The sequence below is a fragment of the Schistocerca piceifrons genome, chromosome 5 (genome assembly GCF_021461385.2).
Source record: "Schistocerca piceifrons isolate TAMUIC-IGC-003096 chromosome 5, iqSchPice1.1, whole genome shotgun sequence".
Taxonomy (NCBI): Eukaryota; Metazoa; Arthropoda; class Insecta; order Orthoptera; family Acrididae; genus Schistocerca; species Schistocerca piceifrons.
Window position 1 is genome coordinate 588,446,375 of NC_060142.1, and position 72,089 is coordinate 588,518,463.

The following is a 72,089-nucleotide window of genomic DNA, read 5'->3' on the forward strand; positions in this document are numbered from 1 at the left end:
GTCCTAAATAACAATTTGATTTATTATGACGAAACTCAACATCATAAACAAAACACATGAAACATTTACAATACATCGAATTGGCTCAAATTGGATACTCAAATAAATGCTGTGAAGGTGAAGTTGTCCCTAAACTAGAGTGTGACTTTTATGACGAAGTGGTATGTGGAACCAATTCCTTGCAACTCAAATCTTAAGAGAAACACACAGCCAACCCAACATTAATTGCTGCTACAGTAGTGAGAACTCAGACAATGAACACCCAAGACAGAACAAAGTTAGAAAAAGACGAACAGGCGCGCTCTCCGAGCTCTGATTATCACCTAGGAAGATCCCTATCTGCCGGTGCTGCAGACATACATTACCAAACTGTCTTCTTAACTGCAAGAACACGAACTGGCATACCGGAGGCGATGGCTGGTTGCTTCGACGTCCCGTCGTGGTGATGATAATGTCGCGAGTATAGCCCGAAACAAATTATCCTGGTCTGGTTGTTCCAGACTAAAGACTTCCTAGCAATACAAATGCGCATCTGAGAGAGATGAAGAAGGCTCCCCACACAATCACTGATGGTACAGTGATTGATTTTAACAAGCGAAGTCACACAGTAACTCCGATATAGTCAACTTTAGCCAAAACTGCTCAAGACAGACAACATAGGCCGCTTGTATGCAGAACGCTCAATTGCCAACTGTACTCGGAAAGTTACGTTGAAGTCGAAACTTCAGCAACTTCGTCAAACAGTTACAATTAAATGAAAGTATATTAGACAGCCAACGGAAGGCAGGCTGTCCAGGGCCACGAGAGCTCAGTCTTGTAACCTACTCCGACCGAAAGGCGAGAGCCGACTACCTTCAAGAGCACCCGTACAAACCGAACACGGGACATTCCCGCCCCCACGACAGTGGCCGTGGTTAAACGTTCCAATCAGCAACTCGAAAGCCGGCGGAAAATTCCACTCTATTGCCGAAGCACTACCATTCCACCAATGGAGATTCTTGGCGCCAATTTCTGCGCCGATTTTGCTACGTCACGGAGCTATGCCCTGAGCAAACCAATCACAGTTACGATTTTGCAGAAAACGCGGGAATTTGCCCGCCAAGACTGTCTGGGAACACAAGTCATTCCCACGCTTCGCTGGTAGCCCGCCATAAACGGTTTTCACTAAGTTTCTGCGAAGTAACGGAATCTCTAGCCCAGCTGCCCCTTCCGGCGCATCTGGGCGTGTCGCTCCCGCTCCTATGACGAGAGACGCTGCGTGGGAAGTCTGCGTGTGAAGGAATAGCAACTTTTCACCGCATGCAGTTAGAGAGGAAAATCGAATTACTCAGAGTAAGATAGAAATATGAAAGGGGGCTTCTGCCACCTCTCAATGGTAGCGATAGTAAATGGGAAATGCCTTTTACGCTCGTTCCCGTCAGCCACCGCCAAGTGTCAGCTTGGTTTTCACGGCCCATGAACTTCGTTTGTTCGTCTGAGCTCCCTTTGTTCACGCGCATCCTCCACTTGACTGCCACCTGGCGGTCGTAATCATTCGGCACGACTCGGTATGATTTGGAGGTTGCCTTCGAAGCATAGCGTACTAAGAATCGATGAATCGTTGGAACTTGGAATCGTCACGACTCGGAATCACGCTATTGTTCTTAAGATTCTTTTGAACGGGGATTCGTCCGTATCACGATTCGATTCTTACGGTTCTTTCTTTAGAGTCGTTCAAATGAACGACTCATTCACGAATCGCCACAATTCTACTGTGCACACAACAGCCAAGTTGCCTGCCTGCTCCCCCTGCGCCAGAAATGAGCGCTGCAGCCCTCGGCCCGTCACTCAGGACTTCCGCGATTAAGCCAAGTTCACACGACGACACTGGATTACAAGCAACTGTGCTACCAGACACCGCGCGTGTGCGGCGCGAGTATACGCAACTCGTTGTTTCAGTAGAGTATAAACAAATTGAAGTATGAAGTGGGGAACAGAGAAAATTGTTCCTTTTTGGATAACTGTGCTAGGCATAGGTGTTTGTGTGATTTAAATGGTGTTGACTACAAAAACAAGTTGCGCACGAGACCGTCACAACAGTGCTTAATTTCTAAACTTTTAGGTGACGGAACGCGCCCCCTTCTAACAATCCCCCCACCCCCCACCCCCCGCTGGCCACAGAGAGAGACTTGTGATAAGACTTACAATGAGAAATCATTAATATCTTATAATCAAAAACATAACACCACAAGGTTCCAATATAAACAACAGCTGTCACCGCCTGCCGCCGTACCAGTGTCACTTTGCTCCATAGTTCTGCTTCATACGTATTGGCACAAGTCTGTAGTCTTCGTGACTATGACATCATGTTTTCAAATGCTGCCAGCCGCTACGTTCGAACAGTTGCTTTGTAGCTGCTCTATGAACGTGTGTTCAGTAATAATCAACAAGGCATTTAGCGGTTAATGACGATGAAGATATTCCCGCTCCATCTGGGTCTCGTACAATTCCAATTTCACACGTCTTCACGAAACGTTAATTCCGTGTGCATTTTGTACCATAGCAGCTGATCGTTGCGTCGCGCCTGAGTTGATAACAATTCACATAAAGATAAAACATTCCCCCCTCCCCCTCCTCACCCTGAGGCTGCCGTAATCTTCTTCCTCTCCTCTTCACCCACATCATGTTACACTGCCATGGGGAAAGGCTATATGTAATGTTCTTCAGTCAGATTTTGTGATTTGAAACTTTCACGATAGTGAGTGAAAAACAAATCACAACTTTTATTTATGTAGGTAATAAATAAATTCGCTTCTAAATGTAAAATGTAACTAATAGAATAAAAAATATCTATGACTTACTTTTACACTCGTAAAATAATTAAGTAGTTTCTATGTTACTAGCCAAAGAGAAAGGTCTTTACCATTTAATTAACATGATACTCTAAGTGTAAAAATTGAACTGAAAAACCACTATTGTTGTTTGTAATTTTTTGACACAACTCTACTCCGTGGGGCCGCTGACCGGGCCAAGCAGCGGGTCGCCGCATATGAACAATCGGCACGTAACTTCAGCATAGTAGTAAGAATGGCGGCAGCATCAAAGCTGGTCGCGGCGGCATTAAAACCGCTCACAGTAACAGCAGCACACGTTGCCAGTGGTGGCATGCTGGTCCGTGCTTTTTGAATGCTCGGGCGCGCCGAGAATCGCTTCTCGGTGGTGTGTGGAGAAGCCTTTTGCACTTACCTCAGGACGTCAGTTCCGTCTCTTTCTTTCTGCATCTACTGATTATTTTCCTATAATCAAACTAAAACACGAAGCGCGCTTGAAAATGCCAGTGAAACTTGTTAAGCATTGTAATTTGGAAAGTAATTCTGAATCTATACGGAATGTAGGCCTAACTGCTGTTGTGACGCTGCGCGACGCCAAAACATTGTATTCAACTATTGTCAGTACTGTCTACCAAATCGCTCAATAAACATCACCTTTCGTTCTGCTTCCGCTATTGAATATACATTATTGTAAACACACAACACAGGCTATTATGACCACACAGAAAAATAAAATTACTTTACAACAAAACTCTAATGCAGTTAAGTTACAATATGACTGACCATAAAATACGCACCAACGGTTATTGTTTCTAAACGAAAACAATGGTTGTGAAAAATGCCATTTAATTTAAATATTTCAGTATCTTGCTTCCCACAGTGAGCACAGCCAAAGAAATGCTTTCTCTGTCTATAGCACAGATACACACAAAAATAATTTACTCAAATATATACAGAAATTAATTGCTGGAAAACAATTATGAAAATTCAAGGATCTTGGGATTTTGTTGTTAGCAACAGCAATTAAAGAGAGATCTGAAAAAAATGGCCAGTTTTATTCAGAACCAACCATTAAACTGGGAAATTCTGTGACGCTATACATTACGTTATAATAATCAGAAAATGATAAACTCGTCATAGAGACTACAGATTTGTTCTTTGCTGTAAGTCCATACTGTCTTTCAACTGAGAAAAACATATTTCATGAGTAGCCGCTGCAAACTGAATATTTATTTATTAAACCACAAACAATCAAAAGGGACCTGCTATCATAAATGTTAACACATTTGCTGCAATCTGACCGGAAAACGTTTTACACGTAGAATACATCCTGTAGGAAATGCAATCAACGCATTTCGCATTGGGAGAGAATTATTACAAAAATAAACATGCACTTAAATTAAAATCAGCTTCACAGCGAAGTCGACAATTTCAATCAAGGTCGCACTTATAACAATCATCCAACTTTGGTGAATATTTTACAAAAATATCGAAGCTTCTTGAGTTCTGTTAAAATTACATTTTCATTTCCAATAACATACTGTGTATATAAAAAATTGGTTTGCACATTAAGCCATTATTTAAACAATTTTACTTCAATGGGCTGCACGAAGATGTTACACTGTTTCAAGCACCAGTTCATAACTTTAAGAATCCCGCAACTCAGTAGATTTTTGGCTCGATTTGCCGTTCAACAATTAAAACGCTAATAGCCAACAAACTGAATCGGTCGGATTGAGTATCGACCTGTTAACTCATTTATGATAAAATTACAAATTATTCCAAATCAAGAATATCACATTAATAATAGATATTATTCAGCGCCAATTTTGAGATTGCAATTTTGTAGTCTGAAATATGAATTTAATTTCCCTTCACTCATAAAATAACAAGACCTGTCAACATGCAGTATATATCTTTGACCTAAGGGTATACAACTTTGTTTAAAAAATTCCCTTTACATTTTATTACACTTTCAACATAGCATATTAACTTAAAATGACAAACATCTGTTATTCTGAGTTTCGTATGTGATGTGAGCACTTGCCCACGAAAGGTCTCAGTAAGGAAGCGAGATGTTTAGCTAAATCATATGTAGGAGCTCCAATATTGCTCACTACTGGACGCAGAGGAAGACCCTCTTTATGAACCTTCGGAAGGCCATACAGTCTTGTGTACCTCCAAGACTGTATGGCTTCCAAAGGTTCATAAAGAGGGTCTTCCTCTGCGTCCAATAGTGAGCAACATTGGAGCTCCTACATATGATTTAGCTAAACATCTCGCTTCCTTACTGAGACCTTTCGTGGGCAAGTGCTCACATCACATCTGTTATTCTGACAAAAGTCAGTGGCACATGACCAGTCAATTTATACAGAATATACGTTGTATATTTATTGTTAAAAAGTACCTTTTGAGGACGTATTTAATTTTAACTGAGCTCATAGTTTTAACTAAGTTCATACTCCGTGGCTCAAACAAAGGAAGAAAAAGTAAGCACTGCGAATTTATTTCAAACACATTCAATCACAAACAGTTTGAGATGGATTAGGAAAAACATTTCCATAATGCAATATTGTCTTCATTATACACTTTATCACTTCGTGCTTTTGATTGTGTAGCAAGTGCAGAATGATATCCTTTCGCCAGCCAAGACTTTGCATGACGCCCAGGTTCATATCTAGCTACAGGTGGTCCCAGAAGTCTGATGCGTAATAAACTACAAACAGTGCTGACGTAGAGTGAAGATCTCAATGGTGTCATAATTAAGTTCATTGCAGAAAAGCCACGTTCACACACAGCACTCGACACTGCAATGCTGTTTATTACTGATAAGAATTTTTTGAACATTGGTGGCTGTACAAGTATAGTTGGCGTTTCACAGCTTAGTACTGGTTTCAAACCCTGTTTGTGCTCCCTGAAGTCCTTTATTATTTCACGAGGGCTATTAATCTTAAATCTTTCACACATTCGAAAAATCACATTTTCTCTGTAAGCGATCGATATGTATCTAGGCCAGAATTTGAGGTGAATGACCTTCATATCATTCATAACGACATCGTAGCTTTCAGATGCATTCACTGTTGATAACAGCCTGGATGAGAAATTATTTGCCAAGCTGCGATTAAACTGTTTATCAGGAATCTTAGAAATATTTGATCTTTCAGAAGGTTCGACACATTGAAAGTTCATATTTTCCAGTGCAATGTTAGCTACATTTGCATGTTGCCCCATTGCATCAACCCGACTTTCAAACACTTTTATTAAAAGTGTAATGTCGTTGTGAGCTTGAACAAGGACACTTGAACTTTGAAGCTGTAGGGATAGATCGGCCAACTCTTCTAAGGCATCATACATTACAGCTAGCTTGGAGACAAAAGATCTAGCTGACAATGTGTTACAGAGCCCTTTGTAAATAGACCGTTGTTTTGAGACCCGTTTCATGTCCTCTGATGCTTCTAAAAAATGATTATACAGAACTGTAATCTTTCCATACAGTTTTTATTGCCAATAAACTGGAGGCCACCCAACGAGTGTCAAGCACTCGACCGATTTTTAAAATTTCTTGCTCCAAACCTTTAGCAACAACTGCCAGCTCCCTGCTATTTTTCGGAGAGCAGCTGAAGATATTTCTAACTTTATCCATGAATATTTTAAAGTGATTAATTTCCGCCACTTCTTCTATCGTGTCATGTACGGCGAGTTCTAAACGATGATTCAAACAATGCCAGATGAATAAGTTTGGAGACATTTTCATCACCTGCTTTGCGAGGCCAGACTTTCTTCCTCAGTTGACAGAAGCTCCATCGCAAGTCAAAGCCTAGACATAGTGATTCTAACTGCTTTAAAAGTTCTTTCAAGATACCAGATGCTGTTGTGTCATTTAGCTCAAAAAGCGTAAAAAAAATTGTCATGGGGTTTTCCATTCCTTTTAACAAGGTTCTAAAGTATACAATCAAAGCGTTTTTGTTTGAAGGAGAAGTGGCTTCATCCAAAAGAAGTGAAAATTTGGACTCGCTCTTTATTAAATTATTTATTAGATCTGATGTCATCTGGTCAGAAATATGAAGCACTATAGTAGAGCAAGCAACATTTGAATGTAGTATTCGGCCAATAACCAAAACATTTTTAATTTGGAGATCAATTTCTGTCTGAAACTCATAAAACGGTCTATTTAACTTTGCTTGCTTATAAGCTGTGCAAAATACACGCTCAGTAACAACTTGTTGTTCCATTACCATGGAAGCAACTGAGTTCTGAATGTGATGTTTTTCTGCGTTAGTGTGGATTTTGTTCACTAAACTGTGAGCTTGAGATGTGCGGTGATCAAATAGTTTTTTCCTAAGAGACGTTAGTTGATCTTTTTTATTTGCACTCATGAACTTACAGTTCCTAAAACCCATCGCTCACTCAGTTTTAACCCTTTCCTTTTTTCAGCACCTATTGTAGATACACTTCTACAAACTTGGCAACCTAGCTTTTTTTAAATAATTAAGCAGGGGTTTTTAGCTTTATAATCTGTACATTGTCGATAGACCAACAATGTGGCTTTTCATCATCATTACAATTATCATTACTGTCTATAGATGCTTTGTCCGTATCCATATCCACCAACTTGCAGAAATTTTCATTTAGCGACGACGACGTAGGAGAAGGATCGTCTGCTTTGTTGTTTAGATCTTCTTCTCTAGCCGCAGTTGAAGTCGTGGATTCTACATCTAAACTGCGATTTTCATTGCTCTCACTGACTTTTTGTCTTTTAGGTTTAAAGAAGTCACTAATTTTTGTAGAGGTACCGGTATACATAACTATTAAACTCTCGTGTCCACTCAGTCACAACGTGTAAATAAACACTACGAACAAACCGAAACAATGCTGTCGGTTCTGAGCAGAACAACAGCTGAACTGCAAGCGACTGACGTACATTGAGTAAGTGAGTAATATTGTTAAACGTGAATTCCGAAAGTGCCTGTTGGATTGTTTGTTGGCATCTCTGTGAGGCAGCGGTGGCTAACAAGGTAAACTGATTCAAATTGAAAAAGCCGTAGACACGACCTGTCTGAATCGTGGACTACAAAGACTGAATCCACAAACAGACATACAGATATGCAATTATAACTCGAGAACCACTTATGCGATTTACATGTTTCTTTCTTTAACTCACAGATATATTCATTTACTATCTATTAGTATATATTTAGATACTTTAGGTAGCACAAGAAATAAGCTGTGGCTATAATTGTAAGTCAAGTCGCAAGAAAGTGGGCTGCCGTCGTGCTCTCTTGCAGTACGCTGCTTAAACTATTAGAGCAAAATCATTTGATTTAGTAATGAATTGTAGACCTCAAAAAGAACCACAAAAAGTCGGCCAGAGCATATGTTTGTCCTTTACACTTGGGTTAGAATCACACTTTTTCTGCTTTATAGGTGCTAAAACAGGCGACTTCAGGAGACAAAAATCATCATTATCGTTCAACCGTAATCTTTTATTTAGCTACATCTTTTTGAGGTCTACAGTCTGGTACTACACAACGTGATGTAGTTCTTATGGACTACGTAACGTATTTCAAGAGAGCACGCTGGCGGAAAACATTTTTGCTTCATATACACTACTGGCCATTAAAATTGCTACACCAAGAAGAAATGCAGATGATAAACGGGTATTCATTGGACAAATATATTATACTAGAACTGACATGTGATTACATTTTCACGCAATTTGGGCGCCTAGATCCTGAGAAATCAGTACCCAGAACAACCACCTCTAGCTGTAAAAACGGCCTTGATAAGCCTGGGCATTGAGTCAAACAGAGCTTGGATGGCGTGTACAGGTACATCTGCTCATGCAGCTTCATCACTATACCACAGTTCATCAAGAGTAGTGACTGGCGTATTGTGACGAGCCAGTTGCTCGGCCACCATTGACCAGACGTTTTCAATTGGTGAGAGATCTGGAGTACGTGCTGGCCAGGGCAGCAGTCGAACATTTTCTGTATCCAGAAAGGCCCGTACAGGACCTACAACATGCGGTCGTGCATTATCCTGCTGAAATGTAGGGTTTCGCAGGGATCGAATGAAGGGTAGAGCCACGGGTCGTAACACATCTGAAACGTAGCGTCCACTGTTCAACGTGCCGTCAATGCGAACAAGAGGTGACCGAGACGTGTAACCAATGGCACCCCATACCATCACGCCGGGTGATACGTCAGTATGGCGATGACGAATACACGCTTCCAATGTGCGTTCACCGCGATGTCGCCAAACACGGATGCGACCATCATGATGCTGTAAACAGAACCTGGATTCAGCCGAAAAAATGACGTTTTGCCATTCATGCACCCAGGTTCGTCGTTGAGTACACCATCGCAGGCGCTCCTGTCTGTGATGCAGCGTCAAGGGTAACCGCAGCCATGGTCTCCGTGCTGATAGTCCATGCAAACGTCGTCGAACTGTTCGTGCAGATAGTTGTTGTCTCGCAAACGTCCCCATCTGTTGACTAAGGGATCGAGACGTGGCTGCACGATCCGTTACAGTCATGCGGATAAGATGCCTGTCATCTCGACTGCTAGTGATACGAGGCCGTTGGGATCCCACGATAAACCGCAATTGCGATAGGCTACAATCCGACCTTTATCAAAGTCGGAAACGTGATGTTACGCGTTTCTCCTCCTTACACGAGGCATCACAACAACGTTTCACCAGGCAACACTGGTCAAATGATGTTTGTGTATGACAAATCGGTTGAGACTTTCCTCATGTCATCACGTTCTAGGGGTCGCCACCGGCGCCAACCCTGTGTGAATGCTCTGAAAAGCTAATCATTTGCATATCACAGCATCTTCTTCCTGTCAGTTAAATTTCACTTCTGTAGCACATCATCTTCGTGGTGTAGCAATTTTAATGGCCACTAGTGTAGCTGATGAAATTTAAATGGCTGAACAGACTTTCAGAAATATAGCTAAGAACCGTCCCGATTAAACCAGCTTTCAAATAAAAAAACGGCTTTAAAATTGGAGCTTTCGCTCCCCTCTACTGTTTAGCGTCAACCATGTTCTGACAAGGGTGCGGGCAGATAAAGATTGAAAGGTCAAGAGTGCTGTGGACAAAGGGACGTATGGGCTCGAAATGCTGCCAACTTTTAGTCATGCCTGCTCCATACGGCACATTTGATTAGTAGCTACGACATAAAGTGATTTCGTGAAAGCACATTATACAGACGTTCACATTGAAACACGGCTTACATTACTTATTTCTCACTGACACACGTAACATGATATGTCGCCTTGCTACTACATGGCTCAGGTTGTTGGCAGTCGTAAACAAAAGGCGATATGTACTGATCACAAATTTTGGAATGATACTCAACTTATCTTGAGTATACTATATGTGCGTACACACACGCAAAACACACACACACGCAGTACCTCCTGCCCGTCACATCACGCTGGCGACCCATTGTCACGTTCACTTGTGCTGGCGCAGCAGCAAATTATAGTTACGTTGTGATTTAATACTCGTGTACTATTTCAAATCTCCGGTGCTGAAATGTTTAAGAAAAAAAAAAGTTCTCTGGGAGGTGCCGGAACGCGTTACAGCCGAAATGAAGCCCTGCGTCACACGCTAATTGAACATGAATGGGTTGGAAGTGTCTGAGATGTAGAGCAAAATTCATTCAATTGGGAGTACATATACAAATGAATTAGGAAAAGTACAGGCATGCAAAACATCTGGCTGTGGGACAACTCACTTCCACGAAACTAAAACCCTTTGGCACAAGTTGACCGATTCTTTTTTTAAGGAAAATTGTTAACGGAAGGGAAAGCTATACAAATCTGGAAAGTTGAATTCTTTATTCAATATTCATTTATTTAAAAATCACAGTAGCGCTTCCCATTCAGACATTGATATGATTGAACTTCGAAATGTTGCCAGTGTACAGATTCATCTTCAAGAAAGGAGTTTACGAACTATTCTCTCCTTAATGCAGCTTGCTTTGAAAAATTATTGCAGCTTTGAGTTTATGGTGTTCCTTGTTCCTGACTGGTAACCTCCATTATCGAAACGCTCCTGGTCCATTAGCTGTGGTTATACATACTGTTGGGGAATAGTTTGTCTCGGGCAAACTCGCACATGTAGCACTGACAATTTTTGTCAACTGTTTCTGGTCTTAATAGCACTGGCCTTTTCATACAAGTGAAATTTGGAAGCCTGAATTCCAACTGGATTTTTCACAATGCAGCGAGCAGCGAGCTATTGGCCTATTTTTTCTTTGAAACTCAGCCAACTATGTGTTGAAAAAGGCTTAATTAAATATGGTGTTAATGTAAACGTGTGATCACCAACTAAATCTGTATCTTCTAGCAGGACGAGAGTTCTGAATCCTACAGAGCACACAATGTGATTAGTAATTTCAGTTCTGGCGACAATGCTTCATGCATTACAATTTTTTTTCTTCCTTACTGCAGCATTAAGTATTTACAAGAAACGTGAATTGTTCTGATAGCATTCTAAGATAATTAAGATAACTTATAGGATTTTCTACTACAGTTTCTTTCAGCAAGATCGTTGAGCAACCGAGCTAACGTCTTTTCTTTTATTCAGTTGCAAATCCAAACACGTTTCCCATTTCTTTCTTTTGCAGCGATTTCACGCAAACAGGCATTTACTCCGCCACAACCTGTGCAGCTGCCAAAACTTTCATTTTAGACTCAGTTCCGACACTCACAAAACGATGAAACTGAAGTGGACAGTGGTGTCGCAGTGTCTACAGTCATATCTGAAACCGTTTGCGTGCGACTCGTTTCATGCAACGAGTGGCGCAATCCAGTATCATCGTGTAATCTAGCTTTGAACCTGTAACGGGCCTCTGTCAACATCTCTTGTCGTCGCACCAGCTGTTCGCCAGAATGAAGGGAAAGTTGTCATATCCTGCCCACTCATCTAATACAGGGTGCCTAGGAAGCTTTTTTCGCGGATAGCTTGACAACAATTCAAACAAATCTTATTAATTGAGTTTATTACAGTAAGTTAAACTGACAAAACATTGCGTTTTCACAAAGAGGTGTCGCAAGCAATTGGCGACATGCAAATAACCATTGTCCTTTGGTGTAAACAATTTCAATGCAAGCAAAGCACAACAGTTCATAAGTCACGGCTAAAGCGTTTGGATGACGGCTAGTCTTCCTACTACAGCCGCGGCTAGGCGGAGCGGTGCTTGTATTCTCTTTGTATAGGGGCCGCTCCTGTCGTGGTGTCGTCCTAGTCAGCGCACTATTGGCTGGCGTCGTCCATAGCCCTCTCTCTGCTGTAGCGTCCCAGGCCGACGTGCCGGCGCTTGCTGTTACGCAGGAACAAAAGTTATCTCACAAGGGGAGGCCGCCAATTGTGAAATTCAGATTCGATTCATGCTGCGCATAATAAAAGCTCATGGCCAGAGGTGTAATGTGGCAAAGCACCAAGATGCACTTCTCAACCGTCGTGGAGAAAATCAACAGTTAAAAGAAACCGTTGAGGTGAACTACTCTAAACGATTAACAATTTTCTACAGCGTCGTGGCGCAGCGGTAAGCGCTCGGGTTTGTAATCCGAAGGTCGCCGGATCGAATCTCGCGCCATGCAATTTTTTTTATAGTATTTGTTTTTTGTAATTCATTCCCGGCAATCTGTTGCATATATAAACTATTAATGAATTGCTTATGCATGTTGGTGAAGGCGGATCGCTCTCCAGTTGTACCGCCTCCATTTTTCAGTTTTTTTAACAGGGTGTACCAAAGCTCTCCCGTCCGCACTGATTTTCGACGATGTTATAAGCTGCGCTAGGGACCGCATCTACCTTCTCTCGTAGTTAGCAGGCAACTACGCTAGTTATGCGGCGGCTCGTTTCGGCCCACTCAACGTCTGTCCTTCGAGTATAACGACCGAGTAACGGAGTTTATATTTCATACCTGCCATAGCAAATTTGTGTTCGTGGGGTCTCTGTTCTAATTCGAACGTTTGACTTACGCTATACGTATTCGTTTCGGAATATTGTTTCTACGTCTTCCGTTAACTATACGTGGTTAAAATTATGAAGACAATTAATAACATTTGTGAAATACAACATTGTCTGCGGAAAACATAATCATGTTCGAAGTCACCAGTTTTTCCACGACAAACGACTTTCAACAACTTATTATATGCATAATTGTTGCAACTGATTGCCGGGAATTACATATACATACATATACATACATATATATATATATATATATATATATATATATATATATATATATATACAGGGTGTTTCAAAAATGACCGGTATATTTGAAACGGCAATATAAACTAAACCAGCAGCGATAGAAATACACCGTTTGTTGCAATATGCTTGGGACAAACTTTCGAAATTACAGTAGTTACAATTTTCAACAACAGATGGCGCTGCAAGTGATGTGAAAGATATAGAAGACAACGCAGTCTGTGGGTGCGCCATTCTGTACGTCGTCTTTCTGCTGTAAGCGTGTGCTGTTCACAACGTGCAAGTGTGCTGTAGACAACATGGTTTATTCCTTAGAACAGAGGATTTTTCTGGTGTTGGAATTCCACCGCCTAGAACACAGTGTTGTTGCAACAAGACGAAGTTTTCAACGGAGGTTTAATGTAACCAAAGGACCGAAAAGCGATACAATAAAGGATCTGTTTGAAAAATTTCAACGGACCGGGAACGTGACGGATGAACGTGCTGGAAAGGTAGGGCGACCGCGTACGGCAACCACAGAGGGCAACGCGCAGCTAGTGCAGCAGGTGATCCAACAGTGGCCTCGGATTTGCGTTCGCCGTGTTGCAGCTGCGGTCCAAATGACGCCAACGTCCACGTATCGTCTCATGCGCCAGAGTTTACACCTCTATTCATACAAAATTCAAACGCGGCAACCCCTCAGCGCCACTACCATTGCTGCACGAGAGACATTCGCTAATGATATAGTGCACAGGATTGATGACGGCGATATGCATGTGGGCAGCATTTGGTTTACTGACAAAGCTTATTTTTACCTGGACGGCTTCGTCAATAAACAGAACTGGCGCATATGGGGAACCGATAAGCCCCATGTTGCAGTCCCATCGTCCCTGCATCCTCAAAAACTACTGGTCTGGGCCGCCATTTCTTCCAAAGGAATCATTGGCCCATTTTTCAGATCCGAAACGATTACTGCATCACGCTATCTGGACATTCTTCGTGAATTTGTGGCGGTACAAACTGCCTTAGACGACACTGCGAACACCTCGTGGTTTATACAAGATGGTGCCCGGCCACATCGCACGGCCGACGTCTTTAATTTCCTGAATGAATATTTCGATGATCGTGTGATTGCTTTGGGCTATCCGAAACATACAGGAGGCGGCGTGGATTGGCCTCCCTATTCGCCAGACATGAACCCCTGTGACTTCTTTCTGTGGGGCCACTTGAAAGACCAGGTGTATCGACAGAATCCAGAAACAATTGAACAGCTGAAGCAGTACATCTCATCTGCATGTGAAGCCATTCCGCCAGACACGTTGTCAAAGGTTTCGGGTAATTTCATTCAGAGACTACGCCATATTATTGCTACGCATGGTGGATATGTGGAAAATATCGTACTATAGAGTTTCCCAGACCACAGCGCCATCTGTTGTTGAAAATTGTAACTACTGTAATTTCGAAAGTTTGTCTGCCTGAAAATGTACTGTTGTCCCAAGCATATTGCAACAAACGGTGTATTTCTATCGCTGCTCGTTTAGTTTTTATTGCCGTTTCAAATATACCGGTCATTTTTGAAACAATCTGTGTGTGTATATATATATATATATATATATATATATATATATATATATATATATATATATATTTGAATTACAAAAATCAAATACAAAAAAAAGGTTGCATGGCGCGAGATTCGATCCGGCGACCTTCGGATTACGAACCCGAGCGCTTATCGCTGCGCCACGACACTGTAGAAAGCTATTAATCGTAGAGAGTATTTCACCGCAACGGTTTCTTTTAACTGTCGATTTTCTCGACAACGGCTGAGAAGTGCATCTTGGTGCTTTGCCACATTACACCTCTGGCCATGAGCTTTTATTATGCGCAGATTGAATCGAATCTGAATTTCACAATTGGCGGCCTCCCCTTGTCAGAGCCCATTCACCGACTGTGCCCGGTACCTGTTGGGCACTCTGTGGTATCACAGATCGATACCACCCTCACCGGAATGTCACAACTGGCAACGGAAACGCACATTTCCGAGAACGCTGGTAGCGGTCACGTGGACACCCGGCGAACCCAAGGTGCGCGCCCGCTGAGCCACGCCAAGAGTGCTCTCTGCTGCCGTGATATAGCTACACTGTCTAGTCTCAATCGCAATCTTTGAGAGCCTTCAGTCATAGTCAGCCTTCGACAGTTCGCTCGATGCTTTTACTAATAGCTGGAATATACTGTTGGTTGCTCTTTTGTAAAATTTCCTCGCAAGGCTTGGAGAAAGCTATAAGTTAAGCAAAACTATTGTTGACTGTATTGACGTGTTCGCTAATCGTTCCTTCTCCTGTCCAGCTTCCATACAACAACAGCTGCTGCACCACTCTGCAGCCTACCTCTCCTTTGTGTACAAAGTAGTACGCACCGCACTCAAGAATCTCAATACAATACCAGAAACAAGCCCATCAGTCAACCGCTTATGCCATGTACCACAGACACTGACCATTCCAAGCAGAGCGTCCCGAGATTCAACTTTTCATGCAACTGTGCGTCTCTGCGAATTGACTGAAATAAGTAGGTCTTTATACTATGTGTGGGACTCATCGAGACAGATAACGACTTTTCGTGACTTTCGTCTTCTGGGCAATGCTAAGAGTGTCTCTTTCAACTAGTGTTAATGTACCTTGTGCGCGTGGGATTAGCTGAGTGGTCTAAGGCGCTGCAGTCATGGAGTATGCGGCTGGTCCCGGAGGAGGTTCGAGTCCTCCCTTGTGCATGGGTGTGTGTGTTTCTCTTTAGGATAATTTAGGTTAAGTAGTGTGTAAGCTTAGGGACTCATGACCTTAGCAGTTAAGTCCCATAACACCTGACACACATTTGAACATTTTTTAATGTACCTTGTCACAGCTATTAGGTGATTCTGATTCAAGCTTATGGAAGATGTTCAAGAATGAATAAGTCAGCCTCTGCTCCATTTGCTACATCCTTGTAGAGCAGCAGCCTATTTACCACAGCGATCACTTTGCAGCAGCAGTGGCATAAGTATTCTTATGCTTGCCAGTAAGGCATACTGCAGGAAACGATAGGTTATTTTGATGTTTTCGATTGATACAGATGGGTCACACTGCAGGTGGCAGTAAGAACAATGAGAATACATTTATCTATTTACACGTCAAGAACCGTAGGGCCAGTTTGAGGAGCAAATCTCCAAGGTCATGGAACGTGTCAGTACATGAAATTACAACATAAAAGTAATAACAGATAAGAATAAATGTTTATGAACCAGAAAAAGACAGTCCATAAGTTAAAATAAACGCAATCAGTAATACAACAAAAATCAGCTTAACCTCTCAAGGAACTCCTCGACAGAATAGAAGGAGTGACCCATGAGGAAACTCTTCAGTTTCGATTTGAATGCACGTGGATTACTGCTAGGATTTTTGAATTCGAGTGGTAGCTTATTGAAAATAGATGCAGCAGTATACTGCACACCTTTCTGCACAAGACTTAATGAAGTCCGATCCAAATGCAGGTTTGATTTAGGACGAGTATTAACTGAGTAAAAGTTGTTTATTCTTGGAAATAAGCTAATATTTTTAACAAGAAATGACAGTAAGGAATATGTATATTGAGAGGCCAATGTCAAAATACCCAGACTCATGAACAGGGGTCGACAAGAGGTTCATGAACTTACATCACTTATTGCCCAGACTGCCAGTTTCTGATTCAAAAATATTCTTTTAGAATAGGAAGAGTTGCCCCAGAATATAATACCATATGACATAAGCGAATGAAAATAAGCGAAGTACACTAATTTTCGTGCCAAGCGATCACTCACTTCAGATACCGTTCGAATAGAATATGAATAGTATAGTTTATGAGTAACATCATCTTGCCTGCCCGGTTAGCCGTGCAGTCTAAAACACTGCTTTCCACATGGGAAGGGGTGCTGGTCTCCGGCACGAATCCGCCCAGCGGATTAATGTCGCGGTCCGGTGTGCCGGCCAGTCTGTGGATGGTTTTTAAGGCGGTTTTCCACCTGCCTTGGCGAATGTGGGCTGGTACCCCTTATTCCGCCTCAGTTATACAATGTCGGCAATTGCTGCACAAACACTACCTCCACATGCGCATACACCATAATTTCTCTACCATGCAAACATTGTGGTTACACTCGTCTGGTGTGAGACGTTCCCGGTGGGGTCCACTGGGGGCCGAACCGCACAATAACCCTGTGTTCGGTGTGGGGCGGCGGTGGGGTGAGTGGACTGATGTAGCCTGTTGTGGGGTTGTGTACCACTGAGGGATACGGCGGGGACGGAGCCTCTCCGTCGCTTCTAGGTCCCTAGTTTAATACAGTGCAATACAATATCATCTTGAGGCAGGGGATACTGTAGATTGTGGACAAAGAACTTGTGAATGGGACTTGTGGATGTGCTGGTATAGTGTACTGAGGGCGAAGTATATGACCCAGCATCTAAGAAGGAACATTGAGGTTCATGTCCAACTTAAAACAGGGCTGTGCTCCGTGGACGCTGGTTATGTTCGGTCATGATCTTCCCCAGCTGCAAGACATGCTTCAACTGTCCGCATTTATCCTTCTATCGCACCAATAAGTGAATTTGTTGTGCTATGGAACAATTGTGATGAAGTTACATGTGTACTCGCGTATTTAATTTTTGTGTGTTTCTTCTAACGAGCAGCATACCCAGGTCCAGAATTGGTTTAGTTTCTCTGTGCTATATTTATAATGTCAATTTACTGTTATGTAAGTGGTTATCTTAGCTGCTTTGTCTATCTGTGGAGATCATCCTTTACAATTTCTATGTTCAACAGCTATCATGTCAATTTATTTTTGTGTGAACTCTTTATCTTCACACTTACGTGCTCCAGCTCTCAGATGATATACATCTACAGAGTGGCAAGTTTTTTTGTGTTTTCCTCGTTGTATATCATTAAATTTCGTGTGACTTTTTCTTTTTAAGAGGTTGACTATCGCGTTTTTGCAAGGTTGAATTCGTTAAGTCTGTGCCGCAATAGTTGCTCACTGAACAGCCAGCGACATAAGTCATTAACGTATCAACGTCTATGGTGACACATCAGAAGGGTAACAAGTTGCATATATAGGATTCTGTCTGCTTTTACAGCTTGCTTCTTCAGTTAGTCTTGCTAGGATGGTTCATATGGTGTGTACTGTGTGCAGATGCAGGAGGAACTGGTGACAATTCGCAAACAGGTGAGTGAGCTTTTGGCTATGGTCATTCGTCTTCAGGCTGCTGCCTCAGAGAGTAGCGGTGGCAGAGATTCTGGCACATAACATGGGACACCTCAGGTGTCCCTAATTTTGACCATGAGCTCTGCTTCTGAGGCATCTCTTAGTGTACCCAATGTGGTGGATCCACCGTCAAAGCAGGGTGAGTGGCGGGTTGTAACATGTTCACGTTGCTTGAGGTGGCGGGCCAATGTGGAGACTGGCCGCCTGGTCTCGCCCATTAACTCTGAGTGGGGACAGGTGGCCACTCCTTCAGTAGGGTCCAAGCAGGCACAGGGGGGAGTGGAGGAGTTTACTAGTTATCGGGATCTCCGACGTTAGGCGCGTTATGCAGCCCATTAGGCAAATAGTGTTAAGGGCTGGAAAGAAAGCCAATGTTTACCCAATATCTCTGTTGGAGCGTCTCATCTGAGATGTGGAGGCGATCTTGCCTGCGGCTATCGAGCTGCAGGATGCAGTCATCTAAGTTGTGGCTCACATCGGCGCCAATGACGTCTGTTCAAGGCTATCCTCAGTTCACGCAGGAGGCTGGCAGAAGTGGTGAAGACTGCTGCCCTCGCACATCGGGTGCAGGCGGATCTCGCAGTTTGCAGCATTGTTCCAAGAGCTGATCGGGATCATTTGGTTTGGAGCCGATTGGAGAGTCTCAACCAAAGGCTTCATCGACTCTGTGATGGTTTCGGCTGCAGATTTCTAGACCTGCATTGTCGTGTCGGGATTTGTAGGACTCCCCTGATAGGTCAGGAGTGCACTACACAAAAGAAGCAGCAACTCGAGTAGCAGAATACTTGTGGAGTGCACTTGAGGGTTTATTAGGCTAGACGGTAGTTTGTGGTTGTCTGATGAACACTTGCCCGTCGATATAAAGCCAGGGAAGTAGATGGCGTTTGCAGAAAAGACACTTCAACTGTCAAGATTTTTATCACTAAACTGTCGAAGTATTCATAATAAAGTTCCCCAATGTACTGCCCTCGCCGGCCGCAGTGGCCGTGCGGTTCTGGCGCTGCAGTCCGGAACCGCGAGGCTGCTACGGTCGCAGGTTCGAATCCTGCCTCGGGCATGGGTGTGTGTGATGTCCTTAGGTTAGTTAGGTTTAAGTAGTTCTAAGTTCTAGGGGACGTATGACCTAAGATGTTGAGTCCCATAGTGCTCAGAGCCATTTGAACCATTTTTTTTTGTACTGCCCTCCAGGAAAGCTCTCGCACTCAAATTATTCTTGGGACCGAGAGCTGGCTGACATGGAAAGATCTCAGATATTTAGCGAGTCGTGTAATGTATATCAGAAAGCCAGATTAGAGGCCATACGAGGTGCAATGTTCATTACAGTTGACAAAAATGTTTTCTCAGTTGAGGCAGAAGTTCAGTGTGACAGTGACAGTCTTGAGCAGCTAGTTCTGCAGCTCACTCGCAATAGAAATATCTTAGATCTTGTATCAACAAATAGGCCAGACCTTGTCGACAATGTCATCATAGAAACGGCGATTATCAATCACGATGTCATTATAGCAACTATGGTTAAGAAAGTTAATAAATCAGTCAAGAAGGATAGGAAAGTGTTTCTGCTAGATAGAGAAGAAAAGCAGTTGTCAGCATCTCACTTAGATGGTGAATTGACTTCATTTATTTCGAGTAAGATGGGCGTAGAGGAATTATGAGTATGGGCAAAGTTTAAGCAGATCATAAAACGTGACCTGGAGAGTTATGTGCCTAGTAAGTGGCTAAAGGATGGAAAATACCCACCATGGTTTAATAACGAAATTCTGAAAATGCTGAGGAAGGAAACGCATAAATGACGACAAGCAAAAGTTAGTAGAGATTCGTGCATCTGTGAAAAGATCTATATGCGAAGCACATAACAACTACTACCATCACATCTAAGCGAAAGATCTGGGAAAGATTCCGGGAAAATTCTGGTCATATGTAAAATCGCTAAGCAGGTCTAAGTTTTTCGTAATGTTCCTTGTTGACCTGTCAGTTGTGGCAGTTGACGATAGCAAAACGAAAGCCGAAGTGTAAATTTCACTTTCAAGAAAACAGTCACGTAGGATAATCGCACATACATATCGCCATTGAACCATTGGACAGATTCCTATATGGACAACACAGTAATAAGCATCCCTGGTGTAGAGAAACAACTGAAAGATTCGAAAGCAGATAAATCACCAGGTCCGAATGGAATACCAAATCGATTTTGCAAAGAGTAGTCTATGGCATTGGATCCTTACCAAGCTTTCATTTATCATCAATCTCCCGCGCAGCACAAAGTCCCAAGCAACTAGAAAAAAAGCGCATGTGACTCTAGCATATAAGAAAAATAAACGAACAGACCCACAAAATTACAGACCAATATCCCTCACTTCGGATTGCTGCAGGATCTCTGAACATATTCTCAGTTCGAATATAATAAACTTTCTTAAGACTGAGAAGCTTATGTCCACGAATGTAGTAGTTTGGCAACAAGGACATCGCACAACTCTACATTGTTGCCAAATTTATTCAAGATGGCAGATCCAAGGTGGCAGCGATAGATGTGGCAATGTCGCAATGACATTATGGTGGGAATTTCAAATGATGGCGAATGGGCTACCTCCACTAACCTAACCTCCTCCCCTGCCCCCTCCCAACCTCTCCCCCTCCCCAAGAAAATGGCGGGAAGTTAAAATCTTGGCAGGAAAAAGGTCACTTGTGCTGCCTCAAGTAACCTAAGAAAATGGTGGGAAAATAGGTCACTTGGGCTACCTCCAGTAACCTAAGTCATCTGACCACCACCTCTTCCTTGGAATTGGTGTCTTCCTTGGAATTGGTGGGAAAAGGACTCAGCCTGTGCTGGGCTACTAAATAGGATGGATGTAAGTCTTTATTTTCCATGCAGTGTTTATTTAAACAATATGATTTGTCATAGGCAGTAGCTCCATCCAATATCTTTACCATGAGGTCCAGAGGCCAACTGACCTAGTAGACAGTACTGCCACCACATGGCAGTCTGGGGGAAGGGGGGGGAGGTGAGGAAGGAAATGGCGCAAAAAGGACTCAGTCTGTGACCAGCTGCTGGAGAGAGGAAGGAGTATACTTTTATTTATTTTTTCAGTGGCTAAGTTGGAACAGTTTATTTAGAGATGGATTTCACATAGCATATTTATTATGCTGGTACAAAACACTCACTGTGGCGTGCTTGGGATCACAGTAAATAGCTTACAGACCTGCAAACTACTCAGAAGTTGCTGAAATAATACAGAACACTGATGCGCAGAAATGAAAACAACTCGTAAATTGTCAAAATAATGCATGTAAATGGCTCTGTAAACACGCTCACTAATTGTAAACCGTCGAAATAATGCACAGCCTATAGACCTGTTCACAAAATAATGCATCAGACACGTCCACTACTCGTGAAATTGTCAAAAAATAATGCATGTGTAACGCTATGCAAACACGCTCACAATGCTTAAACAACCGAAAATGATGTAGGGTAGAAACACTCATTGCACATAAAAAACGCTTTCGAGCTATTGGTAAGAAATTCGACCAAGACGTATCAGGGAACTGCTCCCTACAGAGTTCCAAAGCACGCACTTGCCAGTACGGTATCCCCTGCACAAAGCCGGCCGCGGTGGTCTAGCGGTTCTAGGCGCTCAGACCGGAACCGCACGACTGCTACGGTCGCAGGCTCGAATCCTGCCTCGGTCATGGATGTGTGTGATGTCTTTAGTTTAGTTAGGTTTAAGTAGTTCTAAGTTCTAGGGGACTGATGACCACAGATGTTAACTCCCATAGTGCTCAGAGCCATTTGAACCATTTGAACCCCTGCAAAATGACGACGCGGGCGTCAGATGCTGGGCTGCGGTTTACCTGGTCACTGTGGGTGATGCATAGCTGCGGTCCAGCACTGAGCGAGAGATGTTTGCATAGCGCCTCACCATCGCAAGTGCACATTTGTATGTAAATAATAGCCCAGTCTCCCTCTTGACGTGCTATAGAAATCTGTTACAATGCTTCCCAGAATAACACAGGATGCAATCTTCCTAGTGATAGTAATAGGACATCCCGTCCCACATGCGAGACACATTGGCTGCGCCCAAGTGTTTTATTGCCCAGTATGGCTGATGCATAGATGCTCGATGTTTACGTAATGTGGCTGGAATTTTTGGTGTCCTACAGCTACTGGTCTGCAGATGTTCTAATGCCACAATATTGGATGAGGGACAGCATCATGCCAGAGATGGATGGTCTGCTTCAACTTGTCTCTGAACACCTTGGCAGATTAAAACAGTTTTAATCTGCTAGGAAGTTTCAAATCAGCACACACTCCACTGCAGAGAGAAAATTTCATTCTGGAAACATCCCCCAGGCTGTGGCTAAGCCATGTCTCCGCAATAGTACTAGTCCTGCAAGTTTCGCAGGAGAACTTCTGTGAAGTTTGGAAGGTAGGAGACGGCATACTGGCGGAAGTGGAATTGTGAGGACGGGTCAAGAGTCGTGCTCGAGTAGCTCTGTTGGAAGAACACTTGCCTGCGAAAGGCAAAGTTCCTGAGTTCGGGTCTGGGTCCGGCACACAGTTTTAATCTGAAAGGAAGTTTCAGATATGAGACTGCCAGAAATATGATTCACTAGTGGTTGTAATCATTATAAGACTTCTCCATAGGATCCAACACAGATATGTCGTTGAATGGAAAGACTTGATTCCAAATCAAAGACAGCATTTCTACCAGAAAATGTAGCACTAGAGATCTGAAAAGCTAGCGTACATTTCTTACGACGTCAACAGCACACCATCTACTGTTTGCGATACTTCACAATCAACCATCACCTATATCCCAGTGGATATATCGCAGAACCTTTGACACAGCATCGAGACGGAATGCTTTGTAAATATTGGAGAAATACCTAACGGTGGCATGAGAGAGTTGCAAATACCACCTTCATACGATGTTACTTAGCCAAATCACTTTTTAAATTCGGTGATTTTATTACGAGCTTCAACCCATCGGCAGCTTGTAACCGCACTGTTGGTCTGATTTTATACACTTCGACGATCACCGTTTATATTGAGTGTCGCAGTATTTGTCTGGAAAAACCGCTTCATTCGGAGGTAATGCTGAACCTCGATTTATAAGGCTTGTACAGTTTTTAACACAGATGTCATTAGCGATACTTGTGAGCACCTGTAGAACCACGACCAATTGTGATATTAACATGGTCGTCGCGTTGCATCTGGCGGTTTTTAAGACGATTACTCCTCTCTTTCTAAGACACAGTGGTACCACTCGCAGGAAAAACTTATAAGAAATGTCCACCCATCGCTGATTTTCGCTCAGTACTGTTTCGTATCGCCACCAAACAGTTATGGCGAAGTATTATACTTAGTAGTAGGGGATGCGTGGTATGTTCGTCTTGAGCATAAGGCTTATAAAATGTGTGTGTGTGTGTGTGTGTGTGTGTGTTCCGACATGTGCAAAGAAAATGACTATGTCCATGTGGAAGGAAGGTATGGATTTGACGTGGAATACTGCTATAGCAAAGGGAATGGAAGATTTCTTTTATTTGGAAAAGTGTGTCAAGTCATATGAATGGTACAGATATTTCTATTTCCAGAGCCACAACCGTCGGCAGGGGTTATTTCTGATACTTCGTTCACTTTCAAATGTCGCCCAATTGAGACCGCAATCGTAATAATTAATTGTAGCGATCAAATATATATATGTAACCGGTTTCCTAGGACGATGTTGTCTGGGGGTGCGTGGCGCGCGGCAGCGGTGACCTGTGGCAGGAATGATTCACGTTTCCAGCCAATGGCAGGAGCTGTCCAAATGGATAGGCCTGTTAGGGGACAGGATTTTACCTGTTCTAAGCGTGTCGTCCTCTACATGGCTGAATAGTGAACTAATACTCAGTATGTGTTGGGATGCCTTTGTGATCACGTGTGTTCTGCGCAGAAATTCGTGAAGACTCAATATTGATGTGTGCTTGCGCTGGACCATTATTCCCTACCATGTAAATTGTACGGTTGATTGCTACTGCACATTTCCCATCTTTAATTGGTCGAGAGAACGTCGACTGTGGTGTGTGTTGTGTGCATCTAACATGTGAAAGACGGGTGTAAGACACGTTTGCTTGTTCTCTAGACATGAGAAACACCTTAGTAGACTTTGTAAAATATAAGGCTGATTTGGAATCTGGTATAGCACCGACATTGGTATTCCTGAGTGGAAAAATCAGTTTCCTCTGGTTTTTTTTTCGAGTTTTCACGTAAAGGTCTTTGCAGACGAGATATGTTTCTTGTTACTCAGTGGTTTACAGGGCGCTCCACCTCGCTAAAGTTTCGGGTTTCTGGAGAGATAATTTCGTCTATATCTTCGGAACTATAGTGTGCAAGCGATAGGTAGCATACTGCAAAGTGCTCGATATCGAGGAGTATCGCGAAAATGATATGATATTCTGGCAAACCATGTGAAAATACATATGTCCTTGTAATCTCAGAGTCTGGAGATGGGTGTAGAAAGCAGGCAAGCAACAGGTAGAAGCCAGAAACAGTAACGCCTTTGTGCCAAGGGAAACCGATCCAGCCTTTATACAACAGTTTGGAGAGTGACCTCGGTCCACTAAGGGCACTCTGGTCACAAGTCAGTGCAGTATGTGTGCAGGTGAGAATCGCTTGTGAACTGTCGGCTGCGGTGGATGACCACCTGACCTCACAGGAAATATCTAGTGCTGTGAGGAGTATATACGGTGATAGTGCTTATGCTGTCTGTCTTCGCGATAGATCCACAAGTGTCTGGTGGTCGATAGCTATATGCAGGATACAGAAGTGACGATTCTGTATGGCGTAGGATACGAATTATTTGTTTACTAGATCGATATGGAGCATGAAGATCGGTTTCACGCTGAAATATTCAAGCTTCCATCGTCAGTGGCAGAGCAGGGTAATTGAGAACGCGTCTTTCCGTATTTGACGATCTGTAGAGCACTTTTGCATGGTTTAAATGTCAGTGCAATAAGGCGATCTGTACAAAATAGTTTTGCTGCTGAAAGCCTCATCTGCAGAAAGAAATGGTGGACAGTGCTCTCACACCAGCAGCAGAAGCAGTTTGGTGGGTAGATTCAGTAACAGCCAATCAGAATGGTCCATTCGTTCACAAGACATCGTTTGTGCTGAGACATAGGAGCCTTGACAGACTGGTTTGAACAAGATGGGTGTAAGGTATCTACGGAAAGTTCTGAGAGTAAGGTGATGTATTCTTTGTTCAGGTGGTCAATGACAAGTTGAAGCAAACCATCCATCTCTGACGTGATGCTGTCCCTCATCCACCATTATGGCATTAGAAGATCTCCAGACCAGTAGTTGTAGGACACCGAAAATTCTAGCCATGCTACGTAAACATCGCGCATCTATGCATCAGCCATACTCAGCAGGAAAACACTTGTGCGCGGCCAACACGTCTCACATGTGGTATGGGATGTCTCGTTAGGACTGCTAGAAGGATTGCATCCTGTGTTATTCTGGAAAGCGTTGTAACAGATTTCTGTACTGTGTCCAGAGGGAGACTGGGCTGTTATTTACATAGACATGTGACATCAGTATAACAGTGACAACCTTTTAGCAGCACTTGCGATGGTGAGGCACTAGGCAAACACCTCTCGCTCGGCGCTGGACCCGCGGTTATACATTCTCCACGGTGGTCAGGTAATGTGTGTTTCGACAGGAATTTCCCAGGTGTCAAATACGAAAGGGATGCCAGTGCCTCATACTTGCCCGACCCGAACGGACACCTGAGAATGGCCTGGCATCTGACGGCCGCGTCATCGCTTTGCAGGGCAGGCCGCACCGGCGTGTGCTGGCACGTGGGAGCTGTAGGGAGCAGTTCGCTGATACATCGTGGTCGAATTCCTTACCTATAGTTCGAAAGCGTTTTTTACGTGCAATGAGTGTTTGAGCCCTGCATTATTTTCGGCTGTTAAAGCGTTGTGAGTGTGTTTGCATAGTATTACAGATGCATTATTTCTTGACAATTTCATGAGTAGTTGCATTATTTTGTGAAGAGGTCCGTAGGCTGTGCAGTGCATTATTTCGACAGTTTGCAATTAGTAAGATTGTTTGCAGAGCCTTTTACATGCCTTTTTTGACAATTTGAGAGTTGTTTTCGTGTCTGGTCGTCAGTGTACTACATTTTTAAGTGATTTACGAATAGTTTGCTGATCTGTAGGCTGTCCAAAGTATTGTTTCTACAGTAGCAAGCGTGTTTGCAAATCATTATACATGCATTATTTTGGCAATTTACGAGTTGCTTTCGTGTCTGCACATCAGTGTACTGCATTATTTTGGGTGATTTACGAGTAGTTTGCAGTTCTGTAGGCTATTTAGTGTGATCCCAAACACACCAGGCCGAGTGTTTTGTATCAGTTTAGCATATGTACTACGTGAAATCCATCCCTAAATAAACTGTTCCCATTTCCCACTGAAAAAATAAATAAAAGTACGCTCCTTCCTCTCTAGCAGTTGGTCACAGACTGAGTCCTTTTCACGCCACCCCCCCCCCCCCCCTGCAGAACTCCGTTGGATGACACTGCCCTCTGATGGCAGTACTGTGTACTATGTCAATTGGACTCTGGACCTCATGGTGAACACACTGGAAGGTGCTACTGCCTATGACAACTCAAATTGTTTAAATAAACACTGCATGCAAAATAAAGACTTACATCCATCCTATATTGTAGCCCAGCACAGGCTGAGTCCTTTTTCCACCAATTCCAAGGAAGAGGTGGTGGTCAGATGACTTAGGTTAGTGGAGGTAGCCCAAGTGACCTAGTTTCCCACCATTTTCTTAAGTTAGTGGAGGCACTACAAGTGACCTTTATCCTGCCAAAATTTTAACTTCCCGCTATTTTCCGAGGGAGGGGAGAGAGGGGTGAGGGGGTGGAAGGGTTAGGTTAGTGGAGGTAGCCCAACTGGCCTATTTTTCTGTCAAAATTTGAACTTCTCTGTGTGACGTCATTGCAACATTGCCATATCTATCGCCACCACCTTGGATCTATAATCTTGAATAAATTTGACAGCAATGCAGATTGGGATGATGTCCTTGTTGCCGCACTACTCACGAATAGGCCTAGTTTAAGAAAGCATCGATCTTGCAGAATTCAGCTTGCCCATTTCTCAGATGATATATTGCTATCTACGAATGAAGGGCAACAGGCAGATTCCATATTTCTACACTCCTGGAAATTGAAATAAGAACACCGTGATTTCATTGTCCCAGGAAGGGGAAACTTTATTGACACATTCCTGGGGTCAGATACATCACATGATCACACTGACAGAACCACAGGCACATAGACACAGGCAACAGAGCATGCACAATGTCGGCACTAGTACAGTGTATATCCACCTTTCGCAGCAATGCAGGCTGCTATTCTCCCATGGAGACGATCGTAGAGATGCTGGATGTAGTCCTGTGGAACGGCTTGCCATGCCATTTCCACCTGGCGCCTCAGTTGGACCAGCGTTCGTGCTGGACGTGCAGACCGCGTGAGACGACGCTTCATCCAGTCCCAAACATGCTCAATGGGGGACAGATCCGGAGATCTTGCTGGCCAGGGTAGTTGACTTACACCTTCTAGAGCACGTTGGGTGGCACGGGATACATGCGGACGTGCGTTGTCCTGTTGGAACAGCAAGTTCCCTTGCCGGTCTAGGAATGGTAGAACGATGGGTTCGATGACGGTTTGGATGTACCGTGCACTATTCAGTGTCCCCTCGACGATCACCAGTGGTGTACGGCCAGTGTAGGAGATCGCTCCCCACACCATGATGCCGGGTGTTGGCCCTGTGTGCCTCGGTCGTATGCAGTCCTGATTGTGGCGCTCACCTGCACGGCGCCAAACACGCATACGACCATCATTGGCACCAAGGCAGAAGCGACTCTCATCGCTGAAGACGACACGTCTCCATTCGTCCCTCCATTCACGCCTGTCGCGACACCACTGGAGGCGGGCTGCACGATGTTGGGGCGTGAGCGGAAGACGGCCTAACGGTGTGCGGGACCGTAGCCCAGCTTCATGGAGACGGTTGCGAATGGTCCTCGCCGATACCCCAGGAGCAACAGTGTCCCTAATTTGCTGGATAGTGGCGGTGCGGTCCCCTACGGCACTGCGTAGGATCCTACGGTCTTGGCGTGCATCCGTGCGTCGCTGCGGTCCGGTCCCAGGTCGACGGGCACGTGCACCTTCCGCCGACCACTGGCGACAACATCGATGTACTGTGGAGACCTCACGCCCCACGTGTTGAGCAATTCGGCGGTACGTCCACCCGGCCTCCCGCATGCCCACTATACGCCCTCGCTCAAAGTCCGTCAACTGCACATACGGTTCACGTCCACGCTGTCGCGGCATGCTACCAGTGTTAAAGACTGCGATGGAGCTCCGTATGCCACGGCAAACTGGCTGACACTGACGGCGGCGGTGCACAAATGCTGCGCAGCTAGCGCCATTCGACGGCCAACACCGCGGTTCCTGGTGTGTCCGCTGTGCCGTGCGTGTGATCATTGCTTGTACAGCCCTCTCGCAGTGTCCGGAGCAAGTATGGTGGGTCTGACACACCGGTGTCAATGTGTTCTTTTTTCCATTTCCAGGAGTGTAGATTTCGGAAAACGTTTGACAGGGTACCCATTGCACACTTGTAACGAAGGTACAAACGCGTAGGATAAGTTCACAGATATGTGAGTGGATCAAAGACTTCTTAAGTAATGGAATCCAGTGTGTTGTCATTGAAGGCGAATGTTCATCAGAGACAAGGGTATCATCAGGAGTGCCCTAGAGAACTGTGATTGAACCGCTGTTGTTCTCTATATACGTAAATGATTTGGCGGACAGTGTAGGCAGCAATCTGCTGCTGTTTGCTGATGACGCATTGGTGTACGCCAAGGTGTCGAACTTGAGTGACTGCAGGAAGATACAAGACTACATAGACAAGTTCCTAGTTGGTGTAATGATTGGCAGCTAGCTCTAAATGTAGAAAAATATAAGTTAATGCGAATGAGTGGGAAGAACAAACCTGTAATGTTCAGTACCAATATTACTAGTGTCCTACTTGACACAGTGAAGACGTTTAAATATCTGGGTGTAAAGTTGCAAATTGATATGAAATGGAACGAGCATCTGAGGACTGTGGTAGGGAACATGAATGGCCTACTTCCATTTATTGGGAGAATTTTAGGGAAGAGTGGGTCATCTGTAAATGAGATCGCATATAGAACGTTAGTGCAACCTATTCTTGAGTACTGCTCGAGTGTTTTGGATCCGTACCAGGTGAGATTGAAGGAAGACATCAAAGCAAAAGTGATGTACATGATGTACTTTACATGCAACATGCCATCATTGAATTTCTCACTGCAGAGAAAGAAACTGTGGGGAATGTTCACAAACGCTTGTGCGAAGTCTATGGAGGATCTGCTGTCGACAGAGGTACACTTAGTCGCTGGGCGCAGAGGGTGAAGTCATCAGAAGGCGGTTCGGCGGAGCTCCACGATTTGCAGCGGTCAGGGAGACCATCCACGGCTGTCACACATGACATGTTGCAACGAGCTGATGTTGTCATTTGCTGGGACAGTTTAAAGTATGCCATTCATGTAAAATATTTTGAAGACGATAATGAGGTGAATCGCAGAGTGAAGCACTGGCTCTGCCACCAGGACAAGGATTGGTACCGTCAGGGCATACACGCCCTTGTTTTGTGCTGGAGGAAGGCGTTAGAACAGGGTGGAGTTTACGTGGAAAAATAGTGTTTGTAGATAAAACCCCATTCTTTCGTGTATGGAATTCTTCTAGCCACCAGCAATGTTGAACCACCTGAAGATGTCGGACAGTTGGTCCGAAGAAATATTGTGAAATTTGCACAACGTGATCCGGCGGCAAACCCGTGAAGACTATTTACAACATATCTGCCGGGAAGGCTTGAAGAGTCACAATTCTCATCATGTTTAATAAAGAACTTTTGAAGAAAAAAATGTGGTGCGTTACTTTCGAGGCAACCGTCGTAAACCCCCCAATGGAAAACAGAGACCTGCCCAACAGCTTTTTTTTTTCTCTCTTTACCACACAAATTTTGCATAGTGGACATTTAAAGGCTTCTGTCCTTGCCTCTATAGTAGAGACAAGCACATACTACAATCTTCTGTTTGAGTCCCAGAGTGATGTAAGAAAGATATAGTAATTCCTTCTCATATACAATTTTTATTGACTTGTATAATATTATAACGTTAACCTTATTTTCTACATTCTGAGGGCTCTGTTACTCTTTGCTCACTCTAGGGCTGATTTTGGGCTTGTTTTTATTTTATTCATCTGATGGTGGACATGCAGTGGAGTTCCATCATAGATGCCTCTTCCCCATTCTTGTCTCAACAGTGGGAACTTCAAACTTCTTCTTTCAACCAGAGAGAATCTTTTTCTTGCTCTTCTACGGAGCAGTGTATAGCTTGTTTTCTTTCCTTTTGCTGAGTCTTTACTATCATAAGGTTTCGTGCTCAAACGGAATTAGCCAATCACATGCTGTGATGGGCTAGCAGTTCTGGTAAATATTCAGTTTCTGGTCCACTAGTTCGTGTACTGTCATTGATCAGTTCTCAGCGACCCCTCTGAGCAGTGCGATGGGAAGAACAGTCTCACGCTTTAGGGAGACAGAGAAGTAGCCATTTCAATACATTGTTGTCCCAGGCGGTGGTGAGTATCATGTGCTGAGAGCACCACTAATTTAGGCCATTAACGATGTGGTTTTAGTTAGGAATCAATCTGTGTTGATGGCATCAGCACCATTAGCAGCCCCTCCTTGGAATGAATCGTGGAATGTTCATTTTGCATATGAAATTTTGATGAGAATTCGAATAATGCAGTTTATAAGTTGAGGGCTTGCTTACTGGGCCATGTCCCCCCCCCCCCTCCCACTGTCAATGGAAATTTCAGACCTCATCTGTAGCTCCTTCATTGCTTTCTATTTATCAGTTGGTTTATTTCATTTCCGTTCCTTTTTTTAATGTAAACCGATTACCCCATATGTGCAATTTGAGTGTCCATCAGGCACTTGACCTTTTTCCCTCTTGCAGCTTATTCATAATTCATTCCATTTACAGTAAGGACAATGTTTATGATGATATTTCGTAACATGAGTACTTTGCTTGAGTCAAAAGGCGCAGTTATTACTTTTTGGCTGTTATGCCCTCCTTCTTTGCTCTTCCACTCACTGATGGTGTGTATCCGTTCTTACAGTTATTTTCTTATCAGTATTACATGTTCAGAGCACAAGGCTCCATGATGTTACCGTTTCCCTGGATTTTATTTCTCCCATTATGTCCATCCTTTAACCGAATTCGGTACAGTATGTTGGTTGGTTCTCCGGGGAAGGGGACCAAACAGTGAGGTCATCGGTCCCATCGAATGAGGGAAGGATGAGGAACGAAATCGGCCATGCCCTTTAAAGGAACCATCCCAGCATTTGTGATACAGTATGCACACATGTATTTCGTGTAGTCATGTGTAAAGAAGGATTCCACTTTCCAAGCATTAATTTGGCAGCCTCTCTTTGTACATTTTTTTCTTGTTCCAATATATTGACAATAAATTTATAGTGATGCTCATTTATCTCCCTTTTCAGTCCCAGCGAGTGGATCAATCCCCACAAGTAAGAACCTCTAACGCTGGTGAAACGCTAGATGATTTTTCCATACTTGAATGGAGACACATTTCCTTTGCACAAATTTTGTGAATAAGCTGATTCTCCATTGTCCACTGCCTGTGCAAGAAAGTGAATAAAATTTCTCTTTTCTCCCCCATACGTGGAGTGTGGGAATCTCTACCACACTTCCGCATATCTAATTCAGATGGTATACGTTAGGTGCACTCCAACATGATTCTGTTGTAGCTCTGTCCAGGATCAATTAGGTTGAGGATAATGGTTATGACAGATGTTATGCACCTCCAATTAAATTTCACAGAGAAGTGCATCTCTCATAAGCTATCCATTTAATCAGTAGCCAGAAGAAATTTAGTTCCTGAAGTTCAATGTATACGACTGCAATGCTGGTTCATGCATCAAGGCTAAAACTACTAAATATATGTGTGACTCCTGACTTTCCTGAAGTATGTGCTACAGGTAATATGGCTATGCCGATTCTGAGCCACTTTGTTTACATTTGTGATGTCATGTGATTGAGGTTACTGATGTAGTGACATCATCAGTCTTATTGGTGATCTCATTGCTCTTATAACTGAAGTCATCATGCTTATCAGTGGAAAGCATGCCTCTGTAACCTCTCCCCTCCCAAGCCCTCATCTCCAGCCAATTGTAGTGCAATGTTATACATGAAACTGACAATTAAAAATTCAAGATGGTGGAATTAACCGTATTGTGTTAATCGAAAACTGAAAAGTCTCTCCTCCTCATCCTTCCTGTCATCACCAAATCACAACACAGTGTTAAAATATAACAAGTAAGCAAAAAATCTAAGATGGTGAAAATAGCCCTACTCTGTTAGTGGGAAATTTGAAACCACTTCCTTGTCCTCTCTCCCATCAATCAGGCTGTAGCATTAAAATGAGGTGTAAAACATTATTAACCTTCACTTGAAAGTAAAAGTATGTGTTATTTCCATGAATGTCACACACTCTGGTATAATAATAAAATGATGTGTGAAATGGTGTCAAATTACACTATTTCTGAAAGGCGTTTTATGTACACATCAAGCCATGCCCGTCTCACCTTACACAACAGGTCATGCCCTTCTCACCTCCCTCTCCTCTCCATCTAGTTACACTTAACCTCGGACCTAAGATTGCACTACAATTGGCTGGAGATGAGGGCTTGGGAGGGGAGAGGTTACAGAGGCATGCTTTCCACTGATAAGCATGATGACTTCAGTTATAAGAGCAATGAGATCACCAATAAGACTGATGATGTCACTACATCAGTAACCTCAATCACATGACATCACAAATGTAAACAAAGTGGCTCAGAACCAGGGCAGAAATTTGATAGTGGCGCCCACACCCCTTTTCGAGCGTTTGAGAAGGGACGTCAATATTTTAAAAAAATCTATGTTATAAAAATATGTCCATTTTGTAGTGCATATCTTTACGAAGAGCTCGATATATAAAACATATATGTTCGAGGAAATGTAAGACATGTTATTTGGTCTTAAGAGTGCCATAGTGCACTGCCACACCTCATCACACAACACTCTTCTATCGTACATCACTCTATTTCGCTCTGTGCAATTAAAACGTACATATTTTGTAATGGAAGCCATCAAGCCTATATTCAGGACAGCGAAAATTAAAATATCCTGTGTTACCTCTCCCGCTACCAGTCGACCGGTTTAACATCCTACCCCCCTCCTCTCCCGTCCCCTCTTAATAGTGGGTTGGATTATTTGTGATCAGGGGAATAAGAACTCTTCAGAAAATTGCACTCTTTATTACCTATTAGGTAATGACTTTTTGTTTTGTGTGACATAAAATTAAATATAGGAAACATAAAACCAGTAAAGACAAAAGACAAGCAAGACAGTACACATTACTTCAATCCTTAGGTCGCACGTCGAGCATTCTTTGCTGCAGAAGAGTCTATAACATCATCAAAGTTCTTCAAACGTTTTGCAACATGAAATATGTCGTTGTCTAATAGTGATAAACCTGTTAGTACGAATAGTACCCAAGACTGGTGTGGTTTCTCGGTTTGATTACGTCTATTTTGTCACTGTCTGCTAGATAAAATGAAATAAGTCTTTCTAATGTTGCAGCAGTTGTAGCATGTGCTAAATAAGCGAGACAGTTTTGGCACAAATGGTCATTTTTATCTACCTAATTTACATAAATAACACAACAGAATATAATTCATCAAGTATCAATATCAAACGCCTATTAGGCCTCCTATTAGCATAAAGTCTTATGTTAGGAAATAGTTTTACATTTCATCCATAAGCTACAGTTTCCCAGGCGTGAGATCAAAAGGTAGTATTAGTAATACGAAATTTTAACATAAATTTGGAATCGACATATTCTTTCACATAATTTGTACGACGTCCCCATGTCTTCTCTTTCCTTGTTCTAAAAAACAATCTTGTCATCACTAATTTTGTAACTGTTCCTGCTATTATCCAAACTTATTCTCTGTTTAATTTCACAAACCCTGCCAGAATCACCGGTTCAGTTACCCCACGTTTACTGTCTGGTTAGGCCTTATGAAGTTCTTGTACAAAGGGTCTTCCACACTCCTCTGAAAATAAAACTCAACTGGATGCTAACCGGGGAGTGTACAATTCTGTCAAAATTTCGCTTTCTTGGTTGGTTGGTTGATTTGGTGAGGGGTGGGGAAACCAAACAACGAGATCATTGGTCCCATCGTATTATGAAAGGATGGGGAAGGAATTCGGCTGTGCCGTTTCAAAGGAACCATCCTGGCATTTACCTGAAACAATTTAGGGAAATCACAGAAAACCTAAATCAGGATGGCTAAACACGGGTTTGAACCATCATCCTCCCAAATGGGAGTCCAGTCTGTTAACCACTGCGCCACCTCGCTCGGTTTCATCTTCTTGGATACACCAAGAATATAATGTGTAACCTTTCTTACCACTTATTCCCGTTAGTCGTTTATTTCCACTCTGGTAATCTGAATCTACGGATTTCGTTAATAATTGTAATAACTCTTATCATTCGTGAGTCCAATCAACCACACAAAAAAAAAGCGATTGGCATTCACCCTTTAGGGTTTAGTCAGCTCAGCTCGTATAGCCCCATCCCGTATTGTCGCGAGAAAGATTTTTATTTCTAGATGCGATGGGGATTCCACTGCGGGAGACATCATGTGCACTACGAACGCATTCAAAAGTCAACTTATGACTCGTTCAGAAATGAGCTTAGACGCGTTCAAAAATGTCCAAAAACCAGCAGGAATGCGTTTCACAATCATACGAATAACCGACAGACCAATGCGCGCTGGATGTTAGGGGCTTTGTGAAACAAGATTTTTTTCGTCAAGAATATGAATTTGGCGCCCCCTGAAACTGACGCTGGGGCATATATTCCTGTTTGCTCTCCCACAGATATAGCTCTTGTTATACTGAACCATGCCTTTTTCCCTCCCCTTCGGAGCTGAACAGAGTGTAGCATTGAAATGTTACATAAAAATTGCGTAAGAGATACAGTAAAAATTATGTAACCTCCACTTTAAAGTGAAAGAGTGCCCTCAACAATCAATAAAATCAGCCAGTGAGCATTGAACATCACTGTCCACTGACCATCACTGTCCATTGACCATTATTTCCACTGACCATCATTGTCCACTGACCATCACTGTACACAGAATATGTCAAAAACTATACCTGTACACACATAAACTCTCTCTCTTTGTCTCTCACTCCCTTTCTTACTCTATTTTGTATGTAAAATACTATAGTTCTTAAGCACATGTGATCTCTCTAGTGCAAAGTAATCATTTCTTGATTATCTCCCCCCCCCTCCCTCTCTCTCTCTCTCTCTCTTTCTCTCCACACACACACACACACACACACACACACACACACACACACCAATTTAAATTATTAAAATATTTTCTAATTAAATCTCATCTCGTATGTGTGTGTGTGTGTGTGTGTGTGTGTGTGTGTGTGTGTGTGTGTGTGTGTGTGTGTGTGCACATCTTTTCACCTTCATTGGTGGGAAATTTAGAAAGCCATCTTCTCATTCTCTTATAAACTGATCAGGCTGAAGTATTAAAATTAGACATAAAATATTATGGAACCTCCAATTGAAAGTCACAGACATACATTATTTCCATGAAAATCACAAATTTCTGGCTTAATATCAAAATGATGTGTAAAAATGCTGCCAACATACTCATCCAGGTCACATCCATCCTCCCTCACCCTCCATTCCAGCTAATAACATCAAAGTGCTCAAAAACCCATCCCTCCCATTTCCCCTCTTCTTCTAAAAAAAGTAGTATTAAATTAATTGTTAAAATGGTGTAAGACATGTAGTATAAATTGCGTAACATCCACTTGAAAGTCAAGGAGTTATGCCATCAATCAACAAAATTAATTACTAATTAATCCAATAAAATAAAATAAATTTCAAAAATCCAGCTATCTCAGCTGAGCTTTATAACCCACCCATCCTCTTTCCAACCAATCAGAATGTAGTATTAACACAAGGCTTAAAAATAACAACAGAAATGCCATAATACATTGTGTAACCTCCATTTAAAAGTCAAAGAGTGATGTCATGAATCAGTAAAACCAATCAATCAATCCATCAATTCAATAAAGTAAGTTTTTCGAGTTCTCACATAAATGTCTTCGCAGATGGGACAAGTTTCTAGTTGCTCAGTGGTTTACAGCTCACTAAAGTTTTGTGCTTCTAGAGAAATAATTTCGAGTCTATATCTTCAGAATTATACTGTGTGAGCAATAGTACTGCTATGCAAGTGATATTGCTGTGCGCTTGATATCAAGAAGTATTGCGTAAATGGTATGATATTCTGGCAAACCATGTGAAATTACATATGTTCTTGTAATCCCAGAGTCTGGAGATGGGTGTAGAAAGCAAGCAAGCATGCAGGTTGGGCCAGAAACAGTAACGCCCCTGTGCCAAGTGGAAATGAGCCCATCTTTGTACAACAGTTTGGAGAGTGACTTCAGGCAACTGAAGACGCTCTGGTCACATGCCAGGAGCAAATGACTTGCGATCGTCAGCTGCATTGGATGACCACCCGACCTTGCAGGAAAATATCTAGTGCTGCGAGGAGTACACCTAAGCTGCATGTGTTTCTGCTGTCTGTCTTCACAGTATATGTACGATTGTCTGGCGGTCGGTAGCTATATGAATGACGCAAAAGGGGCGATTTTGTATGGCGCAGGATACGAACAGTACGTTTACTACATCGACACGGTATATATTGTCGGATTGGAGATTGGTTTCACGCTCTAATATTCAAACTTACGTCCTCAGTGGCAGAGCAGTGTAGCTGAGTAAGCGTCTTACATATGTAATAGACATAACTCCTTCTGCAATAAACAAAGTTATTTTACTGCCATTGTTTTTAACATGTCATACTAAAAAATCACATTCATTGCAACAGTAACTCCAACACAAGAGATTCAAGTGTTATCCACTTCAATAAACATTTTATGACAGTGTGTTTTCACAATGGAATGAAAAATCATTTCATTTTCTCAAAGTGTATCTATGCTACTACTATAGACAGTGACATAACATTAATATATTGCCAGACATATTAATTTGGCACAGATGGAAAATATAAAATAATGATCTTGTGTATTCGCGATGGCCTGTCCTTAGTAACCATTCCAGAAAATATGGGGTGGTGGTAGAGAACATTTGGTTGTGCAATCCTGTAGTCATTCTGGTGTGGTACTGGATTTGTGATGTGTTTCTGAAAATAAATCAAAGGTATATTGAATGAATTATTGAATACTTTTTGACAGAACCTGGCACTAATGAAAAGAACAAACATAAATAAAATATCATCACTACATGTCAAATTAGAAAAGAATTAAGTATGTACTGATGTATCGATTAGTAATATCAATTTTGGGGTCAACAGAAACATCCGATCTCACGCGTCAGCTTTGACCCGTGACGTAAGGGTGTTGTGGTGTGTGACGTCATTACGGCGCGGAGTTTGGTTTGTAAGTGTGGCGTGTTTGTAGATGTTGCCTCGTTGACGTTACCTTAGTAGGAGTTTTAGGGCCTGTAAGATATAGTTTACCTTTTTACTGTACTTTTTGTTTTAACGTCGTCTGTGAGGCTTTTATCAGTTTGCCATTAGATTGTTCAATCTTTATGGCCTATATGTTTTGTCGCTACTCGTTATGTCTAATGAATCAATATTGTTTTTTTCTTTTTTTTTTGTTTCTTTTTTTTATCTTTTGATTGACCTACACATTGATCTGTAGCGTAGCCCTGAATACGAGGTTAGGCTGGGAGTTTTTTTTTGGCGGGGGGGGGGGGGGGGTCAGGAGGGGGCGCAGCCCCCCCCTGCCTGGCCTTGAGTACCACTTGTTTATTATTATCTTTGTTTGCTATCAATGTTAGCAGATTGTTCTTGTGAAACCTTTGTGTGTGTTGTTTTTCTATGTGTTTTCGTCTTTGTGATACGTATGCAACGTTTCTATATCCGCCATATTGGAATTGTCGTTTCCGCTATATTTGTGACGTCATGGGTCAAAGCCGATGGGTTAGATTGGATGCTTCCGTATTTCCCAATTTTGTATGTAGAGTACACCACTCCGTCACCAATGAGATAGTAATCAACCTCAAATGAAGTACCTATGAGTAAAAACTCCTGCATTTGAACAATTATTAAGTTGTCAAATGCTGGAGCACATATCCAGTTAATCTGATCACATATTTCATCACATTGTAAGTGGAAAGCTGGAGATGGTGACACTAGTGTTTAACAACTGTCATTATGTAGGTGCATCTTCAAGGCATTAAGCATTCTCACAGCACCTTCACAATGTATACATTTACTAATATGGTGTGATATAAATAAAAAATTTCAAAAGAATAGTGATTCCTTCCACTCACTGGCAATAATGACATCACTGCAACAAAATATTCATCCAAAAATCAAGCATACAAAAACCTCAAAATTTAACAAAAAAATTACAAAAATGAAAACTACTGGTGTTGTAAATTTTGCATGACCTATATATCTCAAATGAAGACCTCAATACCAGTAACCCATACAGAACTCAAAAACTAAACAAAATTTTCACATGACCTACATAGTTCCAACAAAGCCCTCAATACATGGAACCAACCACTCTAAAACATGGTGTTGCAAATTGCACTTCACCCACATAGTTCAAGCAAAGCCATAGACAGGACAATTACTCTACCTAAACCAAAGTTCTCAGGACAACAAACCAACTCATGCTCAGATGACTAATGTCAGAAATGTATCCTAATCAATGACGGTACAACAGTGCCCATGATACCTACCAATAACAATCCAATGATTACCAAACACTAACAAGAAAATCTCGAAAATTTATGAAAACTTCCATCACTACCAATTTCAATATACACAAACAACTTTGCCTATTGCAACTATCAATGAGCTACTCATAAATATCTGTATCTTCTTCATAACTGAAGGAAAGATAAAAACATTAAATCTCCAACCACAAGAAACACACAGCACTAATATTTCCAAACATAAAAATGAATCCATCTGCCAAAATATGCAAATTCAAAGTAACTCACCAGAAAGCCAGCACAACTTCTATTCATGTCAAACAACTCACTAACAAACATCCAGCACAAGAGAGCACCACCAAATACAACAGCACACAATCTACAAACACAAAGACTCAAAAACACCAAGGCTCACCATGACATTATGGGTAAAAGCAGATGGGTGTAGCATCAGCACCTGACCTTGTACGAATAACCTCACGTTAGCCCCTGGTAGGAAATAGTGATGAGGCAATGACTGCCAATTGACAAGAAAACAGGACTAAATTACCAAGAATGAAACTTAATTACTGTTGGAACATTTGTTCAGAATTTGCATCTTTTTGATACAACCCAAAAAGGCCAGTACTGCCTGCTTTGCACTTAGGATATCTTTCTCACTGTACTGGCCCACAAACAGGACTGACAGCATACTTTTATTCAAACTGTCCTACAACATTTTCTGTCCAAGCAGCATAGCCAAGATCTTTAAAATTGTCCACTCTAACATTGAAATTCTAATACTTACACCCTAAACCATTTACTCCCTAATGGTACTTATGATTAATAATAAAGAGTGAATTTACTAGACACTGTTCTGATTTCCGAATTTTCTGAATGTCATTCATATGAATCGTTACCTGCGATTTCGGCATCTTGCTTTTCAAGTGCAAATTTCCCACAGTATCTCCAGTTTTGCTGCATTTCTATTCCTGTTTTTAGCGAGTTTCATCGCTATATACTTCAGGGACTAAAAACAAAGTTCAACAACTCCATTACTTTACATCTCAACATGTTTAAACGAGAGTTACCTTTGAAGAAGCCGTCCAACAGCCACTACAGCAGTACTAACTTGCATACAACACAGCTATGAAACTAAATCTGCCGTTTATAACGTTCATGAGTACAACACTACACGTGCAGCGTGAGTACATACGTCACAGTATTAAATAAATCCTATACATTTATATTCTATGGGAAAATACGATACCACAATCATTTTAAGCGATCGGCTTATGTGCCTCCCAGAATGTGGATGTATATTACGTTTCCTGTTTTCTCTCCAACAATTTGCGTTCCGCTTTTCGTCTCTTAGAAATCACAATAGCACAAAGCCTAATACTGAGTCACCACAACAGTTCCATGCAGCATGTACCACCTCGACGAAAGCAACAACAAACACAGATCTTTATGCCCGCCAAAAATTTTGTCTACAAAGATAATACTCGCAACGCCTTCAACTGGATGTGGTAACTTCTGTGAACTATGTCACTTCCCGTGTTTCGCTGTCGCTAGAGTGGATACGGTGCCACGTTAGGACCATCAGGAGGAATGCATTCGGCGTTATTCTGGGCTATTTTCGTAAACAGGTCCTGTTAGGACAAGAAGTTCTATGAGGACAAGCTGATACATCATGAAAGCTTCTACCAAAGCGACCGTTAACTGTTTCTGCGACACTTATCAATTTCCGAGAGGTTAACTTGGGTCTTATTTACATAGCCATGTGATGTCAGTGTAACACTCAGAACCTTCTAGATGCGCTTGCGATGGTGAGTCGCTACCGAACATTTTGCAACGATGCGTCACCCATACTGGGCAGGTAAATGTGTGTACGGCTAGACGCAGCTCGCATGTCCTGTTAGGTTCACTGGGAACAATGCACCCTGTACTATTCTGGGAAGCTCTGAAACAGATTTCTATAGCGTGACCTGTAACATTAATATAACATTAAGAACCTTTCCACTGCATCTGCAAGCGTGAGCCACTAAGCAAACAACTTTCTCGGCTCTGGACTGGCAGGTATGCCTCAACCACGGTGGTTGGGTGAACATGTGCGCTTCCAGAGGGTAACTTGGCTCTTATTTACATAGACATGTGACGTCGGTATAACAATCGAAGAATTCTAACTGTATACCCGAAAATAGACGGGACTTTCACCTGCTGGCCGTGTGCAGCAGCGGCGTGAGAGCCATGGCTTGCGCCCTGCGTCCAGCTGCCCCTGCAAAGGGCCTATGCGATGTCGGCGGCGTCGGCAGGTGTGCTCATTGGTGTCTCTGATACGGTGCAATTGACAATAGTTCGAAAGCCTTTCTTATGTGCAGTGAGTGTTTGTGCACTGCATTATTTTCGGCTGTCTAAGTGTTGTTCAAATGGTTCAAATGGCTCTGAGCACTATGGGACTTAACATCTGTGGTCATCAGTCCCCTAGAACTTAGAACTACTTAAAGCTAACTAACCTAAGGACAGCACACACATCCATGCCCGAGGCAGGATTCGAACCTGCGACCGTAGCGGTCACGCGGTTCCAGACTGAAGCGCCTATAACCGCATGGCCACTCTGACCGGCATAAGTGTTGTGAGTGGGTATGCAGAGCCTTTTACATGCATTATTTTTTGACAATTTACGAGTTGTTTGCATGGTTGTACATTAGCGTACTGAATTATTACGGTGGTTTATAAGTAGTTTGTAGATCTGCAGGCTATGTACTGCATTATTTCGACAGTTTACAATTAGCAAGCGTGTCTGCAGAGCGTTTTACATGCATTATTTTGACAATTTTCGAGTTGGTTTCTTGTCTGCAGACTGTGCAGTGCATTATTTCGACAGTGAGCATGTTAGAGTGTTTTACATTCATCATTCCGTGGATCTACGAGTAGTTTGCAGCTCTGTAGGGTGTGTAATGCATTATTTCGGTAATTTACAAGTTGTTTGCATGTCTGTACATAAGTGTACTGCATTTCCATAATTTACGAGTAGTTTGCAGATCTGTAGGTTATGTGCCGTGACCCTGAGCACGTCAGGGCGAGTATTTTGTATCAGTGTGATAAATGAACTATGTGAAATCCATCCCCAAATAAGCTGTTCCAAAATAAATAAAGTACACTCTTTCCTCTCTCAAGCAGCCCATCACAGGCTGAGTACTTTTCCCTGCCCCCCCCCCCCCAACCACCATCTTGGATTATGTCACAGAAGATATGACAGCACACTCTGGTGGAAATACTTTGTATTAGGTCAATCGGACTCCAGACTGCATGGTGAACACACTGGATGGAGCTACTGCCTCAAATTGTTTAAATAAACGCTGTATGCAAAATAAAGACTTAAGTCCATCCTATCCAGAAGCTCAGCACAGGCTGAGTCCTTTCCGTGCTGATTCGTAGGAAGAGATGGGGGTCAGGTGACTCAGGTTAGTGGAGGTAGCCCAACTGACCTATTTTCCCGCCAAAATTTGAACTTACCGCCATGACGTCATTGGGACGTTGCCATATCTATTGCCACCATCTTGGATGCGCCATCTTGAATAAATTTATCAGCAATGCAAGCTGGGGTGTCGCCGGACTTGCCCTACTACTGCTGTATCCTTAAGTGAGTACAATGCCAATAATTCTTCTGTTTTATTAAGACGGGCAATAAAACCTCTGACATAAATCGCCACTTGGGCAATAGATGTTTATTCATCCAAATCTAGAGAATAAAATATAAACTAAATGCACGATTTTTTAACTTATCTTCTATTTGTCTTAAAGTGTCTTCCACAGGTCTATAAGAGTTTGATGTGATACATTTATTTTTGATAAATCATTTTTCTTTTCTGGACACACAATGTCAATGAGGTCTCTAAGCATTACTACATCATTTCTCTATCTGAATGTGACTTTAATTTTTTTTGCCGATATCAGAGCTACTGCATAACACGCTTTCACATAGCAAGCTGACTATGAATTTGCCCTCGTAAATATCTGCTGTCGAGCAGAAAGTTTCCTCTTTAAGTCATTTACTTGTCGAAATTGTCCCTGGTGTTTATCAGACATTACAAATGGTTCAGATGGCTCTGAGCACTATGGGACTCAACTGCTGAGGTCATTAGTCCCCTAGAACTTAGAACTAGTTAAACCTAACTAACTTAAGAACATCACAAACATCCATGCCCGAAGCAGGATTCGAACCTGCGACCGTAGCGGTCTTGCGGTTCCAGACTGCAGCGCCTTTAACCGCACGGCCACTTCAGCCGGCATCAGACATTACTGCATGTTTAGTCTCATAGTGCCGTTTGATGCTATATTCTTTTGGAACTGAGACAGATTCGTTGCAGATCAGGAACTGCACCAATAGATAATATGGATTTTGTTTTGTATTCCATAAAATGTTCTCAATTCCTCTATAACTTTTCTCTTCTTAGGTCCTATTTTTTTATTAGTTGGTGCCATACCAAGTTTGCATCTTGAACAGAAACAGATATTTTTATTATCATAAGTCTGCAACTGACAAAGAGGCAACACAGTAATTGGAGTGTTGTAATTCCTTATGTATATGGTATGTGAAGTTCAGAATCAAATGTGATTTACCTAAAGTAGTTTGATGCAACTGTCAAACATTCCCTACAAAATCTACTTTAACTTTTCCAAAGTTGCTTGACTCCATAAAGCAAGTTGACTGTTTCGATGGCTATATGGCTCTGCGGTAGAATGCCCAACTGTCACATGAGTGGCCTTCGGTTCTCATTTGTGGTAAATTTTTAAACAGAGAAGGTTCATGTTCTATGGGCATTTTCGTGATGCGTCGGGTACATGAAGATGGATAAATTAATTTGAATTTTTTTTTCAAACAACCTAACATGCAAAGGATCGGTCATTACGTATTTATATAAGCAATGAAAACTGGATTTTTGTGTGTGATATGTAATTAGAAATAAGAAGACGTGCATTTTTCATAAAAATGGCAGTTAAATATGTGCTAATCAGCATATATTTATGACATAGGTATTGGAACTGAATGGAAAAAAAACTGAAAAAGCAATGACCAAAACTAGACTCGAACAAGCAGTCCTGCAATTGTCAGTCTCTAGCACTGGCTTTTTTCATTTTCTTTACAATTTTTAAGTATTTCACGCTTCACAGAAATGCTTACATACAGAGCATGTGATTATGTTTAAAAATTTGTACAACTGTGCACCTACGTTTAAAAGTACAGTCCACCTGGAAATCAAGCCCCTGCCCTCCTCCACATGGAAGGCTAGCATTGTACTACAGAACTGCACTGCTCATCTAATTATCAGTCTTTCATTTGAATATTATAGACACTTGCGAAGCTTCATAGCTGTTCTCTCGAGAATTTTTGAGAGTACTATACAACTGCTCTAGGAAATTGATAGTTTAGTTTTGAGCATCATGTATCATAAGCACAAAAAGTTATATATGCTTCACTTAATCTAGCAGACTTACTTTAAAATTTAGACCAAATTTCGATTTCTTTTGTTATGATTGTTCCTCAAAACTATTCTACATTTGAAGTTGATAACATTATTAGCTGCTGTAAATAAGATAAAGACAGGTGGATGAAGACAAGCATCACAGATTATTTGTAAAAAATAAAAGCTGGCATTACTTACATGAAGTGATGATAGGTATATCGCTATCGAATGTGCATCACATATACACATGAAGGGAAACAAATGTATCCCGTTTCGCAATCCACACTATTGGTAATTGTTGACAGCATATCATCAAGGCGAATTGCATCTTCTTCAAAATGGCACATGGGCTTTTCAAAATAAATCCAAAATATTATTTTTTTCAAACAGGAATGCTGACGAAAATCTAATGATAGTTGAATCAATGAACTGAGATATTCCTATTGTAATTGGATATGATATGAAATACGGTTGATGGAATGCTCTTTTGTGGGTTTTATGTGAAATAAAAGTTAAAATTTTCTTTCATATGAAACAGTGCCTTGGGCCAAAAATTAGTGCCACACATGCTGCAAGTTGGCCACCCCTGGTCTACAGGTAAAATTCCATCGCATTATAGACAATGATGGTAGTTTCTAGGATATGAATGTTTCCGCTCATGTAATCTCTTAGAAGAATGGGGAAAAATGTAGGCAGCGATTTAAGTTAAAAATTTGAAGTCCTTGTTAGATTCTAATGATTCTTGAAGTAGGAGGTTCATTACATGAGCATAGCACTAATTAAATAGAGCATTGGAATTTGTTTTCTAGAACTTTACTTTGGAGTCCTCTGAAGTGGCTACTCATGATGGCAGCGCCATCATAGGTTTGTGCAGTTAGATGATACCCACAGTTATATTGTTACATTATTTCGTTAATATGATTAAAAGAGCTGTTGCCGTTTTGTTGGCACTCACTTTTTGAAACCTAAGAAATTATTCCACTACTTCTTTCTGTGGAACTGAAAAGTAAGGGGATACAGGTGATAACTATGACTTATTGCTTTTATCTAATGTTTCATCAAGCGCAACAGCCACAGAATCTGTATTCTTAATTTCATTATAGATGTCGTCTCTCAAAAACATCATCTACTGCATTTATTAAAGCATTTTAAATGTTTGCCAATGTGCCACAGAAAACTATGAATGTTACTGAATGTTCTGTCAGTGGAGGATCAAACTCGGCATTTACAAGAAGAAATTCTAAGTACTTTCTTCTTTTGCACGTTCTGAATTTTCCCTATGGCCTTGAAAGATAATTCCTGTTTCGCTAAATAGCAAACTGCATTAATTAAGCTTTTCAATATTTCCCTGTTCTTTCTTTCTCATTGGGCAATTCTGTTTCTACCCTTCCTTCAGAAATCAAAAGAACGTTAATTCTAGCATGACATGCAATAAACCTGTTGCATGATAAAAAAGTAGAAAAGTGAAATTGAGATCTGATGATTTTTATAATTTTGTTCGGTGTTCTGGTTTGGAGTACAGTGTTATTGTTCGTGTACGTTGGGTAAGGGAATTTGAGCACTAGTTCGGCCACTGCCAGACTTGCGCTGGTCAGATGCGGCCAGGTTTGCATGGTAAGGTGCTGCGCAACACGCACTGTGCCGACTGCGGCCAGCCGCCCATGTGGCCAGCGTCTTGTCATGTGACCAGCCTTTGGCCAGCGCGCCGCTGGGGCCAAAATTACACACAGCTGAATGGAGCAGCATACACGTTGCACTGCCAGTGTGTGGCCAGCCATCAATCCGGTTTCAGCTGTGGCGATATTTTACATTTTATTATTTGTTTGTTGCTGCATGTCTGCAGAAGGATCTTACATAAGGGAGAGACCTGCTTTGTGGGACTTGTCATCCAAAGAATATGCTGACAAAAATGTGAAAAAGAGAATGTGGGAGGAAGTTACTATGATGTTTGGGGGCAGAGACTGTGCAATACTGCAGGAACAAAAGATGCTGTGTAAGTTCTATTACTTTTATCAATATTTATTAACATAACATGTACATATAATTCAGACTTCAGTGAATGTAATCCAGCTGCTATGGCAGAGTGCCTTCATGTGCAAAGTAATAGGCAAAGAACTTTTCTGTAATGTGAACTGGATGCACATCTATGTATTCATTGTGGAATATCCTCATGAACGAAAGGATATCCATACAGTGAATCTAAATAATGAATACCATCACTCTTTCGTATATAGTTATGCAAAACACAACATGCCTTAACAATGTCTATGGCGAAATCGACATCCACATTCATGGGTCTGTGAAAGATCCTCCGCTTATTTGCCATATCCCGAACGTGCACTCTAGGAAACGTCTTGCTCGAGAATGACGATAGTTGATTACTTCTGTTTGTAACAAGTCGCAGACCTACGTATGGACACATAATTCTGTGTCAACAACAAATACATAAGGCACTGGCGTTTTATTTAGTCTGAAATGTGTTTGTCTTCCGGAATGTCTAAGTTATTAGACAGTATTCGCTTATAGAACACTGATTGTTGAAATACCGTTGAGTCAGCACATTTAGCATACAATGCCATATCTACAGCGACAAATTTATAGTTTGCATCACAAGCAGCCATTAATACAATAGAGAAACATTTCTTATAGTTGAAGAACATTGATGCACTGTTTGCTGGTTTCACTAGTCGCACATGCTTTCCACCAATGACACCGAGACAGTTGGGGAAATTGGACTTAGTTTCAAAATCTTTTGCTATTGGCAGCCAGTCGTTTTTGGTCGGTTCTGACAAACATTCATCTTTTAAGATAATCCAGAATGATGAACGTACTCTTCTTACAATTTCTCTGATTGTTGTTACTGCAAGTCAGAAACCATGATGCAAATCAACGAACGAATTTCAAGTTGCCAGCTATCTGAAAGGGAGAAATTACTGAATTATTTCACACTTTTGCGAGATAGATTAGTTTTAAGGCAACTTTTTTCTGAACAAAATGTCTTGAAATATTTTTCTAAGAGAATCTAATAAGCAGAATTGTTCTAGTCATTTTCTTTAAATTAATGTATGTCCCATCAGTTCCTACCACATATGACATGTGGAAACGCATCTAACATGTCACTACTTGTAGCTTCCCTTTACGAAGAATAGTCATTATTGGTAGCTAAGATAATATTTTTATTGGTATATCGTTACAGAAGAAATGGCGTAACATTAAAGATTCATACAGCTGAGAGAAACAGAGATTAACCGGTAAAAGTGGTTCTGCAGCTGCGAGAAAGACGTCATATCTGTATTTTAATCTGGTATCATTTCTGAATATTACCAATCCACTGTCGCAAACACATAGCAGCGTGTCCCCTGAAAATGCCAAGAATCAGGCCACAGCAGAAAGTGAAGTGCCAAGTGGACCATACCAGGCTAGGGTGCTCAGTAAGAAAAGGAAAGCAGAAGACGAAATTGGAAGCCAACTAATCGATGTTCTGCAAAAATCTGCAGAAGCCAGGCAGCAATTGGACACACAAAAGACGACAGATGAGGACAGGCTTTTTTTCTTGTCTTTGGTCAGCGATTTCAAAAAAATACCTCAACATCTTAAGTTGTCTCCAAAACGACGAATCTTAAGTATTATTGCAGAAGCTCAACCTCATACTATCTGTCCAAGCACATCTTCCTACGTACTATCCAGCGTACATGTTTCACCATCATTTTAACAATTTTTCACCATCATCATCCGGATATTCCTCACAATACCAGCCTCTATCTACATCGTTGTTTTCTGATGGAACAGGATATTATTAGAAAACCTATCCCATGCAGTCTAGTTCTTATTTTTCACAAAATAATAATTCACCACAGTCCCCATCAGAAACCACCAATGATGGCAGGATTGATAATCGTGTTACATCACCACTACTTACATGTTTCGATGAATCATCAAGTTAATTTTACTTACTACATAACATAACATTAACAATTTCATTATTGGTAAAAAATTGTCTTTAATAAAACTTACCTTAATTGATTAGCAATTTCTCTTGATTTCCTATGCATTGTCGCATTGCTATGTCTGTACCTCTTATGCTGTCTCCAATTTTATTTAATATTTCATCAAAAGTTTTTATAAACATTCTAGTGAAATTGAAGAATATATCTTTGTGTTCATGAAGTTCACAAAAAAAGTAACAAACATTCCATTTGTAGAGTGGGATTGCAACATAGGATGTACCCAGTACCTTTTCTTCTTTTGTTTCGCCTCACAATACCAGAGGTACACAGCCGTTGCTATCTCCGTAATCTCCATCGTGCGACTGAACTGTGACCAACCGACTGCCAGCTGTGCCGGCTAGCTGCAGTCCTGATCACAATTGTTTCAGCTATGGCCAGCCATTGGTCATGGCTGTGGCTGCACTAGTGAGCTATTGCTCTGAGACTAGATAATAATATGCCTTCTGTGGGAGGCTGAGAGTTTTGTGTTCATGTGTTTTTGGCTACAGAGAGGAAAAATTTATTAAAATCTAAGGCTTCCCTTTCCAGATGATTGTCATCTGTCCCATTTTCTATTAACTGTGCTACCCCTAATTCTTCTGGTATTTTGTCCCTGTTTTTTCCGATTTTATGATTTTTCAATGTAGTTTTTGTTTTATTGTTTGACATGTTTATCTTCTGTGCATAATGCATGTTCTGGACCTTTTTGATTACAGAGTTTAAGAGTTTACAGTACATCTTATTGTGTGTTGTCACTGTTTTATGTGTACTGTTCTTGTATTCTACATAAAGTTTCCTTTTTCTGGCAGATGATATTCTAATCCTAGATGTTATCAGATATTTACTATCAAAAAGTCTTGACCACAATTTATTTATTACAGTGACCAGTTTCGACCACTACTGTGATCATCTTCAGTGATTCTCTACAGAAGGAGGTTCTTACTCATAGGTCTGAAGATGATCACAGTAGTGGTCGAAACCGGTCACTGTAATAAATAAATTGTGATCAAGACTGTTTTTGATAGTAAATATTTGTAACATATTTATCACTGTTCACTCCGATAATGTATTCAAAAGTAATCTAGATGTTATCCTTCCTTTCTGCCTACTTACATTTAATTTAATTTTGATATGTCTTTGGGAGGGATTCAAAGTGTTTGAGAAAAAGGTTTAAAAATGAGTTAAGTTTCTTAACCATCGTGTAATAGTTCCTGGTGTAGACTAATTCTAAACTTATTGGTGGACTCATTGTATATTGTTCTGACATGCCAAACTTGGGTGCTTGCATTAACTGTTTTTCTATTGCTACGTTTTGGAACTGATGTTTGACCATCATTATCAGATATGTCATTAATTACTGCCTGTATTTTTACATTATAAGATTTTGTGGGATCCAGGACAAACACTGTCAATCGTTGTCTTGCTGCAGCCACTGTCCTTGTTGGCAATAAGATCATTGGGTGTAAATTAAAGCAAGACATAAATGTTTTTAGTTGTCTATGGTTACAATTGGATGATGGAAAGTCAATGTTAAAATTCCATCATAAATAATTTTGCTAATGCTCAAGTAAAATTTCATGAGTTTCTAACTGAGCAAGAAACTTTGGGATATTTCCCATTGTTGCCTAGTGGACAGCTTTAATTACAATGTACTGTTTTTCCAGTTGTAGCATTTACACAGTTTCTGCAACTTCTAGATGATGCTCTGTAAAGCAAAACACACCAACATCTGTTTCATTTAAACCTGTTGTATCTTTTGAAAGCAGAACTGCTTCCTTTTTGTTTAGCACCCTTCTTATATTCTGATGGAATATTTCTAAACAATGATGATTGTCAGCATCTGGACTTCTAATTTTGGTATGTCAGATTATTATCTATTACTACTACTACTACTACTACTACTACTACTAGTACTACTTTTACACTGTGTCTTTCTTTTTTATCCTAAAAAGGTATACATTGAATGTTATAAAATATTGGGATTGGATGGCTGCTGTCTTGCTTGTTTCTAATGCTGTTGGTGATAATATCTATAACAAGCTTTTTCCCTGCTCTATTGAAATGCAGACAATGATGTTTGTGCTGATGCAGTTTTATCAACTACTTTAGTGTGTGACCAGTCTTATTTCCACAAAGCTCCACTGAGCTCCTCCTTCACATCTTTCATATGTTTCATCCACAGCCTACCAAAATGCTGGAAGAAGGAAAATACCATCACATAGACATGTGTTACTTGCTCAGCAATGTTAGAGATACCTCCCTCAACTCTGTAGCTGTTGTCATCATCCAAACTATTCCCAGGACCATCTATAATGATGATATAGTCTTGTTTATCAAGATCCTTCCCCAAGGAACCTATATCACTTGTAGCATGACTGAGTCCAACACATTGCTTAATTATACCACTAACTTAATAGCTTTAACCTAGGAATTCCTTTAATAATTGTATAATAAATTCTATAAAGTAAGTGGACTATGACTGTACCGAGCGAGATGCCGCAGTGGTTAGCACACCGGACTCACATTCGGGAGGAGGACAGTTCAATCCCGCATCTGGCCATCCTGATTTAGGTTTTCCGTGATTTCCCTAAATCTCTCCAGGCAAATTCCAGGATGGTTCCCTTTAAAGGGCACAGTGAACTTCCTTCCCCATCCTTCTCTAATCCGATGAGACTGATGACCTCGCTGTCTGGTCTCCTTCCCCAAACAACCCAACCCAACTATGACTGTATTTGTTTGTAAACATGTGTACCTTGACTTTTCATTATTAAGAAATAGGACATATAAGACATGACACTAATTTCAAAACATGAGTCTGTTAGAAAAACGTCTTGAGAACTATTATAGAGAAAAAATGTTTCCTGGGTGTCTAATGTGCTTAATCTGCTGTGTGTTTAAACTTCAAATTAAATTACTGAAAAGTATTAAAAAGGTGACTTTGGTTGTTTTTCCCCTGTACCCTTCAACTCTATTTGTCTCATCATTCTTTTCGTTTCCCATCGTTCCTTACTTGCTTCAGATTTTATAGAGTAATGTTCCATATATGCAACTGTAGAGGACAAGGGGTTATTTTTAGGAAATATGGTGCGAATTTGTGATTTAGTGTGTTTCAGTGCACGATTCGCCAGTCTCACGGAAAACGGCGTATGAAGGCCGGCCAGCGCGTTATGCAGGTGACACAGTCTTGCAACGAGCATCGTATGTGTGTACGTGCACGGCAGCCATAAGAACACAGCATTAGCAGAATTACGCAGGCGCGGGCCGCATGTGGCGCGGTTGCGTTAGACAACTCATCGAGCACCTTCTAATAAACACGCCACCGCGTAACTGGCGGATTGAGCAGCGGTCTGCACTATTTAAGGGCATCAGAGGTGGGCGTCGGCATTGCGGTTCGACCGATTGGGCGTTCGGTTGCTGTCACGTCGTCGTCATCAGTGACACTGTTCCCCCAGGACTGGCTGGCGGGGGGTGTTGCCCGCTGCTGCACCGGCGACTCCCGGCGTCGTCACGAGCCGCCACGTCTGCGAGTCTGGCCGGGCCTCATGCCGCTAGCCTCCTACCACCTGCACAGCCGCTGACCGAGCGCGGCGTCATGTTCCCCGGACTGCGTGTATCAGCTCATCTCCATCATGACAAGAGCGGTGGGGCTGAGCTACCGGAAAATGTATTGGAGGAACCAAAATAAAGAGGAAGACTGCTAAAAACAGCCACCTTCTTCTACCCAGCCACGCCTTACAACCCCGGCCATGTCACCCGCTCTGGTCATCCTATTACAAGTGGTGTCAGTTGGGCAACCTGCACATCACACACTCCTGTTACAATTGGTGACAGTAGTGGTCTTCTCCCTGGACTTGAAGGAAATTGTGGCTGGTAATCTACGAGGATATATGGCACCTGAGAAGGGCAACAATGGATCAGCTACTCCTGCAACATGACAAGTAAGTGCCAATTTTTCGTTTGGTGGTTTGTCTGAACCTGTAGCATTGTCCGTCTTCCCTTCCTGTTCTTTCTTCTGGGCTTACTGTAGTCTTGATTCGATAGCTGGTAGTGATGTAGCAGCTGTGTGTGAGGTGGTTATTCAGCAGCTACTTGAGCGAGTGTCGGAGTTAGAGATAGAGCTTGCTTGGTCTAAAGAAGCGAGCAAGGAATGGTTTCCTGTTAATGCAGTAATTCATGACACTAACACTGCGTCTTTGGTCACCCCTTTCTCGGGAAAAGCTGGGGAGGATGTTATGATTTTTTTTGAGAACCTTAGCACGGCAGCTAAATTGGGAAATTGTGGTGCAGAAACACTTTTGCACGTTGCTAAGTTGAAAGTAAGTGGGGATGCCAGAGCGTACGTTGCATGACATGAAGAATTAATGGATGCTTGGACATTTGAAGTATTCAAAAAAGGGTTGCTTGAAAGATATCGGAGGAAAAATATGTCTAGATATTATCAGAAACAATTAATAGAATGTATCAAAGGAATGGGGAATCAATAGAAGCTTTTGTAGATCGAACTCTAAAAATTAATGTTAACACCAATGAGCTAACGGATTCTGATAGGGTTAATGAAGCCATTCTGCAGGATGGAATTCCCTAAGACTCTCAATGAGGCAGTTGGAATCGCTGTGGCGTTAGAGGAAGTTGAAGCAGTAACGAAGACGCAGGACACGAAAGCAGTGTTTAATGCACAAATAAAATGTTTCAGATGTGGTCGGATGGGACATATTAGATGCGATTGCAAGGAAGTGCAGTGCAGGAAATGCAGACGTTGGGGTCATATGGAGCGTAATTGCAATGGGTCCTGGCAGAAACATGATAGGAAACCGCAAGGTGGGCCTCACCCCCCTCAGTTAAACAGGGCAGGGGGTGGTGTGTCCACTGTGCAACACCCCCTGGTAAGGATTAATGCTAGTGCAGAATCAGTGGCAGACTTTTTTCTGACCAGCTTGGTGAGGGGCAGACCGTGCAAATTTTTATTGGATACCGGATCTCAGGTATCCGTGGCGAGTAGGAGTGTACTCAGTAAAGTAGAATTAAAAATACCACGCTGGGCGTTAAGTGGCGTGGTTGGGGGACACGTGAAGTGACTCGGATCAGCGGTGTTAAACCTCTGAGTGGAAATAAGGAACTTCCATCTGAAGGTAGAAGTTCTTCCAGTTGTTGGCAGCAGCTATGATGTCATACTCGGATTGGATTTCCTGGTTGTGCATCACACGAAAGTTAACCTGGAACGGCGTACAGTAGAACTGGACGGAATACAATTTCGCCAAGGTTCTGCAGCCGAAAAACTATTACTGTCGCAAGGAATCGCCCAGACATCGGGTGGGCCACCTAAACTGCATACAAGGTCCCTTAGGGTTAACTCGCGGGATACTATACCGAAGGGTACAGGGAAAATAACCTGGGCAGATGTTGGAGCCAGTAAATTCGTTGTGTGTCGTTGAACCTTTGAGAATGAGCCGTTGGATAAAATGAAGTGTTTTACACCCCGTAGCGTGTCCTACATGCGGGAGATAGAAGAAAAAAGGTTGTGCCTGTCAGTATTGATAATGTTGACCTTGAAGAGATGCAGTTAGCACGGGGTACCGTAATAGCGAATTTGGAGATAATAGGGGAAGATGAACTGGATAAGGATTTCACAGCAGATTACACAATGCCGGGAGAGTCTGTCAGCTGGTCCGCACTCAGGGGTAAAGTAGCAAATTTAGAAGGGCAAGACAGAGAATTCATGGAGAACCTTTTGATGGAATATAAAGAGTTATTTAATTCTCATGGTCCACTGCCCGCCACACCGTTGGTTCAGCATTACATCCCCAGTGGGAATGAAGCACCGGTGTATAAACGTCCATATCATGTTCCAAAAAGTTTACAGCCTGTCATGGAAGTATTTATTAATCAACAGCTTAGGGATGGGGTAACAGAAATCAGTAGTAGTCCCTGGTCCGCTCCTGTCGTAATAGTGGGTAAAAAATCACCTGATTGGGGCGAGGCATATCGCTTTTGTTGTGATTATTGTTTCCTGAATCAAAAAACTGTATCGGATGCATACCCAATGCCTAATATCACTGAAACTCTGAATAATTTGGGTCAGTGTCGGTACTTCACGACCTTGGATCTTCGAAGCAGGTACCACCAGTTGGAGGTGGCCCCAGAAGACCGACCAAAGACAGCTTTTTCAACACCTACAGGTCATTTTCAGTATCAGCGAATGCCTTTCGGACTCAAAAATGCTCCGGCAACCTTCCAACGGTTAATAGATAGCGTGTTACGAGGGCTGAAACCTAATCAGTTTATGTTATATTTGGACGACATAATTGTTTTCTCAAAGGACATGCAAGAACATGTGCGCCGTTTGCACGCAGTTTTCGATCGTCTGAAAGCAGTGCGGTTAACTCTTCATATGGAGAAATGTCATTTTTTGTTGCAACAAGTCCGTTATTTAGGTCGTTTACAGGACAGGAGGGTGTCCACACGGATCCAAAACTTGTAGAGGCGGTAATGAATTTTCCGACACATACAAAAGTAAAAGAGCTGCAGTCTTATTTAGGTCTCGCCAATTTTTACAGGAGGTATATTCCAAAATTTGTGGGAATTACAAGGCCCCTCACGCAGTTGTGGAAGAAGGGAGCAAAATTTCACTGGTCAGCAGAATGCGAAGAGGCTTTTCAAAAGTTAAAAAATTTGTTAGCATCTAGTCCGGCATTGGCTTTTCCAGATTTTAGTAAACAGTTAATATTATCTTGTGATTCTAGCAATTTTGCTTTGGGCATTGTATTATCTCAGGAAATAGATGGGCAGGAACAGCCCATAGCATATGCTTCCAGACAGCTAAACAATGCAGAAAAAAATTACTTGACAACCAAGAAGGAGTTATTAGCATTAATTTTCAGAATAACCTATTTCCGGTGTTATTTGTATGGACGACGTTTCAAGGTGATTACTGACCATGCAGCACTTAAGTAGTTGTTAGGGCTTAAAGATCCAACGAGTAGATTAACTAAGTGGGCTTTGCGTCTTAGTGAGTACGATTTTGATGTGATTCATCGACCGGGTAAATCGCACGGAAACGCGGATGGTCTGAGTCGTAAAGTATGCGCCATGGAATGCACAGGAATAAATGAGAACGAATGGGTGGAGGCACAAACCGCCAACACAGATTGTCAAAGATTTATCTCACAGCAACAGTTCGTCGCGCAAGACGGGATATTGTACCGTAAAACTAGGAACGGTCCACGCATAGTGGTACCAGAAAAATTGCGAAGCGAAATTTTAAGGCAAGCACATGATTCAATGTTTTCTGGTCATTCGGGTCGAAGAGCAACGGAAAGAAGGCTAGCACAGAGTTATTGGTGGTCAACGCGTACGCAAGATGTCGATCAGTATGTAAAGAATTACATTCCGTGTGCTCAACGGGCAGAATTCAGTCATCAGAAAATTGTGTTGCAACGACTACCGGATGTGGATGACCTCTCCAATTACTTGGCGTAGACGTCTTAGGACCATTTGTGCAAACACCAGCGGGTAATCGCTATGTTTTAACAATAATATATCATTTTTCGCGCTATGTGTCTGTGACAGCTTTTCCGGACCAGCGAGCCGAAACAGTGGCTCACGCCATGATACATCAACGGATATTGAAATTCGGAACACCTGAAACTATAATTACAGATCAAGGGTCAATCTTTATGTCCGATTTGATGAAACAGTTATGCAAGTTATTGCATGTAAAGAAATTGAGAATGAGCGCGTTACACCCGCACGCTAATGGTCGGACCGAGACAGTTCATCGTACAATAGCTAAGATGTTAAGTTATTATGTAAATTCGCAACACAACACTTGGGATACCCTATTGGCGTTTGTAAGCGTGCCGTATAACTCAAAAGTGCATGGAAGTACAGGATTGTCTCCGTATGAAGTACTGTTCGGTCGGAAGATGCCATCTCCGTTTGAATTGCTCAAGACCCCACCAGGAACAGATATTTCGGCTGTTAAAGACTTATCCACAAAGTTGAAAACAATCTGGCGGCAGGTGAAAAAAATGAACACTAAAGCGTTAGAGAGACAGGACAAAGTTCACAATAGAAAGGCGGTTTTACCCAAATATCATGTAAGACAATGGGTGATGATGACTAATCCGTATGTGCCAAAAGGAAAATATTTGTATCCCGTTATCAAGGTCCTTTCCCAGTGATCGAGATGACATCGCTGGTGAATGACAAATTACAGCTTCCAACTGCTATTATGCTCTTAGGCCACGCGTAAAAAGGCAGAGCTAATGTGAGTTGTTTTTCTTTTGTGTCTCAGGAGGCGTGACGTTCTGGTAAGAACAGCAGTTCCAACGTCATGGGTTGTGCTGAAGAGGGAAGAGGGAAGGCGTGCACTATCTCTCAGCATAATTATTCTGTTTTGCTGTTGCAACTTAGCTGAAGCCTTGAAGGTACGTCCTCCATCAAGTAGTGTTTTGTTCTCTCGACAAGGGGACGTAATTATGTCTGGACATCAATGGACCTTAAGGGTGGACTATAATATTTGGGCGGTTGAAGACGGAATCTATAAATTAGAGGATACATTTAATGAACTTCATTCCGTGGTGGCTAATCAGTCAAGGTTTAATGACACACAGGGAGAATATCAGCTACTACGATCAGCTTTTGAACGCTTACAAGCTCAGTTGCGGCAAACTGTAGGGTTAATCCCGCACGTCCGTAGGAAAAGAGGATGGTTAGATGCAGGTGGTCGTATCCTAAAAAATGTTTTTGGGACCGCTGACGCGGAAGATATTAAAAGTATTAGTGAAACGCTACAGCAGGTACAGGATAATGTGAATAGTAACCATGGAATTCTAGATCTTCACACAACCCAATTAACGATTTTGGAGAAAGATGTAGTTAATAATACGCGCCAATTGCGAGCTTTGGCCGCGACCTTGATGTTCCACATTAAGGCCACAGCCGACACAACCAATCACGACTTGGGTATAATCAAGTACCAGTTGGATAACATCGATTCACAGCTGATAATCGCTAAGCTGCTCCGTTTTCTTGCTGATAGTATTATGGAAGCACGCATAGAAGCCACGGAACTACAGGAGGCTTCGATGCACGCAATTTGTGGGCACCTAACCCCGGTACTGTTACCTTCGGAACAACTTCGGGAAGGATTACGGAAAGTTCAATCGGAACTGCTCGCATCCCTGGAGCTACTGATGACATTAACAGACGAATACTTATCCCTGTACTGCAAAATGGCCACTGTTACCAGTACGTGGACGGGTACCCTGCTGAGAATTCATATCATAATACCATTAACATTTAAGGATTGTAAATTTGAATGTTACGCTTTGCATACATATCGAGTGAAGTGGGAAATTTTTCAGAAATTCGTACAATTAACCATATGGGAAATACTGTTAGTGGCACGTAACAGACAAGCTCATGCGTTCTCGAACAGGTCCAGTTACTATCTGCCCCGCGAAATTGTTACACACTGTTCCCAAATCTTGTGAGTATTCTCTATTCCACTCTCAGGAACCCTAAGGAAATTATAGCAGGCGCGGTGAAATTCTTTCAGCAAGTGGGTTCACATTGGGTATTTTCAGTAATGGAAAACACAATCGTTATTTGAGTTTGTTATGAGCAAGGTAAGCAAGGGAGTGCGCAGAGAATAGAACTCCAGGGGCAGGGACTGTTAATTAACGGCACACAGTGTGACATTTCAGGGCCAACTCTCCGTTTACCAGCCGTGATTACTGGAGACACAATCATGAACATAAAACGCTCATTGATCTATGTACCCGACTAACCGGTGCAATTCGTCACGAAATAAATCTCACTCTTTTGAATAGCACATTAGACCCGACTTTGCTCTTTGGACTGGATGCAAGCAGCTCAGGATGGTCGTATAACTATGGAACATCTTTTTCGACAAGTGCATGAGTACTGTAATGAACATAAGCAACGCTTCCCAGTTATTGGATCATCAACCACCGCCACATGTATTTTTATCTTTGTCGTAGGATTAGTGTACTATCGGCTCGAGAGGATAGGTAGCCCATATCCTGCCCCATCCAACCTTTAACCTACGGGTCTACGCAAAATCACTGAACAGTTGTGAGGCACTGCAGCAGAACACTGAGTAATGTTTATGAAGAAAGATTAGACTGAGGATAGAAGTGAATGAACACAGTGTGAATAGTGAATCAGTCGCATTTTGTGGTGTTTGTGAAATGAACTGTATTTGTTTTGACTTTTTGATTGAATTCGGGGACGAATTCTTTTCGTACAAGGCAGGAATTGTAGAGGACAAGGGGTTATTTTTAGGAAATATGGTGCGAAATTGTGATTTAGTGTGTTTCAGTGCGCGATTCGCCAGCCTCACGGCAAACAGCAGACGAAGGCTGGCCGGCGCGTTATGCAGGTGACACAGTTTTGCAACGAGCGTCGGTATGTGTGTACATGCGCGGCAGCCATCAACAGCCAGAACGCAGCATTAGCAGAATTACGCAGGCGCGGGCGGCGTCGGCGCGGTTGCGTTAGCCAACTCACCGAGAACCTTCTAATAAACACGCCGCACAGTGGGTCAGAATCCCAAAAAGCTGGTCAAAATATAAGTAGTTGTTCAATTTGTACCAAACTTAGTATGTAAGGGTTTACGGAGTTTCTGATTAAGAATATGATATCAAAAAGTGAAAAAAACAAAATGGCGGACCCAAGATGGCAGGCTCTATGTACACTACTATCATTTTTACGTATAATAGTAATTTTTAGGGAATTATCGAGGTTACTGATGATAACAGAGTTCAAAAAATTTAAAAATGGTGGATCCAAGATGGCGGTCAACATCTATGTCTTTTTATTTATTTATATTTGTTTATTTTTATTCATATAAAAGTCAGTATTTAGGGGTTATTGTAGTTAATGCTTAAAAAAATAAACCAAAAAAGTGGAAAACTCGAAGAAAGGACCAAATATAGGTTACAAGATGGTGTAAAATATTACAAAAAAATTATTTCATTTTAATTACAATTATTTATTTTGTAAATTTTTTATCACTTAATTTACAAGTTTTCATTTTCTTATTCTTTTTCATCTTCTGCTTCAGCTGAATCGTCATCATCCTCAAACACTGTTTCCTCATTATCTGCATCTGCATCTGAATCTTCACAGTCTTCCGCCACAGGAACTAAGAGGGCAACAGCTTCTGGCGACAAACTCTTCAGTTTCTTCGGCGAAGATTTGCGTAAGGAAGAAACGTAGGGGTCTGTCGTTGCCAACAATCTCCTAAACACGTCTTCCATAGTCTTAACTCTTGAAAACTTTCGAGAAAAACTCAGGCGATATTGCTTTATCAACTTATTGGTTGATTCCTGAACATCCTCTGATAGTTGACCGATGGGTAAAATGGCCGAAGAAATAATGTCTGGACCGTGAATCAACAATCTATGGACTGCTGTTGGCATGTTGTGCCAGGGGTATTCTTTCACGTAGTGCCTGGCAGTTGCTAAAGCGTATGCTCGAAACTTTTCAACGTCGATCTGACGTCCGCTCGAAATCGTCTGCAAAATTATATGGAAACGGTGGATTAGTTCTTCGGAAACTCCAGTTATCAGCACTGATGTTGGAGTGTTTTCAAATAAACGTCGAGCGGTGTTTCCGTCATTCGTACTGCCATACCCTTGTTTCGGCATGTCAATTACAATTCCAAGCTGCTCTTTGAAAGCTTTTTGAATGTTGGATTTCAGTATTGCTTTTTCCTCTTTATCTTCTGCTTTACGTGCCTGCCACTTTTTTGTTTTCATTTGGTATGCCAAATTAATACAACATTCAAAACATCGAATCCAGGCGTGAAGAGTTGATAGTGCGTACTGCATATAATCGGCGGTAACTTGTTTTTTCAAAACATCGTCAATGATATTGAATTGGGCAGACGTAGCCTTGCAGAGATAGCATCGTTGCGCAGATTTCGTGTTGGTGATAGCATTGCACACTTTACCATCTACCATGGTCATGCTTAAATTGTATTTAATGGAAATGTCTTTCCCATGAATAACTGTTTCGAATGACTGGAGTTGTTCGATCTGTTTGTCGTAATACGCTTTCTCATTTAAATACGTTTGTTCTGTTTCCTTTGTAAATTCTAACTTCAGTGGTCTGCAAAAGAGGGTTGAAGACGGCTTCGGATTAATCCATAAGATCTTTTCTTATTTAGTTTCTTCATTTACACCTGCAAGTTTCAGTGGAACAAGTGAAGTGAAAAATAAAGTTGCATCTGAAATACTCGAATCTGAAAACTTCATTTTATACATGCTTTGCCCGGAGATTCCGTCAAAGCCCCACTTACAAATAAGGGCCATATTAGACATTTCCGAATCACTCATATGTAAAATATCGTCTCGTTTCAGCAGTAGAACACGTTGAACAGTGTGGTCTAACAAAGCTTGCAATCGTACCTCAGCATTTGATTCGGTAAAAGTGAGGGTTACGTCTGGAGGGCAGCAAGCTTTTTTTGCTACCAAAACAGCTGAATACGGTGGATATAGTGTGTTTAAGCCTTTTCCTTTAGCCCCATTTCTCAAATGCTGGTAAGATTCTTTTGACAATTTCAAGTCGAAAAGGAGTGCTAGACCTTCATTTGCATCATATGAGGATGGCGATGATGTTGAAAATCGCAAGCCTGCCTTGTATTTTTTCACCTTGGATGGACTTGAGAGTGTGACGTCTTTCACAATCTTCGCAGCATCTGGGTGCCTCGAAGATTGAAGACTCATTTGCGCGGCGAACGATAATTCGACAGGACTGAACTTCGTACGAATCTCCTCAGTTCTCCTTCTTTTAGACCTATCAGATAATGTTTCAAATTTTATGGCAAGTCGGCCTGTTGATTTAGTCACACTTGCAGGTTTCAAATCAATCGGAATATATACTATTGTATTTAACCAGGTTTCGTTCTTCTTGAAAAAATATCCTTGTCGCCGAGTTGCTTCCTTATACTTGCTTCTTAACTTTGTTAACAAAATCGAAATGGTAGGCCTCATATCATAGGGAATTTTAATTGTATGTCCACTTTTTTCTGTCAACGACCTTTCCAAATGTTCTATGACCCCTTCCAAATCATTTGACAAATACTCTTTTGTTATTAGAAAAATATCTTTCCTCGAAAATCCGATTCTGGAATACGTTGGATCAGATGAAACTGAAATTAAAAAAAAAAAAAATCTGTGTTACACTTTTCGTCATTTTTCTAATTATTTTATTCTTTAAAATGCTTCTACGTGTCGATTGTAATTTAAATTGTACAAATAAAACTCATAATCAATTGATTCTACTGTCATTTTTGAAGATGTCTGAACAATGACATTTTGCAAGTGTCGTTTAAAACGTGGCTCAAAGCCAGAGTTGCAACTAGTCGCAGGATTTGAAGCTTAATTTACAAAGGTAATAATATATACTTGCGTACACAGCGCAAAAAAAGCGGAATGTCGTGGAATTCGTAACTTATCTCTATTTTTAAGCGCATTTTACGATTTTGTCATTCATTTCCCTGTAGTACGTTAATTGAAATGTAAACGTGCATAATTGATGATTTAATAGTGATATAAGTGTTTTTTCACTAGTACATACCTCCTGGAATACATTCCATATTGAAAGTATTGGTTTCACTTGCACAAAACATAAATAACTTCCTTCAACAACACGACCGTTTTTGTAGGCTGGCCAGCTGCGCGCACGCTAATAATGAACTGCCGCATTTGACCTGAGATATTACCGAACAAATGAACATCTGGTCGTCCGCACAGCCGGCGTTCAGTTGTCCCAGCATTGCTGCTGTCAACCTGATGGTCCAAAATCCCCATCTTTAAACTTTTTTTTTCCTTTTTGGCCACGTTTTCAAGATTCTGGCCCACAGTGCGCCGCCGCGTAACCGGTGCATACAACAGCGGTCTGCACTATTCACTATTTAAGGGCATCAGCGGTGGGTGTCGGCATCGGTTCGACCGATTGGGCGTTCGGTCGCTGTTGCGTCGTCATCATCAGTGACGCTGTCCCCGAGTCCGTCCGGCGGAGGGCGTTGCCCGCTGCTGCACCGGCGACTCCTGGCGTCATCACGAGCCGCCGCGTCTGCATGAGGTGGGCTAGACCGGGCCTCATGATGCTAACCTCCTACCACCTGCGCAGCCACTGACCGAGCACGGTGTCGCGTTCCCCGGGCTGCGTGCATCAGCACGTCTCCACCACGACACGAGCGGTGGGGCTGAGCTACCGGAAAATGTGTTGGAAGAACCAACAATAAAGAGGAAGATTGCTAAAAACAACCACCTTCTTCTACCCAGCCACGCCCTACAACCCCAACCACATCACTCGCTCCGGTCATCCTATTACAGACGAAACATACCGCTATGAATATATTTTTCTCATTCATTAGAGTTGGCTTTTTCACATAAAACGTTATATAATGAAAACTGCTTCATCAGCTAATTTTTTATTTATGTACAGTACGGGCGTCTCATTTGTTCTGTTACTGTAGAGCCCAATAATGTTTCACCAACTAATACATACTGATATGTATATACATCATTCCAGCCAACATCATAGCTCTCACAAAGTTTCACTTCAGTTACATTAAATTAATAATTGTTCCTTAGATTAAAGATATGACACTTGACAACGATGTATAATTTGTCAGTTTAAGATATGTTCTGTTTACATGATACAATGATTTTTACTAATTCATATTTAAAAATTCCTCTACTGAGTAGAAGGAATTGTCATTCAGAAATCATTTTAATTATTTTTAAATGATGCTTGACTATCTGTCAGGCTTTTACCACCATTTAGTAAATGGCTAAAGATTTTTGTGGCAGCATAATTCACCCCTTTCTGCCCCAAAGTCAGATTCAACCCACAAGAGTGAAGCTATTGTAGCTACGCACTTTGCTATTATTTTTGATTTGGGATGGGATGTTGTGATTTTTAGTCCAAAGATTGGTTTGATGCAGCTCTCCATGTCACCCATTCCTGTGCAAGCCTCTTCATCTCTGAGTAACTACTACAGCAACATCCCTTTGAATCTGCTTAGTGTATTCATCTCTTGGTCCCCCTCTACGGTCGTTATCCTCCTCCCCCCTCCACCCATGCTTCCCTCCAGTACTAAATTGATGATCCCTTGATGTCTCGGAATGTGTCATACCAACTGATCTCTTCTTCTAGTCAGGTTGGCCACATACTTCTTTTCTCCCCAGTTCTATTCTGTATCTCCTAATTAGTTATGTGATCTACCCATCTAATCTTCAGAATTCTTCTGTAGCATCACATTTCAAAATCTTCTATTCTTTTCTTGTCTAAAATGTTAATTGTACATGTTTAATTTCTGTTCATCGCTACATTCCATACAAATACTTCCAGAAAAGACTTCCTGACCCTTAAACCTATAATTGATGTTAATACATTTCTCTTCCCCAGAAACGCTTTCCTTGCCATTGCCTGCCTGTTTTATATCCTCCCTAATTCGACCATCATTAGTTATTTTGCTGCCCAAATAGCAAAACTCATGTACTACTTTAAGTGTCTCATTTCCTAATCTAATTCCCTCAGCATCACCTGATTTAATACTACTGCATACCAGTATCCTCGTTTTTCTTAATGTTCATCTTATATATTCCTTTGAAGACACTGTGTATTTGATTTGACTGTTATTCCAAGTCCATTGGCAAATGAGAAAGTTTTTATTTCTTCTCCCTGGACTTTCATTCCTACTCCATATTTTTCTTCTGTTTCCTTTACTGCTTGCTTAATGTACAGATTGAATAAGGTGGGGGATGGGCTGCGACACTGTCTCATTTACTTCTGAATCACTGCTTCCCTTTCATGTACCTTGACCTTTATAACTGCCATTTAGTTTCTGTATAAATTGCAAATTGCCTTTTGCTCTCTGTATTTTAGACCTGAGACCTTTAGAATTTGAAAGAGAGTGTTCCAGTCAACATTGTAAAAAGCTTTCTCTAAGATTGCAAATGCTATAAATGTAAGTTAGCCTTCCATTAACCTATCTTCTATGAGACATTTTAGGGTCAGTATTGCCTCACAGATTCCTACATTTCTCCTGAATCACAACTAATCTTCTCTGAGATCAGCTTCTACGAGTTCTTCCATTCTTCTGTAATAAATTCGTGTTAGTATTTTGCAACCATGACTTATTAAACTGATACTTCGGTAATTTTCACACCTGTCAGCATCTGCTTTTTTTGAAATTGTAATTGTTGATTTCTTCTTGAAGTCTGAGGGCATTTCGCCTGTCTCATACATCTTGCTCAAGAGATGGAAGAGTTTTGTCATGGCTGGCTCTCCCAAGGCTACTAGCAGTTTTAGCGGAATGTTATCTACTTCTGGGGCCTTGTTTTGACTTAGGTCTTTCAATGCTCTGTTAAAATCTTCAAACAGTATCATATCTCCCATGTCATCTTCATCTATGTCCTTATCCATTTTCATAATATTGCTCTCAAGTACATCTCCCTTGTATAGACCATCTGTATACTACTTCCATCTTCCTGCTTTCTCATCTCTGCTTAGGACTGATTTACCATCAGGGGTCTTGACATTCATAGAGATGGTTCTGCTTTCTCCAAAGGTCTCTTTAATTTTCCTGTAGTCAGCATGTGTCTTTCCCGTAGTGATATATGGAGTAAGATGGTTATTTTTTGATGATCTTATTGAATGTGTTAATATTTGTAAAGGAAAATGGTATATTTTAAGAACTGTGGTCATAGAACCATTTGTTAGGCAACAATATCTGTATCTGCAATGGCAGCACTGTGGAGTTGTAGAATCTTTGACAGTCAGTATTGGATATCTACGGTTTGCAGCACGCAGGGATTCATTGAGTGTTCAGTATAATGCATGGATGCACTTTTGAACTATGTCAGTTGCAGATTTATTATGAAGAGGAATGATGACTCAGAACTTCAGAGCATTTCTGCTCAAGCTAGAGAGAGCTCTTGATTCACTTTGTAGGAAGTACCAGAAATTAGTTATATGTGGTGACTTCAGTATAAATTTTGTGCATGATGGTGCAAGGAAAAGGATGTTGGTAGATCTCCTAAATTCATATCATCTGATGCAGACTGTGTTTCTTCCAACTAGGGTGCAGGACAAATGTCATATGTAATTACGAACTATGTAGTAAAGTTAATCCAACAGCAATAGAGAGTTTCCTAAACCATGTCAAGGAACAAGAGTGGCACGGTGTTTATAGTGCCGATAACATAGAGGATAAATATAATGCTTTCCTTAACACATTTCTCATGCTCTTTGAGAGTTGCTTTCCATTAGAACATTCTAAATTGGGTACTAGCAGTAATAGGCATTCCAGGTGGCTGACTAGTGGGATAAGGATATCATGTAGAACAAAGTGGGAATTATATCAAAATGTTAGAGTAGTCGCAATCAAGGTGCAGTAGCCCATTACAGACAGTATTTTAAAGTGCTTAAAAATGTTATCAGGAAGGCAAAGAGTATATGGTATGCAAATAGAATAGCTAATTCACAGGATAAAATTGAAACCATATAGTCAGTTGTGAAGGAAGTGTCTGGTCAGCAGTACAAGGTTGACAATATAAAGTCAGTTCATAGTAAAAATATTTCTGTTACTGATAAATCAGATACAAGTGCAGTATTTAACAATCATTTTCTGAGCATTGCTGGTGAATTAAACAAAAATTTAGCTTCTACAGGGAATCATAAAACTTTCTTGGCAAATGCCTTTCCAAGATTGATGTCTGAAATGCTCCTCTGTGATACAGACAAGGGGGAGATTGAGTCAATAATTAAAGCACTGAAGACTAAGGACTCTCATGGTTATGATGGAGTGCCTAGCAGAATATGAAAGTACTGTGCTGCACATGTTAGCCCTGTATTTAGCCATATCTGTAATTTTTTCTTTAGGAATGGTCAATTTCCTGAGTTATTTAAGTACTCAGTAGTAAAGCCGCTTTATAAAAAGGGAGAAAAGGTAATGTAGACACTTTTAGAGCTATTTTTATGCCATGAGTGTTTGCTAAAGGTATTGAAAAGGTTGTGTACTAAAGGATAATTGATCATTTTATCTCACACAATTTGCTATCAAATGTTCAGTTAACTTTTAGAAGTAGCCTAAACAACTGAAAATGCTATATTCTCTTTACTCTGTGAGGTACTGGATGGGTTAAACAAAAGGTTTCGAACGCTGGGTATATTTTTTGATTTAACTAAGGAGTTTGATTGTGTTGATCACAAAATATTGCTCCAGAAGTTGGACCATTACAGAATACAGGGAGTTGCTCACAATTGGTTCACCTCTTACTTTAGCAACAGTCAACAAAAGGTCATTCTTCATTATGTCGAGAATGGCTGTGATGTGGGGTCTGTCAAGTGGGGGGAGGGGGCGGTGCCCCACGGATCAGTGTTGGGGCCATTCCTGTTCCTTATTTATGTAAATGATATGCCCTCTAGGACTACGGGTAACTCTAAAATATTTCTGTTTGCTGATGACACTAGCTTGGTGGTAAATGATGTTGTGTGCAACATTGGCTTGGTTTTAAAAAGTGCAGTTCATGACCTAAGTTCATGGCTTGTAGAAAATAAACTAACGCTAAGTAACAGTAAGACTTAGTTTTTGTAGTTTCTAACACACAATTCAACAAAACCTGACGTTTTAATTCCACAGAATGGGCATATGATTAGTGAAACTGAACAGTTCAAATTTCTAGGTGTTCATATAGATAATAAACTGTCGTGAAAAGCCCATGTTCAGGATTTGTTCAAAGACTTAATGCTGTTATTTTTACTATTCGAATGGTATCTGAAGTGAGTGATCGTTTGACATGAAAATTAGTCTACTTTTCTTATTTTCATTTACTTATGTCATATGGTATTATATTCTGGGGTAACTCTTCCCTTTCTAAAAGGATATTTTTGGCTCATGAACGGGCTGTTTGGACAATAAGAGGTGTAAGTTCACGAACCTCTTATCGACCCCTGTTTACGAGTGGGTATTTTGACATTGGCCTCTCAATGTATACATTCCTTATTGTCATCTCTTGTTAACAATATTAGCTTATTCCCAAGAATAAGCAGTTTTCACTCAAGTAATACTCGACAGAAACCAAAGCTGCCTTTGGATCGGACTTCGTTAACTCTTGTGCAGGAAGGTGTGCGGCATACTGCTGCATCCATTTTCAATAACCTACCACTCGAATTCAAAAATCTTAGCAGTAATCCAAGTGCATTCAAATCGAAACTGATAAGTTTCCACATGGGTCACTCCTTATATTCTGTCAAGGGGTTCCTTGGAAAAGTAAGCTGATTCTTGTTGTATTGTTGATTGCATTTACTTGAACTTATGGATTGACTTTTTTGGGTTCATTAACATTTTATTTTTATCTGTTATTACTTTTGTGTTGTAATTTCATGTAATGACACATTCCATGAACTTGGTCCTATGGGGCTTGATGTGTAAATAAAAACAACAATGGTTGGGTAGCATATGGACATAAAAAAGGTTTTAAAATGAAGTACAAGGTCTTACTTTATGAGGTAGTAAATTTATTTTTATTTTTGTAGACTTGCGTTGTCAGTGCAGTTCACCCTCGTCGCAGTCATGTTTTAGATAATTTTTCTATTGTTTGATCTGCTGATTTAATTTACTGTGTCATGGAAGTTATTCAAAAAATGGTTCAAATGGCTCTGAGCACTATGGGACTCAACTGCTGAGGTCATTAGTCCCCTAGAACTTAGAACTAGTTAAACCTAACTAACCTAAGGACATCACAAACATCCATGCCTGAGGCAGGATTCGAACCTGCGACCGTAGCAGTCTTGCGGTTCCAGACTGCAGCGCCTTTAACCGCACGGCCACTTCGGCCGGGATGGAAGTAATTAGAGTAAATGAATTTTCGTATAAGAGTGTGTGTGTGTATATATATATATATATATATATATATATATATATATATATATATATATATATATGTATATGTGTGTGTGTGTGTGTGTGTGTGTGCGTGTGTGTGTGTGTACAGGGTGGTCCATTGATCGTGGCCAGGCCAAATATCTCACGAAATAAGCGTCAAGCGAAAAAACTACAAAGAACGAAATTTGTCTAGCTTGAAGGGGGAAACCAGATGGCGCTATCGTTGGCCTGCTACATGGCGCTGCCATAGGTCAAACGGAAATCAACAGCTTTTTTTTTAAATAGGAACATCCATTTTTTATTACATATTCGTGTAGTACGTAAAGAAATATGAATGTTTTAGTTTAGTTTAGTTTAGTTTAGATGGTGGTGTAATAATCAGAAACATATGGCTCACAATTTTAGGCGAACAGTTGGTAACAGGTAGGTTTTTTAAATTAAAATACAGAACGTAGGTACATTTGAACATTTCATTTTGGTTGTTCCAATGTGATACATGTATATTTGTAAACTTATCATTTCTGAGAACGCATGTTGTAACAGCGTGATTACCTGTAAGTGCCACATTAATGCAATAAATGCTCACAATGATGTCTGTCAACCTCAATGCATTTGGCAATACATGTAACGACACTCCTCTCAACAGCGAGTAGTTTGCCTTCTGTAATGTTCGCACATGCATTGACAATGCGCTGACGGATGTTGTCAGGCGTTGTCGGTGGATCACGATAGCAAATATCCTTCACCTTTTCCCACAGAAAGAAATCCGGGGACGTCAGATACAGTGAATGTGCAGGCCACGGTATGGACCTTTGATGACCAATCCACCTGTCATAAAATATGGTATTCAATACCGCTTCATCCGCACGCGAGCTATGTGCTGGACATCCATCATGTTGGAAGTACATCGCCATTCTGTCATGCAGTGAAACATCTTGTAGTAACATTGGTAGAACATTACGTAGGAAATCAGCATCAATTGCACCATTTAGATTGCCATCGATAAAATGGGGGCCAATTATCCTTCCTCCCATAATGCCGCACTATACATTAACCCGCCAAGGTCGCTGATGTTCCACATGTCGCAGCCATCGTGGATTTTCTGTTGCCCAACAGTGCATATTATGCCGGTTTACGTTACCGCTGTTGGTGAATGACGCTTCGTCGCTAGTTGAACCCGTGCAAAAAATCTATCATTGTCCTGTAATTTCTCTTGTGCCCAGTGGCGGAACTGTACACGACGTTCAAAGTCGTCCCCATGCAATTCCTGGTGCATAGAAATATGGTACGGGTGCAATCGATGTTGATGTAGCGTTCTCAACACCGACGTTTTCGAGATTCCCGATTCTCGCGCAATTTGTCTGCTACTGATGTGCGGATTAGCCGCAATCCAGCTAAAACACCTACTTGGGCATCATCATTTGTTGCAGGTCGTGGTTGACGTTTCACATGTGGCTGAACACTTCCTGTTTCCTTAAATAATGTAACTATCCGGCGAACGGTCCGGACACTTGGATGATGTCATCCAGGATACCGAGCAGCATACATAGCACACGCCCGTCGGGCATTTTGATCACAACACGATATCGACCTTTTCCGCAATTGGTAAACAGTCAATTTTAACACGGGTAATGTATCACGAAGCAAATACCGTCCGCACTGGAAGAATGTTACGTGATACCATGTACTTATACGTTTGTGACTATAACAGCGCCATCTATCACAAAGCGAAAAAAGTGGTCCAACTAAAACATTCATATATCTATTAAAAAAAACACACAGTTGATATGCGCCATCTAGCAGGCCAACCATAGCGCCATCTGGTTTCCCCCTTCAGGCTAGACAAGTTTCGTTCTTTGTAGTTTTTTCGTTTGATGCATATTTCGTGAGATATTTGGCCCAGTCACTATCAATGGACCACCCTATATATATACTGATTCATTTCGGAATTCTGATAAATGTAAAGATAATTATTTTGAAGTAAATGTTAGATGGTTTCATGGATTGAGAGCTACTAGCAAAGGACACACTGCAGCAGAAACAATGTGTGCAGGATTTATTAGAGCTGCTGTGGAATCTGTTGCAAGTGAGTCAATGAAGTGTGTTGCAAACGCAGCTGTTGAAATAAATAATGGTATGACTGAAATACCAGTAGCTTTTGATGGCACTTCGTAGAAGTGTAGCTACAGTTCTAACAATTCTGTTGCTATTGTGACCAGTGTGGATACTGGGAAGATAATAGATTTCCAGACTTTAACCAAACATTGTATTTACGTAAATCAGGGAATAAAGAAGGGCATATCTGTCACAGAAATTATGAAGGTATTGAAATTTTTAGCCAATCTGTGAACGAAAGGGGAGTGTGTTACACTAAGTTCTTAGGTTCAAAAGCATATAACAGTGTAGTAGCCGCTCAGCCTTATGGTGAGAAGATTATCACAAAACTGGAGTGTGTTGGTCATGTCCAGAAGAGGATGGGCACCAGGTTGAGGAAGTTGAAACAAAGTTTGAGATACAAGAAACTTTCTGATGGTAAAACCGTAAGAGACAGGCTGACATACAAAATGATTGATGAACTACAGCAGTATTATGGGATGGCCATTAGAAATAACACTGAGGATTTGTTGAAAATGGAGCAGGTAGTATGGGCTACCTTCTTCCACAGACTGTCAACTGATGAAAAACCAGTACACTGCCTTGGCCCTCTTGGACCTGAATCATGGTTCAATCACTGCAATGCCCACTGCTCAAATAGTTTATACAGCCATAAACATTCCATCCTAGCAGCAGTCCTGGATATCATACAAACTATTTACAGAGACCTGGAAAATTCTGAATTACTGAAGACGTGTCTGCGTGGCCAGACTCAAAATCCCCATCAGTCGTTCAATAATCTTATATGGACTCACTTGCCAAAAATTTTTTTTGTTGGAATGAAGACACTGAAGTGTGGGGTCAGTGATGCTGTTACTGCTTTTAATGATGGCAACATTGGTATGGTGAAAGTGCTACAGCATATGGAAATTAATCCTGGAAAAAACTGCATCAGAGAACTTGAACGGATGGACAAGGTTCACATTGATAAAGCAGAGTATGCAGCACAGTTGGCCACTAAGGAGTCCAGAAAGAAGAAAAAACTTAGAAAAGGATCAAGAGGATGATATAGAGTACGGTACTGGATGCTTCTGAGTGACTAAAAGTAAAAAGTTAAGCATATATTAAGTCAGTTCCAGTTTTTGAAAGTTCAGAAGTTGTTCTTGAAAATTTACATTTTCTGTTGCATTTTTCCCTAAATCTCAGAAATAACTTTGAGTAGAGTATTCAAATTTTCTGTGAGTAATAACATACATATCCCGAGTCTACATACATAACTTATGTATAAATTACGTTTCTGAAAGCAGTGGCTGAAATGGAATTATTGTAGTTCAGTAGACTCAGAACATACAGTTT